This window comes from Phasianus colchicus, chromosome 9 (assembly GCF_987193195.1).
Source record: "Phasianus colchicus chromosome 9, bPhaCol1.hap1.1, whole genome shotgun sequence".
Taxonomy (NCBI): domain Eukaryota; kingdom Metazoa; phylum Chordata; class Aves; order Galliformes; family Phasianidae; genus Phasianus; species Phasianus colchicus.
Window position 1 is genome coordinate 24,292,747 of NC_143444.1, and position 72,089 is coordinate 24,364,835.

At 44.1% G+C, this 72,089-nt stretch overlaps 1 protein-coding gene and 1 long non-coding RNA gene across 5 annotated transcripts; both read right to left on the bottom strand.

Annotated features, from left to right (window-relative positions):
- Positions 1-31,729: 31,729 nt before the first annotated feature.
- Positions 31,730-42,102, bottom strand: LOC149916879 (uncharacterized). Its single transcript, XR_016468967.1, has 4 exons — positions 40,599-42,102; positions 40,301-40,451; positions 37,614-37,659; positions 31,730-32,389 (listed from the first exon to the last, which is right to left on the bottom strand). It is a non-coding gene; the product is annotated as an uncharacterized LOC149916879 (long non-coding RNA).
- Positions 42,103-45,971: 3,869 nt separating this feature from the next.
- Positions 45,972-56,264, bottom strand: TMEM275 (transmembrane protein 275). Of its 4 annotated transcripts, none has more exons than XM_031601892.2 (3): positions 55,912-56,264; positions 54,506-54,565; positions 45,972-53,011 (listed from the first exon to the last, which is right to left on the bottom strand). In XM_031601892.2, exon 3 carries the CDS (start codon positions 52,963-52,965, stop codon positions 52,372-52,374), a length of 594 nt encoding a protein of 197 aa, XP_031457752.2. In that variant the 5' UTR covers positions 52,966-53,011; positions 54,506-54,565; positions 55,912-56,264; the 3' UTR covers positions 45,972-52,371. The 4 variants fall into 4 exon arrangements, with proteins under 4 accessions (XP_031457752.2, XP_031457745.2, XP_031457737.2 ...); XM_031601885.2 differs by having other exon boundaries at positions 54,317-54,565; positions 55,912-56,263; XM_031601877.2 differs by having other exon boundaries at positions 54,313-54,565; positions 55,912-56,263.
- Positions 56,265-72,089: the final 15,825 nt, after the last annotated feature.

A 72,089-nucleotide genomic window follows, 5' to 3' on the forward strand; every position in this document is an offset into this window, starting at 1 on the left:
TCCCTCTCTGGGCTGTGGCACAAGCAAGTGGGAAAGAACAACAGCTGAGTTTCCCTGTATGGAATCACAACTTGGACTCTGCGATCCTTATGGGTCCCTTCCAACTCGGGATACTCTGTGATTCTAATACCTGCCAATGCTTAGGATTTTGATTTGAGTTTTGTGAACGGCTGTATTCATCTAAAAGTCTCCTAAGCTGGGTAAACTTAATTTGCATTTGTATAAAAATGAGATTACTGGTGTCATGTATGACATATACATCTGAGAAACAAATAAAAAGGCCCCCAGACTGGTTTAGAAAAGCATGTAACAGTTAAAGTAATCTTGCAATTGCTATTACAATCTCCATATTGCTAACTGCCTTAAATTGACTCAGAGAACAGGAATGTTTGCAGCCAGCTGTACTTTCCCAATGATTTCTGGAATATTTACAGTCTACCCTTAGCAGAGCTTTGGGATGAAATGGACATGGGGAAGGTCTTTGAAGCTAATCACAAGAAAATGCTTACAATTTTAAACTTCTACTGGTGCAGTAAATCATAAAATCATTAAGGGTGGAAAGACTTCTAAGATCGTCCAATCCAACCCCACCCACCCCACCATGCCCAATAACCATGTCCCTCAGTGTCACATCTACCCTTTTCTTCATCACCTCCAGGGACAGTGACCCCACCACCTCCCTGGGCAGCCTGTTTTCTAATATCTGACCTGAACCTCCTCTGCTGCATCTTGAGGACATCACTTCTTGTCCTGTTGCTGTTACCCTGTAAATCACCATCTTTCTGCAGGAAAGGACGGTAGCTCTGCAGTCAAAAAGCTGATGAAATATGGAACTATTCTGTGGTTTTGAAGAGATCAGATTCAGCACAATGGTACAGATACTATGACGTCTGTCTGACAGTGTGAGCACCCATGTTCCCAAAGCTAGAGACTCCAAAGTCCCTCCATTTTGAAGATGTTGCTGCAAGGCTGTTTTTTAATACAACGCCCATCACAATGTTATTAAGAGTAAAAAAATCAAATCAACCAGGAGCTGTTGTTCACCTCTATGTGCTGGCTTGTTTCAAACTGAGACAGAGTAGAATCAGACCAAGAATATCGAAAGGAACAAATCATTTAATGAGAGACTGCCACTGAAAATATCAATAGTGCGAAGATCACAGCTTCTTTTTTGAGATCTATGCTGCAAGCAGCAGCCCGCAGAGAAAATCCAATTCCCTGAAGTCTGCTGTGTACTGTAGACACTGAAAGGTGTGTTACTTCACATGTCAGCACCCAGTCCAAGTGCTCCTTCCCTCCCCATGAAATCACATTGTGGGGTATCACTGATGTATAGATTCCACCATACTGCATCAGGACTGACCTCAGTAATCACCGCTGCCAAATAAGACCAGAGTGGGAAGAACCATTCGGTACCCTTCTCCAAGCAAGAGGAAAATATGTATGTTAATGCTACGCTTATTAATTATATTTAATTAATTCTTAAATTACATACTTGGTGTGGACATGTCACTGACTTATGATGCAAAACTCCTCCCATCCTTTGACCTGCCTCCTCTGAGCAAGTTTTTTTTTTTCCAGCAGAGCTTTTATTCAGTTCTTCTGCTAGATTTGCAAAATATATGCAGATTTATACAGTGAGGCACATGCTAAATACTCTGGGGGAAGGAGTAAAATAGACATTAATCAGATATTAAAGGACTTATGAGACAGGGAGAAATATACATTTGGGCATAGTTTGGGATTGGTTTTAATTGTTACATAGATGTGTGTATACAGTTACCATGCATATGTATGTATTATTATTCTGTTTTAAATAGCTGGGTTGAAGATAGGGTAAGAAGGAAAAAGGAAGAGGAGGGAGAAAAATACTCAATAACAGTAACATTATGGAACTATAGCTAATTTGCAAATGGAAACCAAATGGAATCACGCTTCCTTTAATCTGTGTTGCTTTAAAAACCAAAAAAAAAAAAAGGAGGAGGAGGAGGAGGAGGCTGGGGTTAGTGAGCTATCTGTCAGTCTGAGCAGCTCATCTGCTTGCAGGGATTGGGTTGGGAGCAGATATTCCCAGGTGCCTTGAGTATCAAATACACTGGGCACGGCTTTTGGGCCAGGTGCTGCCTTTGCTTCCCTGCTGGTTCCCACTGGAGGAAAGGACCTCCCAGCTGTGCAAAGAGGGAGGTGAGAGTGGGGTGACTGGGACAGGGACAGCACACAGTGTTACATGTTTATACCAGACCCTGGCTGTGTTCCTTGTAATTTCTAGAAATCAGAAATAAGCTGACGTGATTAGAGAAGAACCGATCTGGCTTAGTGCTCCTCAAGCTTAAAAAGGTGTTAAAGACTCGCTGAATTAGAAATACAGAACTAATAGCGATCCAAAATAAGGAGGGTTTCCTAATTCCTTTGCAACCGGAGACAAAATGAAGGGTTGCATTGCCCATCATTCATGGGCCAGAGAGAATACCCAAGAGCTGGTGCCCAAGTGAAAACATTTTATATCCCACTCACCTTTAATTTGGGCAAGGCACAGTTTTTGCAGGCTCTTAGCTTTGGTGATGGTTTGTTGGTGACCCAATGGAAACAGTTCTGTTGTGTTGCTTTCCCCAGGGGTGGAGCCAGCCTTGGTTTTTCTTTAAGTCTCACTTTTTTTTTTTCCCTTCTTTTTTCAATACAATCTCTTGAAGTCATCTTGCATTAATTAGCCGTCATCTTAACGACACTGTTGCACGATAGACGAAGAGATCTCTGAATTCAAATAGGACTTGACCCTAAGAGGGACCAGCTCTCTGGCTTTTTCTTCTCATCTCCTTAAATCTAAAAATTGCTAAGTGATCTCTGAGGCTCAGGCTTTCCTCGGAGATTAGTGTAAGAAAAGCCCCAACATCTGCAAAAGTGACTGCTTTTGACAACCGTACAGATATCTTAAAGAGCAGGAATTTCCCTAATAAAACCCCTTAAAATAAGTCTTCTTAAGATTTCTTAATGCCACAGTGATCAGTTTGCATGTTTCAGAAATTCAAGAATTTTTTATCTGCTTTGGAAAGTTATGAAAAAAAAAAAAAAAAGGAAGAAGAAGAAGGTTTATTTAAAGGGGAGAAGTATTTGAGATGCAGGAGAGACGGGGTAGCAAAGCTTAGGAACTGGTGATAAAACCATAAATTGTATAGCTCAGGGAATTTGCGGACTGACTAAAAATGACAAAGCAAAGCAGCCCAAGTTGGTCATCAGAATTATAACAAAGAGGACTTCTACCAAGAAAAAAAAAAGCACGTGTACCCACTGGCATTCTGTAGGCAATTTAAATAGCTTAATTCGGCATTGTTGTGATTAGCTATTTCCCTGATAGCCTGTGGGCTGGATCCTCTGCTGGTGTAAAGCAGCAGCTTTTCCAACTATCCTGTTCCTATAAAACACAGTCTTTAGGTGTCTGCTGAAATGTGCTTAGATCCTATCAAAGACATGAAAGTAGGTAAACATCATCACAAGGAAGCTGTCATGGTGCAAGTAAAAATCAAAGAAGTGTGCAAAGCTGGGGCATAAGCCATGCCTGAGGCATTTCTAGTCAGCCCACCGAAATTTATCATAGGTTGTTGGTTGTTGGCAAAAATGTGAGATCCTTGAGTTCATTCACTCATAGAGATTGGAGAAGATGTTGACCAACCACCACCGTTGGGAAGTAGGGCTCAGTGGGATGGTATTGCTTTGCTGAACACTGGTTCTGCTCAGGGAGTGAGCTGGGACTGCAGCACAGTGTGCAGAAGGTGATTTAGCATGGGTGTGTTATCCCCTGGTGATGGAGCACGCAGATGGGGAGAGGGAGAGAGAAAGGGGGAATGACTGTCTTCATAATATCTGATTTCTATGTGAAAAACATTGGAAGATGTGTCCCAATGATAACATCTTGAGTTTCAGGGGAAAGGTCCTTTCGAGAGCAGGATTACTGGAGAATGTGTTATTTTGCATTTGTTTTTTATTTCCTTTTTATTTCCTCTCTCTTTTTCTTTTTCCTATTCGTGTGTCTCCAATAAACTGGAGAGAAAGAATTCAGGTTTCTTGAGATCAACAGAGAACACAAAGACACCTTTTTGTGTGCCTGCTCTTGTCCTTCATCCCCACACAAAGGAGTAGGTCTCAGCACCAGATAGTTTCATTTGAATATATTTTTTATTATTATTTGATTTTTATTTTATGTCCTAGAGAGATCAGAAGGAATTCAAACAAGGCACAGGAATTCGCCATGGAGATTTCTGTAGCAGCTAGCAAGAAGGAGGAAAATGGAATTCTACCAGGGATAAATTATAAAGGGATACACTTTAAAAAAATTAACTTGCAGAAAGAGGATGCTGGTGACCTATGGCTCCTGCTCCACCAGCAGTTGGAGTAAAGCAATTAATGAGGGTGCAACAGAGACTTTTGTGTGAGAACTGGCTTTATCTGGTGTGCTGTGGGACACAACAACAGAATGGAGTGGGACCCAAATATATTAAGCCACATAGAATTGTTTTTTCCTCCTCCTTTCCCTTCATGGGGACACTTTCCAGCTATTTCAGAGCAGAGGGACATACTAGAGTTAGAGAATAACCCACTGAAACCAAGAAATCTGGTGCATTCTCAGCCCTAGCAAAGATGGAGCAGGAAAGAGATCAGGGATTAGACCCATGAAAGGACATAAGTTCACAATTACCATGTTAAGCTCTTCAGTCCAGCTGTAAAGCCTCCAAACCACCACCCAGTCCTGCTTGACCTTGGGCGCTCCTTAAATCTTTTTGGTGTGTTGCTTTTGCAGTGCTGAAACTCCCAGGTCATGAAGAGGTGTGTTGTGGGGCCTCCTGGGTTCACCCCACCGTGCCCTGAGCAGCTCAGTGTCACTCCTCAGGTTCCAGAGATATCCCTCAGCCTACCCTACCCACGGTGAGGCACTGGCACAGGTTGCCCAGAGGTGTGGTGGATGCCTCATCCATAGAGATATCCAAGGTCAGGCTGGACTGGGCTCTGAGCACCTCACGGAGCTGTAGGTGTCCCTGTTCATTGCAGGGGAGTTGGACTAGATAGCTTTAGGGCTTCCTTCCAATTAAAAAGATTCTAATATTTTATATGGTGTCCATGTAATAAGAACCACAACACCCTGATCCCAGCACCGTGGTAATGATGATGGTAAGGATCAGAGAGGGTGGTAGAAGGCATCACAGCTAGCATCTTTTCTCTCTCTATTTGTGGGTGCCCTTCTCTTTAGCCCAGCAAATTGTTAAACAATTCCAAGGAGGAGTCCTCTAGGCTATCCTATGGCTGAATATGTAGATTCTTGCAGGTGGGAGATAGCAGGTCAAATCCCCTGAAGCAGGGCCATAAATAAATGTATTGAGAAGGTGAAACTAGGCCCATGATATTGTGTGATCAGCCTCAGAATTCCAAAATATTTTGAAGAAAGCGTGTATTTTTTTTTTACAAAACATGCAATTATTTATTTATTTATTTATTTATTAAGAAGGGAAGTGGTACATTTTGATGATAGAGAGGAGCAGCTCATAACAGAAAGCTAAATCTGGCAAATTCACTGCTTAGCATCTCCCCATCTCAACTTTCTTATCTGTGAAATGGGCACGAGTACTTAAATTGTCCCTTCCTCTCCACCCTGCATGATGGGCTCCAGTGTGCTGTAAAAGGTGCAAATTAAACATTGGAAGTCTTATCCCTATGTAGCAGAATTAGAAATACCGGTCTGTAGGAGAAAGAAACACATCAGGGAAGTTTTATTTGTGGTATTGCATGTCTGCATTTTCTGCTCGTAGCCTAAAAACGACAAGAACTTGGGACTGAAAAAAAGCAGCAAAAACCTTTCTGGTTTTATATCTCAATCAGAAGAACTGTCCTTTTTAATTCAAATGCCCAGGTCTAGAGTTGTTTTCCCAGCAGATGCTGCGTTGTATTGGGAATATCAGAAGCTGCCAATTGCAATAATGGTTTCTAATTCCAAATTAATTCAGTGTAAATGAACTGTCAAGAGAAGATTGATTTGTTTTGGTAATTGCCCTGATGTGGGCTGCTGGGTGACAGCGGGAAAGAGCAAAGAAGGGAGCTTTGGCAGGTCTGGTTGAGCCTAAGGGTGGGTTGAGGAGACAGAGGCCCAGCTGCAAATATCATCTGTCAGCACTGCTGCTGAGCCGGATGCTTTTTTCCAGCCTTCAACAATGTCTTCAGGAATGATGCTGATGTTGCAGAATGCTCCTTAGGTTAAAGAGATCAGTGCGTGGAGCCATTAGCTGGAAAAAAAAAAGAGCATGAGGATCACCTACGTATAACCCCAAGAGGTGTTTGAGCAGGAAATCCAATGAGTTACACCTCCAGTAGTGAGGAGAAAGGCTGAATGTGCCACGATAGCAGGGAACAACACTGTCCATGTGCTCAAGGCAGGTTTTGGAGGTTACTCATGATTTTTAATCCATTTTTACAAAGAAATATATAAGCTTTGTTAAAACTTCACCACAGCTACAGCATGCAGGCAATTGCTACAGTCTATAAAACAACAAAGCAAGAAAACTGCCTGAGTAAATGACACAGTAAACTCCCAAATGTTAATGAAGTTGCTTGCTAAAGCACTCCTAGATGAGCTAGCTTTTGCTTGCTGTATTTTTGGGGGTTGTTTTTGTGTGTGTGCTTAAATTCGCCAATCAATGCAGGTGCTGTGTGACTGAATTGCTAATGGAGATGGTAGATTAGTTTATCAATAACATTTAAATACTTTTCACACTTGCAGTAGATTTTGAATTATTTATTTGTTTCTGGTCAATTGCTTATGATCTCATTAGCATTAGTCTGTAAAGTGATACCAGACTTGTTGGAATACTTTAAAGATTTCCATGGCTCTGCAAATTTTCTTGGGTAAGGCGGTGTTGGACCTTAGACTCACAGAATCAAGGTTCTAAAAAGGAGTTATTTTATAGCAATGGGTGCCAAGAGGACCACTTGGGAGACACTCTTTCATTGGGAAAGGAAGATGGCATGATTATACGTCATCCTTGGCTGTCAGAGAGCTGACTGTCATTCATCCATACTCAGTGGATGTCACAACCTCAGTTGTGCTCAGTGTTGCATACATAGGCACTAGGAATCCCAGTGTTTACACTGCACCAGATTCCCAAAAATGAAATGAAAGAAACCTGTCACCCTCATTTTGAACTTGGTGTACAAATAAGTGTGAGACCCTACAGTAGAGCTACAACATGAGCTGAAGCCTTTTGAATCTTGCCTTCCCAACAAATCTGTTCATCTTCCCAATTAAAAAAAAAAAAAAGTCACAAATATGCTGAACAGTCTCATTCCGTTCCATTTGTTGCGTTATTGTGATTTAATGGAGGAGGGTTTGCATTGTCTTGACAGATGCTATATTTGTCTTGAAATGCCACATAAAGACTCTAAATAAAGCTAATAACTAGATAAGTACATTTCAGAGGGAAGTGTGCCTTAAAAACACTGGAGGTATATAACACAGTCATTATAAATGTAATTTAAGAAGGGAAGAGCAGATTAAATGTAAAGCGAGAGTAGAAACCAATAGGAAGAAACAGTAGAAATGTTAACTGAGGAAGGCAGTGGGAAGATTTTGTCCCTTCATCCATCTTTAACTTGCAGACAAGTGACTGCAAGCACATCCTGCTACTGAGCAGAGCTTCAAAGACTTCCGGGACCTTCTTCACCTTTTACAGGTCCTGGATTTATTGCTGATCCTCCCAGTTTGAGGCCAAATCACATACTAATGTTCCGAGGTAGAGTCACCCATCACGTGTTGAACTATTGGTAAATTTAGGGATTTTGGCAGCACTGTAGAGAAGTCACGTGCTGTCTGTTGCCAAGTAGTCATCTTCTGAGTATCTTCTGGGCTGCTCTATACAATTTCTCTTAGCCAGCTTAACAGAGCAAGGAAGCAATACCCAGAGCTGTGATCACCTCTGAGCTCTGCAGGCAAGATGAAGTAACCTTCCTCTCCATTTTTGATGATAGGGGACTTGTTTTAAGTTTAAAAAAAAAAAAAGAAATAAGACAATCCTTAGGTTAAAAAAAAAAAAAAAAAGATCTGTATATTCCTAAACATTTAGAAATATGTATATTATAATGTATACAAGCAGTGCTCATGACCACAAATGCTCTTATTAATGATAGAAGGCAGCGGAATAAATGGCCCCAAGTCTAGTGAAAAACAACCAAGATCTCCCTTGAAGATGCCCCCAGTCACACTGAGGAATCTTGCAGTAATTTGCACGTGGGCTCTATTCCTGCCATGCACAATATATATCACTGGTGGACAAACAGTGAGCAGTTTGGTAGCAACCACTGAAGCGAATGCCAGGAGTCCTGCAGCGTGTGGGAAGCTGTGGTGGAGAAGTCACGAGCAACCTGAGTGCCAAGCAAGAAATGCAGTGGGGTTTTTGACAGAGATGCACACCTTTTCTTCCTCTGAAAGGCTCAGGGGCCATGTAGGACTCTGAGCCAGCCAGGATCTTGGATGAAACCCCTTTTTACTTTTGTCTCCTCTTTTGTTTCCTTTTCTTTCCCTCTCCCTTTCTTTTTCTTTTTCAGATCAGCCTACATAATGATCTAGGACAGCACTGTCTCTTTAAAGGTGGCCTTTTAAAGTGCAACCTAATCTTCTTCTATCCACTTGGACCTTGGATTTAAAAATTTCCACCAATCCGGATTTCCAAATCCTTGCAGATTCCGAGGGGGCTTGTTTATGGAAGTATCCTTTAGAAAACGGCTTAGACTTTAAGATGAGGAAACGCAGGGAGCTAATGTGAAGATTTAGGACTTTCTAGGAAGCTTGCAGTGCCTAAGCCCTGCTTGCTTGAGCAGTCTGAAGGTCCTTTTGCAGACTAAGAGGGATTAATACCCCTTTAACCAGCAGGGCTATGCACACATTCATAAATATACCATCTCTCTCTCTCTAATCGTTTCGCTCCCTAATCCACAATGATTTCTTAGGAATTATCATTTTATCTCAGCTAAATAAGCACATTCCTTGTGCTTTCCTGCAGAAATAAAAAATCTTTCAGGAGCTATTCTTTTCAAAAGCCGTGACGTGAAAACTGAGCTTTTATTTAAAGCCTTGTGTAAATAAAGTTCTTTTATTTGCTCCAAAGAGAAGGGCAAGGGGTACATCCTGACCTGCAGTCAGGACTGGGCATACTTGTTTGCCCAGAAAGTCAGGTGGAAAAGGTTTTTGCAAATCACTGCCAATATGGATGTGATGATCATTGAAAAATACAATTTTTGGAGAATTCACATTCATTTTTTTGGTGGTTTTTGTAGGCCTTTTTTTACTTCTGCTTTTCAGACATTGTGCTTTTGTGTTTTCTTTAGTTTTATTTTTGTAGTTTTTTGCATTTCAGTTGTCCACGTCATTCTGCTTCGCACTGGTCTCACCTTTAGGAAATGTCATCCTTATTTTATCATCAGCTGTGCTTTCAGGTCTCATGCAGCAACACAGTGCAAGTTGCAAACACAGCAGCTGAGTTTGTGAGGTTAGACTTGGGGCAGGGAGGAACTGCAGGTAAAAAGAAATCTGACTTCTAATGACATCTAGAAAAAAAAAGAAAATAGCTTTTTTTTATTACTATTATTACTAAGAATATTGAGCAGAACTGAGTATTTCTTTGGTAAATCGCTCTCCACTAAGGCTTTGGTTTCTAAGATCACTTTCAAATCCAGAAATGAGTTCAGGCAAATTCCAGCTGACCTGAAACACTCAGCTTTGGGAAAGGCTTTGAGTTTAATATAAAAAATAAAAAGCCTCAGAATTTCCTCTATTTCTAATTCTTGCTGATTTTGGTCAAACCCTTGTCTTCCAGTACAAAAAATACACATAACCTTGAGAATCAGTACAGCTGTACTGTATGGGGAGCTTCAGCACTTATGGGTTCTAATATTCACGGGCCAAAAAAGCTTTAAGAAAGCATTTCTTCTGGTGGGATTTATAATTATGTTTTGAATAGAATGAATAAGGAAGGTAATAATTAATTGTAGATAATGAAAACTGTTTTGGATCAATCAATTCTGTTCAATTAACATAGAATTATTTTTAAAAACAGTTTGAGCATAGGAATTAAGATGTGTCTATTCTCTTAGTAGACGTAATACTGATAAATGAAGAATTAGAGCTCTCTTCAAGTACTTCCAGAATTCAGAGGTATTTGAACCTGTGGTTTGTGTTATGTCCCTCTCCACTGAGACCATTCAATTTAATAAGACAGAAAAGAGTGTGGCAAATACGTTGCAGAATTTTATTACTTACAGTCCCTATGAGCTTTATATTTTCATCTACTGACCCTCTCCCCACTCAGTGGTCAAAACGTTAGAACAAAAGCCATAAATGGAAATCAGAAGTGGAAATCAAGACGTCTCGCACTGAAATCTTTGTCTTGCTGAGCCTATTTTTGTTGAGCAACCTCAGGCTGTTGGCCCCACTGTCCCAGGGGTGCTAAGGACTGATCCCATCAATGGTCTCCCTACAGAACCTGCAGGAGAGCCCCATTCCTTCTCATCACACCAGGAAACCATTCAGTGTTGGAATGGGTTTAAAGCAGTTTGAACCACTTGGAATTGGCTTGAACTTCTTGGAACGGGTTAGAAATGGTTGGAAACAGTTGAAACTTGCCAGAAGTCATTGGAATGGGCCAGAATCAGCTGAACTGTCCAGACCATTCCAACCTGTTCTAGCCAGTGTCAACCATTTCAAAATGTTTCTGGCCTGTCTGTAGAATCAAGCCACAGAATGGTTTGGGCTGGAAGGAAACTTAACCATTATCTAGTTCCAATCCCCTTGCTTCTGTCTTCTCAAGGGTTTTAATGGTATTTGAGGAATGAAAACATACAACCAGGGTTTTCCAGCCTGTTGCTAGGACAGCTGTGGTCTCTGTTTGCTTAGGGAATCATCATCAATAATCCCTTAATCTAATCACAAAATATAGAAAGCTGCTGCACAAGACTGACCCTATTGGATGTAAACAGTAAGCAACACAGTATGGCAATGGGCATATCCAATAGCAGCTGCTTAGTTACAACTGTATCCAGGAAAAGGCCATGTGTGCAGACACCTTGGAGGCGTGTGGGAAGTCTTTTTGTCAACGAATGGACCAAATGCATGCCAATAGGATAACAGCCATACTGCATTATTTCCCCGTGAACAAAAACACCCAAGCCCACAAGAATAGCCATACAAAGCCAGATCAAACGTCAGCTGGAGACAGTTTTGATCCTAGTTCTGAAAGTGTCCAAAAAGAAGGGTGACATTTTCCCAGAATAGTTTCTAACCTTCGACACTTTGCTGATCAGACCTACAGAGCCAGTGGTGATGTCCTGCAGCTGAACATCCCTCAGAGGTTTTTCTTCCATTAATTTGTTCAGTTGCCTTTTGAACGGAGACAAATTTTTAACATACAAAATATTCCTTATCAAGGAGTTTCATAGCTTGTTTGCATGCTCTGTGTTCATTTTGGATCACTGTTAGCATCGTTCAGTTATATCTGCTTCATATACTGGAACAAACATCTCTAACTTGCTGTCACTTTGCTTTTTACCACTTTACAGAGATGCAAATGCAATTTCAGACACCTTTCCAGGGGTTCACAAGCACAAGGAATAGCAAGAATATCCCTGAATCCTACATAATTATACTTTCATCTCTTTGAAATGCATACTTAGTGAGCTTAGAGTCACAGAAATGAACACTGAAAGAAGAAATTAGGTATAATACATAGGAATAATGGTGCAGACATTTGAATTCAGACCTGAAATAGTGTGAGCCTTGATGCATTTAGCATGTGGATAACATATGCTGGTGTGTGTGCTCACATCAGACAGGGTTGCAGAGCACAGGAGTGAATTTCCACATATATATTGTAAAGTTGGCAACCTTTTTGGGGCACAATACTACAAAACCAAACCTCAAAACCTTGTTGCCTACAAAAGTTTTTAGTAACCCCTTTTTTGCTGTTACAGCTCTCTAAAGAACAGATCAGGCAGCAAAGCTGCCGTTTCTTTCCACGCACTGACAATCCAGAAGGATGAAAGTTATATTTCAAGGTGAGCACACAGGCCCTAGTTCAAATGTCTCATAAATCACTGTCTAACTCTTGTAACTCCCATCGTGTGCCTAGGATGAGCAGTGTGATTTACTGCTTAATTCAGAATTTGATCTAAAGTCAATTGGGGTCAGGGGGTTGATACAAAGGGGTTCAGCCCCTAAGGCTGTTTAAGCAGGTCTTAATGAAGAAGGCACTTGGAGATAAAAACTTTCTGTCTCCTGTTGTTCACTATTTTTTATTTTGATCAATGGTTCCATGTTCCAACCAGCCATTGCAGCTCCCAGAGTTCTGTTTTCTACCATGGCTTCAAAGTCTGCATAACAGTCCAAGTCAAAATCAAAGTCTTTCATGTCCCAGAGGAGAGGGGACAGAACTGCATGAACTGCCCATAGGAATGGCTAAAGCAAACAGCAGGGACTATTCACCTTTTTCTGAAACTTTATTGTGCTGAACCTGGCCTAATTGTGCATTTTACTATGGATATTCTATATCTCCTACCCAAATGGGAGAACTAATTATAATAGTGGTCTTTAATGTCCACCCCTATCCATACTGGGAGATTTCTAAAGCAAGGCCCAGCCTGTATGAGCTCCCCACACCCTTCATGGTCCTTAAATTGATTCAAAGCCCATGCTTATTACATAGCACTGGATTACACGTACCTAAGATGCAGTCCACTGCAACGGGCAGAGACATGGGAATGGCCACTTAGAGAAGGGCTTGGGTAGCTTCTGCACAGACACTGTGAAGCCAGGAAGGCTATCAGGAGGATGAAAAAAGGCCATGAATTGTGGGTGCTGGCAGACAGCCATCCACACTCCTTAATGCTCTCATTTCAGACAGCACAGTCTCAATGGCAAAGTAGGTTCTTATAACTCACAGTGACCATTGATCATGATCTGAATCAATAAAACAAGTTTGAAAAGAAAATGAAAGGAAACAAACAAACAGGCAAAGAAATTACTAGTGCTTGCTCCTTTTAATACTGAAAATGAAGGCAGATCTGCAGCCTGGGTCAGTAATTGCTGATGTGACCCACATGTGACTTTCTAAGCCCCTGTGCTTGAAGAAGACCTCATCAGTTCAAGGCTCTAGACAGCTCTCGGATGACATCCTAAGCTATGGGGCCATACCCATAGAAGGTCTGAGGGCCTTTGATGAAATCCTTGGGTAAAGCTAAAGTGGTTCTTAAAGAACAGCCAGGGTAAGTAAGCAGAGATGGGGCTACTATGAAGTGTTTGGTGTTATTCTGAATGCTTTCAGAGAGAACATGAGCATTGTCATAGGGGACCATGCTTTTTGGTCCTACCACTGGGTAGCTAGCAGCCTTGCTTGTCCCAGGATAGAGACCTACATCAGGCTATAGAAATCTGCCTACACCTAGTAATCCTTGGAACCCAGTTAGAGCATAAAGCTTATTTAGAGGGTGAGATCTCTGCATGGCCACTCACCTGTATAAGGTCTGGGATGTCAAATAAGGTCCCAACATTTCCACCCTGCAAGAACCATGAAGGTCTTTCTGCTCTATCAGAAATTTTAGGAAAAACTGTAGAAACTCCCCAGCTGTCTAGGGTTACCATCTGTTCAACGTGACTGACATTACCAATGGATTCAGAGAAGATTTCAGCTGTCTATCAGCCCAATAGCAACCTCAGTATGGAAACTGTGGGGAAGAGACCAATGTCACATGAGCCATCACTGGGGCATATAGCACACTCGATGGCTGCAGTGCCCAAGACCCAGTCAGGAGATGAAGGCTGCTGGTGATCCTTGATGCCTCTGCTCTGAACATATGGCTCCAGTGCTCCTGAACCTTGTCTAACAGTGATTTTCCTTAAATGCAATCCTTTAAGGTGTTAAACCTAGCTTTAACTTATTTGGCTGATCCAACTTAGATCAGATTATGTTTGTATTTATTGGGATTTATGGATGTATGATTGCCTCTGAGCCCATATGGACAGCTAATTTGTCAATTAGAGCAATGCTGATCATTGTGAAGTCATGGCGTAGGCTGTTAAGCACCATTATCGGTTTCAACCAGGTCTGACCTTGAGACACACATTTATTTTGCCTGACAACCTTTTATTCTCAGTGCTGGATTACAGATATGTAAATTGGGCTAAAACCTTGAATATTCATCTTAGGTATGTCAAAAAATCAGAACTTGTTGGAGATGAAGAATATAACAGGAGAACTGCCGAGCCACACAGAGAATGAGACCTGCTCAGATCTTGCCACAGCAGTGGCAATGTTTGGGACTAGAATATCAGGGCACTGACCTAGGAGTCCAACTAAAATCAGTCAAGAGGCCAAACCTGATTGTTAATTAAAGTCCATTATTCATATTTTGTAGTAGCTCTAGCAAGGGCATTCTCCCTGCTAAATTGCAATTGAAGGGTACTAACTGATGACTAATTCTTCCATGCTGGTGTCATTCCAGTAACTGGTGGGAAAACTGAGACAGCCCTGTCATGTGGTCAGATCTGAACATAAGAAACAAGATAGTGTTTGAGAAGTCAGGATGAGAGGAAAAGAAAGTCGTGGTGTAAACCCATCTTTACTCTTGTCCTGTGTCACAAGCTATTCAGAGATACTGTGGTGTGTATAAATGGGAAAGTCATATGTGTTTGAGGCAGCAGATGCACGTATAGGTTACTGTGCTGCTTGGGTACTTGTCTCATCTAACTATTTAGAAGTGAGGTGTCTGGGCATCTCCTCTGACCAAAGGATAGATTGTCTGCTGATGGCAGGCACTGATCTCTTTGCTGGATTGAGAAGAAACCTTGGCAACCAGCTTAAATAAAATACCTAAATATTAAAACAGCTACCATCAAGTGAGATGAATGTAACTGTGGAAATAGGATGCAAATATGGGCCCAGGAGGGGAACTGAATGCTTCTTACCAGCTTCCTAGCCTTCCTCTTGGGCTCCTATGACCACATTAGTCAGATACTTCATAAATCATGTGTCTGAAAGAACAATTGTTCCACACACGTCTCAGTGATTCCACGCCTGTCACCTTGACCCTGATGTTTTACAGAGAACAAAAACTGTACCTGCACCTGTTAAAGGACAAGACTGAACACTAAGGAAGGAGTTGGTTTTAGCAATATGTCCCTCAGCATTATTGTTTGTAAGGGACTACAAAATGAAGACCAATTTAGAGGACTAAATTCTCCAATTTGCCATCAGCACTGAATTATTTCTATTGCAATCAGCAAGTACAAAATCTAAACTAAGATAGATTACGGATGCTTTGTTTTCAGAGAAGATATAGATTTGGAGAGATCTGAGAAGAAATTTTTATCACTTTTTCCAGGTTGCTTAATAAAGTGAAAAAAGGGAGGGAGGGGGAACATTTCAGTTCAGTAATTCACAACTAACCATTGTTTCCAATGAAACTTTTGTTTTTCTCTGTCAGAGACAAGAGAATTAATGCTGATTTTCTTGGAAAGACCCACTGGTCAGAGTCCCACAGCATGAACACCTTGGAGGAAAAATATCCCACAGGGGCAAAAACGGACTAAAAACAATGAGCAACAAAAATATTAACTCTTCAGAGTGAATAGCATGGTTACTTGTTTACCAAAAGGGACATGTAAACCCATTACATAAAATGTCTTTCATACCCCATATGCTTTCTAACCTAATCAGCTTTGAATCCTGTTAAATCCCAGATTGTGATAGCAAGTGAACCTCTCAGCTTGCTGGAAGAATGGCAGCCTCTTTCCGCTGGGTATTAAAAAGAAGTAAATGTCAAATATTTCCCCGTGGATCACCCAAAAAAAGAGATCATGCCAATAACACCTACGCTTTTCTGTGCTAAGTAAGTATTACTGAAAGTGAAATTAACAGCAAACACAACTAAAGGGCAAAGCTTCAGATTAAAACTCACATGATGGCTTTGTACAGGATGGAATACCTCATCCTAAAAGAAGATTTTGGCTTCCCAATCATACTGTGATGATATTCTTAACTCAGAGGAGGAGACGCTGTTGGCTAATGTGCCAAACCAAAACAAATGGCAACCCTTTGTCTCAGAGCATTGGAACTAGGTTATCTTTTAAGTCCCTTCCATCTCTTAGCATTGTAGATTCTATGTGAGCACAAAAATCTTCAGTAACTGCAAAAGTTGTCAATCACTCAACAGTTTTCTTTGTTCCATAAGTCTGTCATTATGCTGACAGTTGTTCTGTAAGGACTTTCTATGACTATTTCTGTGTATCTGTGTCTACAAATCGACTGACTGCTAATCAGAAATTAAAGAAAATGGCTAGTCTGGGTAAGCTGCCACCTCATGCTTGTTGCATACATTATTTATCAACCCGTATATAATCTTACTCATGGATTTCTTAGTGGATTTACACATGCAGGTTTGCAAAGCTACCATGAGAATATCTGTGCTGTTTCATCAGCTCGTGGAAACGTCTTTGATCTAAATGAGGGAAATCCTATTCTCAGCACCCTGCATATGATGGAGGTATGATGACCAGGTGAATTATAGGACTGTTCTTCAGGGCAGTGGGTAAAACTAGGTTAAGAAGTTACTCACTGGCTTAGGAATTTACTGTCTCTTGTTAATGTTGGTTTGGTTTTTTTGTGTCTGTTTTTTTCGTTGTTGTTGTTGAGTGCTTGATTCCTAGCAAGGCTGTTGTGCTGAGTGTGGGGCAGCACTGTGTGGACAACCCTCTGGAGATTTCCATGTCCTCTCCAAGAGCTTGCACAAACCAATGGCTCATCCACGTTGGACATGAAGAGGTGCTCCATCTACAGCCACAGTGTGCAGATAAGAACCTCTGCTCCACATTCACTACACTGCTGCTCTTAGCCCAGCTCGAGCTCAGACCCAAAGCTTCAGTATTGTTTTAGGAACAGCAAAGCATGGACTATCTCCTTGGGCACTGGGCTGTTGGGTGCCAGGTCTGTTCTTCCAGACCACTTAAGCAAGACCACCTCATCTGTGATAAGTTCTAGACAGATTTCATCTTCTCCACCCCAACATGACAGGCTAAACTCAGCCTTTGTCCCATGCTATGTTTAAATAGGGAGAATGAGAAACTTGTGAGGGAATTGGACTGGGATCCAAATCACCAGTTTGCAGTCAGTATTGATGTGCTCTCGGTATTTTATGGTTGTAGGAAAAGCATCGGTATTTCTGTTGCTTTAATTTTGAAGCTCCACAGATTGAGATTTTAGTAAAAGCCTCAGGACAGATGATCTCTTGAATGTCAAGGAGGATAGCATCATCCGTATCCATCATTCTACTATTGCAAAAAGTGCTCCCAGCTGAGCGCTGGAAAAGGTTGGGTGGTAACTTGATTTTCATCTATAAATACCTGCCCAGGAAGCAGAATTATCATAGCATACAGATTTTTAATCTAGCAGACAAAAACTAAGCAAAGCCTGATGGCTAGAAGATGAAGCAAATTAATTTAGAGCAGAAATGAGAAGCAGATTTTTAGGAGGGATGAGAATTAAACATTAATGAATCTTTCCAAAGGAAGTTTTGTTTCTCTGCCTTTTCCTTCTCAGTGGCAGAGCCTTTTTGTTTGCCCAGGCCCATACCATAAAGGTCCTGGAAAAACAGGTTGAAACAGGACTTTGTGGGAGAGTGAAACTATTTTGAAGTTCTCTTAGGGCATCCTTCCACATCACATCTGTTTACCAAGCTCATCTTTCTGCTTGTGCCTCCCTCCCTGGAGATCATCCCATTGCAGAAAAGGAAACTGTGCTCGGAACAGCTGGACACGAGCTCTGAGCTGACAGGTTATGTTGCCATTAGTCTCTAATTTTGCATCAAAAGCAACTTGATTTTAAGTTTTCAAATAATGTTATTGTATTGGAACTGATTTTTAAAAATTAGTGTGAAAAAGGCACCTTTTAATTCCACAATGAAAAGAGCAAGTAAAGACAAAATTCCAGGGTAAAAAAAAAAAAAAAAACAAATAAATTGATAAAAACAGCATTTGAACCAACATGAGAATTAGAAATTTTTACTTTCATTCATCCATTGTTATTTTAGCATTCTAAGGGAACTCCAAAGTTGCATAAATGAGTGGGGTGGGGAAACTTATTTTTGAATCAACACTTTTTGGCTTTTCAATAAGATGGAGTAAGCTGGAGAATGGAAGAAACAAGAAAGACATCCCACCAAACTCTATAACAGCTTTTAGGCTTCAGAATAAAATCAAATACTGAGGAGTCGTGGGTTGTGATAAGGCATTTTTTGCTACGAATCTCACTCCCTTTGGCTGAATGAATGTCTAGTTTAGGGAAGGTCTGTTGTTAACTTACCTAAAACCATCTCATGAACAAGGTGAGGAGATGAAGACAATAAATTTAAAAACAAGAGAAGATTTACTTAGGACACCTAATTAGGGTTTCTAATCAGGAGTCATCAAGACCTATAATTAGCAGGGTTGTTCAGACTCATTGCTTTCCCTTTAATGGCCATAGGATATCCAAACGGTTTTAAATTATGTACCATGGCTTCTAATCAGTTTATTGAACATCATAAATTGTTAAAAGGAGTTAATAGCTTGTGTTTCTTGATAGAAAGTGCTAATACTTGAGGCAGAGAACTCATCAAATGAGCCTCGTTAGGAAAGGGAGGAGGGGGATTGGGTCTCAGTGTCTCATTTTGTTTTAGTAATTAGCTTTTACTGGATTATCCGATCCAAATCTTTATTCGGTTTACTCTGTCAAATCTAGTTTGCATTTTAAATGGAAAATTGACATGGGGAACAATTTGTCTCCTGACCAGGTTAACGGGTCTGGCTGGCAGGGGCCCATGGAGAGCAAGGGACCCAGCTGGGGGGTCCCCAGCAGCTGATGACCTCCAACCTTCATCCTGGACACAGGGCACTCTGTGATGGTGGCTGGCCAGTGCAAAGTCATCAGCCAGGGGCAGATCAGCCAGTTGTGAGCAGGTTGTCATCTGTACTGGTGGCTGGTACAGATAGCTTTAGTAGAAATTGTAATGGAGCTCCTGATGGACAATTATGAAAAATTCTGCCTACAGGAAGAGCATTTCCTAAATTAATGATGGGTTCCTGGTGAGAAGTGAACATGTGTGATGTAACAATCAGAAGGATCAGTGCAATGGAACAGTGATACAAGAGATCCAGTGACAAAGGGACTATTGTGATGGAAAGGTGTTATAAAGAAAAAAGGAAAAGTACTCACCTGTCTCTGAAGATCTAGGCTTGCAAAGGAAACACCACAAGGGAGGGATCTCCAGAAAGAGAACCTTCCAAAGTAGCAGTCAGCCCTTAAATGGGGTCTAAGAGAGGTGCAGCCAGGCTCCACCCCTTCTGGTCACACAGCTGAATTGCCTTCACCTGTGCTCCCAGGGCTGAGCCAGTCCTTTCCCCAGGTGCTCAATTAGTGGTTCAGGCCATGACTCAACAGTTACCATATGTGTAGTTATTACAAATTCACCTTATCTGCTGTGAGAAGATGTGTTAAAATGCAGAGATCCCTGCTGCTTTACCAGCTGCCATTGTGAGGTCCATGCATGTGGTTTTGGTGAATGACAGGAGCTAAGGATTTGGCGTATAGCATTAACTTTTAAACTTGGTCACTGCAATGGTGTTGCTATGAGTTATGGTTCTTCCATGCCTTACAGGCCAAAGCTCAGATAAAAGCAATCTCCTATTGCCAAGCCATCCATCACACAGTGGTTGTTCCAGTTGTTACTTGTTTGGCTGGAGGGAAAACCACAATGCATTTCAGTGTTTAGGGGTTCATTGTCAGGACAATAGCATTTTTTGCTTTCTCTTTTAATTTTGCATGATATCTTTCTGGCACATACCAGTGGTGAACTTCCAATAGTTGTGTATAACAAGGTGATGGATGCAAGGATGACCAAAGAGTGTTGGTGTTGGAGATATGTAGTTCTGAATGTCATAGGATCACTGGAGTTGGAAGCGACCTTTAAAGGCTATTTGGTCCAACTCCCCTGCTATGGTCAGGGACGCCTATGGCTTGATCAGGTGCTCAGAACCTGGTCCAGTCTGACCTTGAAGTTCTTGTATTTCTTGGAAGACTTTCCTTCCCTACAAAAAAGACAAAAATCCTTTATCCTTCCAAAAATCTGAAGCAGATTGCACCTCTGCACCTTGCACATTTCTATGCCAGGTTCCCTGCTTTACAAAATTGTCTCAGCCCATCCATGACATCTGATTGTGGGAAATTTCATGACTTCTATGGTCAGTTGTATTATTTGTCACCATGGACCCTGTTTTCATCCCTACTTACGTCTACAGTGTGCACTGAAATGTTGCAGAATTAAATTGGACCCAAGATAAAAATTACTTGGACAGAAAGCAAAACAAGAATCAGGTTTCCATGTAGGATCATACATGGCCAGTTGGTGGAATTACTCCAGGGCTACAGTGAGGATGAATGGTTTTTACCTCCCCTGGATTGCTAACATGATTAATTTCTTGCATATGGTACAGATCTGCAGCTGGAGGAATGAGATCACAGAATAGAGATTGAAAAAGACCTCTAAGATCATCAGTCCAACCATCAACCCACCTTAACCATGCCCACAGACCGTGTCCCTCAGTGCCCCATCTCCACAGTTTGTGAACACCTCCTCAGACAGCGATTCTACCTCCCTGGGCAGCCTGTGCCAGTGCATCACTGCTCTTTCTAAGAAGAAATGATGTCCTGTGACTTCAGCAGAGCAAAGGGGTGCCTAAAGCACCAGCACTGGCCTGAATGAGGATCAGATATCTCTGGTTGAGACATCACAGCCCTGCTGGCTTTAGGAAAGGGAACGTACAGCAAAGAGATTGCAGCTTGTGCTATGTCTCTTGCAAGCTTCTCTGAACCTATAGAACAAAACAAAAGCAATTCATTCCCCTTCTCCTGCCTGGGAAGAGGGGTCAGGAAAGTGAGTCTTCCCATGCTAATGTCACACAATTACCTCTTAACTGCCAAAACAAATGGCAGAAATGGGGAAAGTGACACCAAATCAAAAATGTCACAGGTGATCGATTCATGTCATCTACTGTCGCCGCAGACGAGGCTGGTGAGAGAGACACAGTGATAACACAACACTAATATTATATTACAGCCTTCACGGCACCGAATGCCAAGTGATGAATATGTGTCACTTTATGTGTCGCTCACTCTACGGGCCTGGGCGGGCGAGCATGGAAAATGGAGTGTTCAGGATTAATGATATCGAAAATGATAGAGAGGAGATTGAAAATTCCTTCCTTCCTGAACCATGCAGATTGAAATGTACCTCAGAGCTATCTCTTGCTGCCCTCCTCCTCTACCCACTTTTCAGAGATCTTTCTCACAGCATTTTGAGGAGGAAAAGAAAAAAAAGAGAAAAGAGAAGAAAAGAAAATAAGAGAAAAGGGAAGAGAAGAGAAGAGAAGAGAAGAGAAGAGAAGAGAAGAGAAGAGAAGAGAAGAGAAGAGAAGAGAAGAGAAGAGAAGAGAAGAGAAGAGAAGGTGTTTTACTTAGAAATGACTTCCCTGTTCCTCGTGGTTTGATTATGACCAATATTCCTGTTCTTGGATGTGTCTTTTCCCACACCAATGGCTAAAGCACAGAATACGTCCATGATTTTAACGCTGTACCACTGGTTCTCAGTTAAGACTGTGATGAGACCAGAATGTGGAGATCAGAGTGTGATGTATTATGATTAATAAGCGATCTTTCTGAGAGATCTCAATGAAAACTGGAGTATTTGAATGCTCATAACTTCTCTTCTGCAGCCTTTAGAAACCTTGTGTAAAAATCAGAGTCCTGCACTGCTGGTAATTGCCATGTCTAATGAGAAACAGTCATCTGCAAGAAGAATTCTTAACAAAGATGGATCACAGCTTTAGGGATAACGTAACCTGGCCAACATCACAGACAGAACTAAAGCTGATACATGGCTCCTCCATTCCCATTTGCACATTTATGCATGAATGCTGCAAGACGACCCATTCCCAGGGACCCAGACACTTTGGAGGTGCTGGGGTTACAGATGTGCATTGACAGATTAGAACTTGCAAGCCCATGGACACAGTGTTGTGCAGTCAGTCTGCTTGCCCTCATCTCTAAGCAAACTCTGCTCTGTGTGCTGCAATGCCATTTGCAGCAGCTGCAGTTACTGAGGCGTTTGGCTGGACTTGTGCAAGACATGGTTGCCTGGAAGGTCGCTTTGTCTGACCATGGATGCTTATGACCACTGAGGATTACTGTCTGCCTCCTTATTGTGCCCTCTTCCAGCAGAGCCGGGGGCTTTTTGCCCTTAAGGGACAGAGTCTGTTTTGTTAAGCTACCAATGCAGCATAATGGAACAGCTTTTTTTTTTTTTTTCCTTAACCTATTATGGCTTCAGAGAAAAGTGTTTTGCACAGAAGAGAGAATAAAATCAAATCACAGAGAGCTGAAATGGGATGCAAAATTTGTTTGAACGTCATGTGAATAAAATGCTAGGATAGATTCTTTACACGGGCTACCAGATACGTGCTGAACTTTATTAGCCTCTACTGAAGAATCAGCACAAATATTGAATGCTCTTAAGGACTCAAACCTATTAGGCAATAGGCTGAGGTTGCAAGGAAGAGACACAGAATCAACTGAGAGTACCTAATTAATTGCATTATAATTACATTTGGAAAGCTAAAAGGTAATAGATCTGTTTGAATTATGATCATCCCAGGCTCTTCAGGGACAGACTATGCACTGTGAATCACTTGCAGATGATCACCAGAGACACAAAGAATTAAATGACTACAAATATTTTAAATAAGAGCACTTGTTCACTGGCGGCAATATTGGCTGCCCAGCTCACTGATGTTTGCTTTGAGATTGCTGTTACTGACCTGTTGTATTACAATTTTTTAAAGGAAAGCTGAACCACTCTGGAGTAGTCCATTGTTGGAAGAAGGGTTGAGCCCCAAAGGAAAGTGATGTCCAAGAGATTAAGATGGCATATGTCCAGTGCTTTCTTCATCACATTTCAAAGGGGCCATATATAATTCATTATGAGATGAGAGGGAACGGCCTTAAGTTGTGCCAGGGGAGGTTCAGGTTGTGTATTAGGAACAGTTTATTCTCAGAAAGAGCGGTGATGCAGTGGCACAGCTGCCCAGGTAGGTGGTGGGGTCACCATCCCTAGAGGTGATCCAGAACCGTGGGGATGTGGCACTGAGGGACGTGGGCAGTGGGCATGGTGGGCTGGGGTTGGACTAGACAGTCTTAGTGATCTTTCCCACCCTTAATGATTCAATGATTCCATTCTGTGATTATCGGACACGTCTTCCTATCTTTCTGTCTTTCCTGACTCTTTGCTGTCCCTATGAGCATGCAATACTGGCTTCTCTGGCCTTGAATAAATACTTTTTCCAGAAATTATTTTGACAAAAACAATAAGCTAGAATAGAAAGAAAAAGAGGCATTTCTAAGATACAGAGCATTAACGAAAGCCTGTGGATTTCCAGCACAGAGTAACAGGGTGGTGAAAGTATTTGATCAGAGCCATAAATCTAATGAGATGGTAATGATATGCAAATTAACAGCACCATGAGCCAAATGGGTAAAGTTTCTTTATTGAGCATATTAAGAGGCATTTCGCCTAAGTGGAACGGCTGGATAAACAATAAATACTGAGCCACAATATGCAAGTATTGGTTGACAGTTGTGATAAGATAAATAAAACAGATGAACACAACTACTATTCCCCATTTTAAAAGGATGGAAACAGCCCTCCTACAGGAGGAAGCTGCAGCTTGACAGCCTTCATGGAATATCAGTGATTTTTTTATTGCTCTTGTTCAAATTAATACTCACAGAAAACTTCTTGAGAACACATTTTTGAACTGCCTTTATATATTTGTAGATGGACGAGAAAATGCGAAACCTCAGGCCAAATTGTGTCCTAGTGGAAATTAGTTAACTCCCATTAGCTATGCCAGTTTACTCTAGCTTTGGATCTGGATTCCAAACTGTACCTGCCAGAGCCTGACTGTTGATAAATATTGAGTGGTCTCACTATGACATTTTAATTATAGCATTATGGATTTCAGGAGGATGGGGACCAAAAGAAGAGAAAGCATTTATTTTTGCTTTTAAGCTTCAAAGGAAGAGAAAAATAATAAAAACAAAGGAAGAAAATAACAGCCTCTCAGATCCCTCTGGGATTTAGCACAGTTCATATGTCAGTTCCTACCATTTTCAAGAGCTCTATCCAAACTTACTAAAGCCTTTTTCAGTTTTCACATAGGATAGCTTGAGAACTCTCAGTGTTGTCATTTGCCACACTGGTGATGCCTTTTGTGCCATCTTCTTTATATTTGGAGACTGGACAGACTTCGCAGAATGGCCGGTGTTGGAAGGGACCTCAAGGATCATGAATCTGATGAGAAAGAATGAGAGCTGAGTTGACACACATTTTCTTCATGAAGTGAGAACTCGTTCTAAATAGGACTAATGATTAGGATCAAAATTTTCATTTCATGAGGGATTGAGAATGGAGAACACGGAGCAGAAGAGGAAAAGGAGTATCACCCTCTAGCCCTGAGATCCTTCCTGGGAGATACCAGAAGGAAGCTTCTTCGCCATGTCTTCAGCATCCCCCAAATGCCATATGAATTACATTGTCTTCCCCCTTCTCCACAGGACTAGTCTTCAGAGCCCAAGAGAGCCTCCTGTTGATTTTCATGGTCTCATACACTGGGTATGTACTGCTTTAGTCTCATCTCTCTAGGAAATTTGTATTTAACCTTGGCATCATCGCAAATGAAGCCAGAAATTAGCCTATTGCCTGGAGGTGAACATCCATCCACCTGACAAGGAGGAAAACCAGCTCTGTGCACAGTGCAGCCCTCCAGCAGGCAGCTGGACTTGGCTGGAGGGGATGCAGAGCTGGTGTCACTGCCACTGCCAGCCAGGTCTGGGAGATGTGACAGCAGGACTCTGCCTTCTCCTTGGTTTGGTCCCAAGGGGAGATAGTTCATCTTTCTTTCTGATAGGTATCTCTCATTAGGCCTTCTCTTTGAAGTGGAAAAATAATCCTAACATCGGGCTTACACATATCAACTACATCTGCATCAGTATCTGTTTATTTTGGCTGTAATTCAGTGAGCTGTGCTATGCTGAGAAATACCCAAAGAAAGTGCAGAATGCATCCCAGTCCACCCACCACAATGGTCTCAGTGTGCATCAAGGAGAGGCTCTTGGGTCATTTTGGGTGTTTGCTGGCCAGCTGGAAAACTTGCCTTTGACTTCCTTCTATTGGGCATTCTGACAAAGATACCCACAATATCTGGGTGTTATTGTGCTCTCTGTACCTGTTGCTGTTTCCATGGAAATAAAAAAGAGGCATTACTTTTGAAGCAAACTAAGTCCACAAGACAAGCAGTGTCACATCTCTCAGTACAAAATGTTGGCATTTTACCTGTGATTCGAACTGTCACATGTGGCCAAGAAAGGTGAGAAGGCTGAAGTGTTTGACAAACGCAGTTCAGCAGATTGCATGTCAGTGTAGGAGTCAAGCAACCCGTTTTCTGCTCCTTGGTGTGATTTCTTAGTAAATCTCTTTCAGATCCATGGATGAAAAATAAGATTCATCAAAGTTAAAGCTAGAAGTGTTATAGCAGCATAAATGTGGGTGCATGGCATTTCCCCTTCAGAGCTTACTAATAAAATAGTCACCTCCATCTGTGGTCAAGTTTAATATCTGATAAAATCCATTCTGTTCACCTCTATTTCACAATTTGGACTGTGCTGTCAATTATTAGCATTGTGCTCAATGGAGCGGCCACACAGCTCATTTTTGTGGTTACTAGCTTAGTAAATATATGTGTCACACTAAACATCATGACTTCTAAGGGAGCTTGAAAATAAGCGGGCAAGATAATAGATGCCAGACTACGTTAAAGCTACCAACTTACTCCCTTGCAGACAGCAAAGCCAGTTACTCTGCAAGTAGTGTTGCAGCCTCCTCCTCTGCCTTTTCCCACCATAACATCAGGTTCCTGCAACATCCCCTTCTCCACCAGTGCTCCCACAACACACTCAGACCTGTGAATGCCAGAGCTAAGAGCCCACAGTGAAATCCTCATGTCCCCGCAGCCCCTTTCCAGTACCTGAGGACAAGATCCCCCATACAGCAATATCTCTCCATGCCAAGCCAGCATGAAGCCAATTCAGTGCTAAGTGCAATGTTGCCCCCATACATTGCAGATAGAGCAAAATTATCCTGTATTAGGGAAGTGGCTGGCTATGTCACTTGCAACATGTCAACAGCCATAAGATTATATTGGTTTTCAGACTCCTGCTGTGTCGGCTTGGGCATTTTCTGTTCTCTTCTGTGAGAGTGCTCTGTTCTCAGTGGAAATGTCAAGACGCCAATGAGCCAATGAAAGGAATCTCCTTAGTGTTTAGCCTTTAATATTTCCTAGGCTCTTAATCTTGGGATGGGAAATCTAGTGCTAGGGAAGGGAAGCTATAGAATGGCTGGTTTTCTTTATTCATTCCCTAAAGTATATGTATCTGGCAGTTCTACAAACAGGGGCACAGGGTCTTGCACCATCAGTTATAGAAGAAAAATAGAAGCTGAAAAAGACTTGCTGCAGAAGGTCTTCAGTAAACAAGCTTTGCTCTTGTATATGTTTGCTGAGCTTGTGGGTAGCAGAAAACTGAGACAGAGACAAAGGTGGATTCACAACCATGCCCCTGCCTTGGCACTAGAAGAAAAATCAGACTTCCTTAGCAGAATTCGTATGGCCTTCCCCATAGGGAATTTGCTGAGTAAGGCAGATTTGTACCTTGTTTGTACTGGGATAACTTCAGAGTGAAATTAGGCATTGTCTCCTCAAGACTTGTCTCAGTGACATCTAGGGCACCATACAAGCTGGATGCTGGAACCCCTAAGACGCCTCGTACAGGTGATCTGGGCTGTCCCAGTGAGACTCATCGGCAACCCTGAAAAATAGAGCTAGCCTTGTTTCTGTTTATTTCATCTTCAGTGTTCACTAGCACACTGGAAATTCAGCCTGTTCATTCCGTGCCAAATAGGACACCTTTTAACACTGTTGCTCTGTTTAAAGTAGCTCACAAATCCCACAGCCCTTTTCTGTCTGACCCCGATCCCAAATTCCACCTTTTTTTTGTCAGTGTATGTCCCAAATCTCATCCTTCAGCCAGGCAGCCCCAGAACACTGGGAACCTTTGGTAAGATGATGTGAAGGAGTGTGAAATGATTTGTCTCTTTGATGTGCCCTCAAGGGAGGGATGGGAGCAGGGGACCATCCCAAAGGGTGAGATGCAAATGAAGGTGTTAAAAGAAGGGGGGAGATATAAAGAAGATGAAAATAAGTCTTCTTGGTGAAACATAAATGGAGTTCTAGCTAGGTATCATTTGCTGAGGAAATTGCATTTCTATTTGGGAATAAATGAGTGTAAAACTTGTTTGAGGCCCAGGTAATAATAGAACGGGGGAGAAGGAAATTGAAATTTATGACTTTGCAAATGACTCTTGTAGAAAAGAAAGACACACATCAGAGGTGTCTTTTTATCCCCCCTCCTTCCCTCCCTCCTCATTTTCTTCCCGTAGATGAGGAGGACAGGTCTGAAATAAAACAGATCTGAAATAAAACAGGTCTGAAATAAAACAGGTCTGAAATAAAACAGGTCTAAGCTTTGCTGGCCCGGAGAGGCTGAGGGGAGGAGGGGGGGAGCAGAGACATTAGCGTTTGCCGCAACGTTGTCAGCGCCGATGTAAATGGACGTGCTACATAGTCAACAAGACACACTTGACTGCCTCCAAGTGGGAAGTACTTAAATCTTGGCACTGATAAATGAAATATTTTTAAGGGAGCTAATCAGTGAAAATGGGGTTTCATCAGGCACTGACATGTCTCTCTTGCTTCATCGAGTCCAAGAGAGAAAAATGATTGCGTGGTGCGGTCCGGAGCAGCCGGAGAGAGGGAGCAGGGATGAAGGCAGCGCTGCTCATACTGAGGATGCTGTGGGGCACGAGCTGTGGGGTCAGAGCTGGGGGCAGCCCCTGTTTCTGTGTACCCCCAGCCCCTCGGGTCCCTGCTTCCCACCGCAGCTGGGCTTGATGGATGGCCCCGCACAGAATGGGCTCGGTGCAAATCCCCAATCTGCAGCCTGCTGGGCTCAGTTGGATCAGCAGTAGGCTAGCTGGTATTGCTGGATAAACACTCATAAATCTTCCTTTGCTTCCCAGCGAGCGGTGCTTCCCCTGCCTCCCCCAGTCCCCTGCGTTCCTCCTCTCCTGCTGGTGCAGGGGGAGAAATGAAATTGGGGTGTGGGAGGCAGATGGAGATGGCCATGAAGACCTGGAAATGCCATACACTAACGGCTTGCAAAACTGCCCACCAACCTCTCTGCCTCCAACTCTGCTGTTGGATGGTGGGTGAGTGGGACAGGTCCCATTCTTGTGCCTCAGTTTCCTCTCTCTGGAGCCATGGTGATCAGCCCTTTCCTTGCATCTCCCAAAGACTGCTTGAGCAGTGGATGCAAGGGGATTCCCAGGAGCTGGATGTGGCTATTAGCCCATGGGGAGATTGGGATGATAGTACATAGGGGGTTGTTCTTGGCATTTTTAGCTCACCCCATTGGAGGGAGCTTGAGCAACAGAGTCACAACAGCCTGGGAAAGAGGGCTCAGACATGGCTATGCCTCCTGAGTCAGATCCTGATGGCTGCAATCCAATGGGACCCATGTGCTGTTCCTGTGGGATGTAGTAGGTGAGTGACCTGTGACCCTCAGTATCCTATCAGGGCAAGGCAGAACTGGTCCCCACTTCAGACAAAAAAGCCATTTGATAACCTTCCAATAAGTGACCTCGGGAACCCTGGTGAACCAAAATGCAAGAAATAAAGGATGTAACTCCTGTACAGTAGGACTGAAGCACGCTCAGGACGCAGTAGGACACGCCAGGTTTTCTTCCCATCCAAAAGGAAAGGTCCATGTGTGTGCAAATAATCATGGAGTGAAATTGTTCTGACAGGCTAGCAGAGAGAAGAAATACATAAATTAAAAGATATATTAAAAAAAGAAAGCCTGGTGCTTACATCCTTAAGTCATAAAGGTTCAAAGCAGGATTCCCTCAGTAATCAGGAAATGAAAATGTCCTTCAATTACTGAGCATTTTAAGACATGATTATTTCATGTGCATGCTATTAAGAAAATGACAGTGGAAAATTCATCATGAAATAAATTAATACTTAAACATTTTTAAAAGGTTCCCTGGTGTATTCTTATCCTCCTCCCTTTCTGACACAATAATGTGTTGTTTCCAAAGAAAATTCTGTTGGACTAAAGATGATAAAATACACAATGAAAAATACATTTGGAAAACAAATTCATAACTACTTTTTTTAAAGGGGACAGCTTAGCTGAAAATACGAAGAAAACACAAGGGCAATTTATTATTTGCTGCTGGTAGAAACAAGTCTTTTTTTTTTCTTTATAAAGTGAAGAACACTGGTGTTTGAATAATGGCCTTCCAAATTCACATAAAGCCAGTGATTTAGGCTACATTTGCCCTTTTTTATTCTACATCTTTCCACCCCCAGTGCAGTATACCACTAAATGTCACACTGCAGCATGCATAGATCTCCACCAGGACAAAAGTTAATAGTTGCTGAAAAATTGCAGATAACTATGAGATGGGTTTGATTTGATCTGATTCCCAGTGAATTTGGTTCTGGGGACAGATATAGCCACATGGCACTGGAGACCTGAGCTCTCCAAGTGGGTCTGTTCCAGAGTCTGCTGAAGTCAATACATTTTTTTTTTAAGGATTTCAATGGAGTTTGGCTTAGGAGATGCCTCATGGAAGCTGCATGATATTGCACATATTTAACTCTGAGCCTTGCTGTGCCCAAATGTCCACCTCAGCCTAGCAGCAGAATGACATACGTACATGTATACCACACACTGAACCAGCTGGGAGCTGAACACCAGCTATGCTGAACCAAGGGTGTGCTGAGGTTCAGGAGATTTAAGGTAGAAAGCTCTGTATCATCCATGAGGACATTGCACTCCCATCTGGAACCAGGTTTTAATGCAGGAGGCTTGGCTGAGCAACTTGCATTTGTTGGACTTTAACACCAATGTGGTGGGCTTTTTGGCACAGGAGACAGAGCAGGTTGAGGTTTGCTCCTATAATGGGAACAACACAGCTGGAAGTCCCCTTCAAAGCCAAAGGCAGGGCAAACCCTACAGCTCCTTGGGACATGGAGAAGCACTGGAACAGGTTACCCAGAGAGGTGGTGGATGCCTCATCCTTGGAGACATCCAAGGTCAGGCTGAACCAGGCTTTGAGCAACCCGACTGAGCTGTTGGTGTCCCTGTTCGTTACAGGGGAGTTGAACTGGATGGTCATTAAGAATCACCTCCAAATCAAATGATTCTATATTCTGTGAAATCACCTGTGAACTCCAAGGAAAAAAGAATTTCCACCCCATCAGAGTGCAGAGAATCCTACACAGACAGGATGTGTTTTTGTTGGATGCCATGCACAAGCCTACCTTTAATTGTATCTCACCTGGCAGCCAGCTGAAAATAAAAAACTGCTCCAAACTCAGTAGGGAAATGAGTATTGTTGCCCATGTCTGCTCCTTCTTAGAGCATGCTGGTAGAGGAATCACCTTGCATTAGAGAGATAGTCGCATTACAAGCTTGCTCTGCCACAGTGCTTTTGTATTTGACCCATATTGTATGGTCATGGAGCACCTATTTTTATGTTCCATGGTTCATGTTTTGAGGGAGGACTATAATTCATGAGGGGTGCCTGCCTAGATAACTCACAAGTGGGATATACATGGCTGTCTCTTACTGAAGTACATTTTGCCATTATCATGTATTATATTTGTAAAATGCCAGAGGGGGTGTCTGCAGGTCTAAAAATGTTGGTTATACCTACAGCTACTCATGCCATTAGTATAGTTGTAGATATTATATGATTTATTGATGTGTTTTTATTTCCCACTGGTATGGTATAAATATATTTATTTCACAAAAGTGGCCAATAAATTTCCCTTATGAATCCTGTTATCTGCACCATTAACCATTGATCATTTTTATGAGGTCACAACTTAAGGTGTACATGAATTTACACCTTAATTTGTGACCTTTTCCAAAATAATACATAGCCACTTCTGAACTATTCACCTCACGAGAGGCACTGCTCATTTTTGCTGCTTCCTACTGCACTTAATATTTGTTTCCAATCAGGTAATATCTTAACATCGTGTGCCATTCAACTGCTTCATCTTCTTGACATACAAACGCACACATCAAGGAGATGAAACTTCATTAGCCCCAGTTCATTGTTACAGCACTTTGGAATTTAATCAAGGTAGAACAAGGTGATAAAACAACACTAATAAACATAAGGTCATGCATTGGCCTTCCTGCTAAAAAGGCCAAGGCTTTGTGCTCCTAACAGCAAAGAATAGGAATTCCTCAGATATTCCTAAGTTGCCATCTCTCTTTTCTTACTTTTCACTGTCTTATAAATGACCTTGCAGATGTTGAGCAGCATGGGAACAGCTCTTCCCCTGTGCCCTTCATCACTTTGCTTTTTGATTTTTTCAAAGCACTGAAACCAGGAGTATCATATCTTTATTTCCTTATCACAGTCGCACTTGCTCATATTTACAGGCTGAAGAGTGTGGCTGAAAGCCTTGGGTTAGATGAACACCTCTGAAGAGATGGTGAAGAGAAGGCCAATGAACAGTGAAGGCCAACAGCTGTGAAAGGCATATTTAGAGGTATGATGTCCTCAGACGTGGTGCCCTCAGCCGATGGAAGTGCCATCCTGGGTTTGAGGGAGGTGGCAGCTTCAGATCCTCCCTCTACCAACTGTGATTCCATGATATCAGCAGTCCCACAGCCCTTCAAAATTACAGCTAGGGGAGAACCTGAAAACCTTGGATGCTAAATGAGCCTTGCAGCAGGGATTATTCATAGGTTTTAAGCAATACACACGTGAGCCAGAACCCTCCTTCCACAGACACCCTCCGCAGCTCTTCTCTTCATCTGGAGTTTGGCTGCCCAGACTTTTTATTTGCACACAGTTGTCCTTAAAAATAATAAGTGACTATTTGCCTGTTCAAAGCCTGAAACAAGTTGACCAATTGCTGCTGTGTTTTACTTCAGGGTATCCATCTAAAGGCAGAGAGAGAATCAGGCTGTAATGGTTTGCCTGGCTCGAAAACTCCATTTTGGGCCACAGAGAGTCATATTTCAGAGAGTATTGATCACAGTGCAGTTTGTGTTTCCTCACGTCCATGATCCTGTTTGCAGCCCTGTAAAATAATAACAGTACTCATGTCAGTAAGGTAATTACCATTGATCTAACACACTGTGACAAATTTTTCAGTCATGCCACTTGATTCATACTTAAAGTTATGGCACTACTGACTGCTCCTTAAATAATTGAAGGATGCCCTTTGTAAATCAGCGCACTCTTGCCAAAAAGTGGCAGTTTCTTCTTTGTTTCAGGCCTTGTTCCTTAGCTTCATCAGGGATTTCAGAATTAAACAGACAGCTTTCCACAGCCTGTAGTTCACACTTAGAGCAAATATCATCTGGGCTGGCAAATCACATATGACACCTTTGTTCAAGAAAAGAGGTGAAAAAAAAGATAAAAGTTGAAGTACAAGGAAGACCAGGGTTTCTGCAGTGGTGGGGTTTGCTAGCAGGTGGTAACAACAAGAGCAACAAAATCAAATTCATTTTTTCCCAAATATCCATGAAAGAAGGATTTTCCCAGTGAGTTTGAGCTTTGACAAGTCTCCCAGCCGTGATGCGGAAGGTGCTGTTCCTTGGCTTGCCTGGATTCCCTCCCAGAAGGGGTCTGACATGACGGGTAGGATGGATGAAGCACTCTCAGCTCTGCCAGTATGGCCCTAATCCATTACATTAACCTAAACTCACCTTGTAGTTCTAACACTAGAAGCTACTATTGACTCCTGATATATCTTCGGGAAATAATGGCACCACTAGGCAAATAACAGTTGGACTATATGATCTTAGTGGTATCTTTCAACTTTAATGATCCTATTATTCTATGATCAAAATGGAGACGGCTGTGGATGGTGGAATCCACTGGCAGCTAACCATAAAGCAGCACCTCCCCCAGGGAAATGTGGACACTCACAAAGAGAGCTTGTATTAGCTCACTACTGTCTTTTATCAAACTAGTCTCCTTGGTTGTCAAGGAAGCCTAGAAATTAATTTAAGCTGGACATCAAACACCATGGAGACATTTCTCATTGACACTGATGGATAGAAGTCTGCTCTGACTGTGAAGTACCTTCCTGAAGAGCCTATCTCCTTACCTATGAAACTCAGAGACCATACACAGTGACATACATCATGGTTGCTTTTGGAAGATACAGCAGTCAATAAAAACCCTGTCTTTCATGTTCAGGGAGCCCGTCCCCAGCTGCTAGACCCTCTCCTCTCACCTCTCCTATTTAGGCACTCTCCTTTACACTGTACAAAGGACACTGCAGTTGTTAACACAGGTTCAAAAGCAAAGAAGGTAAGAACAAGCCATATAGCTACAAGCCATGTATCATCTCCATTGCTCAACCACCTTATTCTTTGCTGTGAAGTCCATCTCTGGGAAACTTCACGCACTTGGGTAGGGAGTCACAGCTATTAACACCTTGGCTGAGCTTGGTTTGAGGAGCACACAAATGACCTGCCATTAGGTCCATGGCTTGGTGGCTCTCATGGGACCCTCGTTTTTGGGAAGAGTCTAGCTTTGCAACAGCTATCATGGTATTACAGCCTTTGGAACGCAAATTAAATGAATCATCTTTCAGGAGAGCTTCCAATCTGCCCTTTCTGTATTGTTGGGACACAGAAAGCGATGGCTTTGATCCACTCTGCTCCCTGTAAAGAGCCCTCTTTTGTGGACATTCTTGTACCTGCTTGAGGAGAGGCCAGAACAAACAGAAAGCATCTTAGGGAGCTTACTAAATAAGTCTAGGATTGAGTGAACAGCATATTCAAGGGGTCAAATTTAATTCCTTCCTTCCTTTTGTATTCAGATTAGAGGCCAAGGTAGATTTGTGGAAGCCAGGACTCTTCTGCTAATGCTGCTTTTGCACTTAACCTGCAATTTACCTGTCAGTAACAAATACATTAAAGGCCAGCTAAGCTCTTCAAACTTCCAAAAAATTTACCTCACCATCAGATGAGCTCTTTAGCATCCAAGAGCACAACAGGCTGTTCACATCTAAGAAAAACATCTGCCACCTAAATAAATCCTCATCAAAAAAGTGTCTGATCAAATAAACGTGCATACTTAAAGAAACAACGTGTCTGAAGTCAATCAAACACCTCAAAAATAACAACAAAAAGCCTTCCAAAGAGTCTACTTGCCAGTGATGTATCGGCTTGTCTAGGAAGGGCTGTGTTTTCCGAGCCTCCTGAATTCCTCAACTCAAGCACTGAGTGGAGGATTATTAAGTGACCTGTCTGGATGTATATCAGCCTTGTCCCTAGTGGGGGTCCAGTGTTAAATTCCATCATTAAAACCTATTACCGAGCTATCAAAACGAGCCGTAATTCCATCTAATGATCTCATTTCCCTAAGCGTAACTCAACGTGAGGGCTGCTGGTGCGACGTTGCCTCTTGGTAGACCCCAGCCTCTCTGCAGAGCAGGGGGTGGAAGGGAGAGAGGGAGAAATCAATGTCTGCAGAGATGACAAGGCACACGGCCAGTGACTGGGGACCACGAAACTATCCAATATCCCATTTCCTATCCAGTCTATTAGCAGCTGAAGGCAGCCTGGGCTCTGGCTTTGATTGAAGGCTGAGCTGAGACCAGATAGAGGAGGAGAAGCCCAGGCAATATGGCCACCAGGCGAGTCGTGTTCCCAGCTCGTCAAAATCGCCTGGAAAAGACTTTATTTGGATTACTGCATTAAAAGTTTTAAATGTTCTTTTTACTTGTTTATTTTTTTCCCTCACCTTGCTCTGGTTCAGGGGTGGACACAAGGAAAAAGCGAAAAAAAAAGACCAAAAAAAAAAAAAAAAACCAACCCTTTCCCGTCTCCCCCCTCGATCTCCCTTCCACACACACCTCTACTTGCCATGAAATCATTTCGTAAATACAAAAAAGGCCCCTTAGGCTATTGGTGCCCAGACACTCATTTTTAGAGTGGATAATTGACTCCTTTCAGTTGATAATTCATAGCTTGCATATGCCAGCTAATACATCAGTGCCCAGAGACTCAGCAAGAGCCCCAAGCACAAACGGGAGAGGGGGAAAGGAAAAGGAAAAAAAAAAAAAAGAAAGAGAAAAAAATATTTCAGATGATAGATGAGTGCATTATGGCTTTATGAATGAATTATGTCCCGCAAATACCTTGAGCAGGAGAGTCTGTCGGCCTGTATCTATACTAATCTGGGAGGAATTATGACGATTTTCACATTAAAAAGGGAAAAGGGAAAGAATTAATTGAGCAATTGGGCCATTAAAAATGTATGTCGGCATGTTCTGTATGTCCATTTTCCAATTTATCATATGCTGGGAAGCGTCCTCCCAGGGTGACTGCCATTTTTCTTCTCTTTCTTATGTTTGATCTTTCCTTTTTTTTTTTTTTTTTATTTATTTATCGTAGATTGCTGTCACACAAAACCCAAATGGGATCGCTGTGACAAGACAAAGTCATTTTTCCTTTTGCAGGGATGCTCAGTGCACGTTCTCCCTGTCCAAAGAGCAGGTTGGGGGAGCAGGGTGAATTTCTTCTTTGCGTCCCACAGTCAGCATTTCCCATGTAAGCACTGCCCACTCTCACACTTAACTGTGGGTCATATCAGTGCTGGCCAAAATTACATTCTCAATGGTTACAGCGTTTAAGTTCTGCATATATCCATTGTAGTGTGTGTTAATTATTTTCAGATCTGAGAAATAACCGAGTGGATTGCCAGTCGAGGGAATATTTTTAGAGTAACAGGGATTTTAAGAACTATTTCCAACTCTATAATTAATTGGTTTGGTTAAATATCTGAAATAACTACGAAATGTGTTTCCTTCTTTCTTATACATAATACATTTCACTATATTTGCTGAACTCTGCTTAAAACACTGGCACCTTTATAAACATCCTGGATTGTAGCATTGAAATATATACCGGTAGCTCAACCAATGCAAGAAAAAAATGCCCATATAAGATCTCCTGACCAACGCACACTGTTCAGCCTGTGTCTTCAGTTTTCTAATCCAGGAATTATGCTTCACCTGAACTTCCACTAATACAATTAGCGTGGTGTGTTTGCTGAAACATAATGCCTTTACAGAATAATGTTTTATGCTGCAAAGCATAGCTAATCTCTTCACGCAAGCCACGCTACGGAAAATCATTTTATAATACGCAGGAAATTTCAGATGTTGTTTATGTTCTTGTGTTTATGAGCTCTTTAATTGATTAATTGTAAGCTGCTCTTTAAATACTGAAAGATTTGAAACAAAAAAATCCTATTAAATTTTCCTGATTTTCTTTTCTGAGTTATTTAATATTTGTTAATGAACAAGCCCAAAGACATGAGTGCTGGAGCAGAACTTCAGCAAACGATTTTATTATTCCGTTACCATTATTATTATTATCTTATTAATTGGGACCTTTGTGAAGGGTACGTGGGTTTATTATCTTAACTGAGATTTGGCTGCTGTATACATGGGTGCCTGTGAATTTTGCTGTAGGTTTGATTCAATTATTCCACATAATGAAGAGATAAGTACTCCTCAGTGCAAACATCGCCCTCCTGACGCTCCGTACTTTTCCAGCAGCTGCTGTGCCAAACAGAAGCTTTTGGAAGCTCTCAAATAGCTGATGTATGTAATAGAGTATGGAACAGATTTCTGGTCCTGCAAATCTTTCTGAGCTCTGACAGATGTCTATGTTCCCTGGGAATGGATGGGTTTCAGGTAGGCAGAGCAGCCTGACCACTTGTCTCCAAGAGTGGCACCTCCTGCTGAGCTGTGGGACCTGGATGGGAACTCTTGGATGGGTACAGCATGGGGCCAGTACTGAGCAGAGCCCAATTCCACAGTCACAGAATGGCTGAGATGGGAAGGGACCTCATCTGGTCCAGCTCAACAGGGCCACTCAGACCAAGCTGCTCATGCCCAGATTTGAAGATCTTCAAGGAATGAGGATTCAGATGCTCTGGGCAGCTGGTCTTATTTGCCCCACTACACATAGAATCATATAATCATTAAGGCTGGAAAAAAACCCTCTAAGATCATCTAGTCCAACCTCAACTCATTCCCATCATGCCCACCACCCATGTCCCTCAGTGCCTCCACTGGCTCTTCTTGTCCCTGGCTCCACAGTGGGAATTATCCCAGCAGGACCTCCCACACCATGGCAACTGAACATACTTCATCCAAAAACCAGCACATCAGTCTTGCTGATTACACATGACTTCTTCTGGTAACACACATCTTGGTAAAGGATTAATGACAGCCAGAATCCCATTAAGAAAGAAACACAAGTTCCCCAGCTTACTTAATATCAGGTTTCTTGCACCTGGGTCACCGATGTAGGACGTAACCTGCAGAATACAAAACGTCCTGTTATTGCCTTTACCACTGACAAGAACAGAGAGGGGTGGTGAGAAGCAGACATCCATAATCCAGCCTCCCTTTGACATGCTCAGGCAGGCACAGACCTGAAGGTTGCATGCAGCTTTGGCAGCAAGGTTGCTGGTCTGGATAGCTCAGCAGCTCCAGTTTCACCTACATATGCAGAGGCGTGGAATTTCCTGTCTATATCCAACCAAATGCCAGGAATAAATGCTTCCTGGCAACACCTCCATGAAAACCTTGATTCCTTGAACATGAAGGTCTCAGCATGTTGAAACATGTCATGGCTTTGCGCTGGGATTTGGGTGCTTGTAACTTCCAAGATACATCACACATTTCTGAAAACGTGCTCCAAAATGCAACTGGATGAGGAATCTTGAGAGGCAAAGACTTTCTTCCCTGTTCTTCTTCCTGGAGGACTTTACATAGGAGAAACATGCCTATATGTTTTGGTTCTGTGGAGGATGATGTTATGTCTTTTGTCCCGTGTATTTATCATTCTGGGGTTACACCGGGTGGGAGAATGGCCAAATAAATATGGATCAATAAGGCTTTGAATGGAGCCAGTCTCCTGCTGGACTCTACAGCTGTATCATGACTGCAGTGAGCCCACGCCCTGCTGCTTCTCTACCTGTGGTGGCTGCTGGCACCCAATATGACCCATCCTGATGCTCAGCAGGACTTGAAATAAATTAGCCACAATTTGCTTATTTTTGTTACAATCTGTGCTTCCTATTGCATTTCTATAATGGTGCCACTGCAACTGCCCAGCATCCTCTGTGTGGCCATGTAGTGCTGAGATAGATGTGCAGAGGAGTCCTGCATGCAGCTGAAGTGAAAATGGGTCAGGGATGTGGTGCTCTTCTCACAAAGCCTCACACCTCTGCTGGAAGCAGCCTGACACAGAAAGCACCCACATCCAATGCCATTTCTCCACCGAGCTTTGCTCCGGGTCCTTTCTGGGTGAGGAGTTTCTTGAGAGAAGGATTAGTTTTTATTACTGATAATGAAACCAGCCGTGCCCTTTTCTCCCCTGCCTTTTCCCAAATCTCCCTGCGTTCAGCTACCTCCTGCTGCTGGGATCCCACACTCCGACTGTGCTGATAACTCAGGGAAGGGACCTTTCTTATTGAACAAGGTGGGAAAAGCGGCTTCAAGTGTCAGGAATTTCTCCCAGACATTCAGCATCTGTATTTAAATTAAGAGGCTTAAAGCTTTCCGGAACTTTTCCAGGTTTTTGATTTTAGTTTAACTTCAGGAGTGTGGCTTTAGGCCCAGAATATCATATCTGGAGTGCCATCTACCGTGTCACTCAGGGACTGCTTGGGAGTTGTGGCTGAGCACTGAGGGGTGCAGATGTGCAGAGCTCCTACCTGAATGCTGCAGGAAGGCGAGTTAGAGAGAGAAGGAAAGGAAGAGAAGAAGGGAGAAGGGAGGAAGGAAGGAAGGCAAGACAAGAAAGGAGGAGAGGAGAGGAGAGGAGAGGAGAGGAGAGGAGAGGAGAGGAGAGGAGAGGAGAGGAGAGGAGAGGAGAGGAGAGGAGAGGAGAGGAGAGGAGAGGAGAGGAGAGGAGGAAAAAAAAGAGAAAGTAGAGAAGCAAAGCAAAGAGAAAAAGAAAAAAGAAGAAAAGAAAAAATGAAAAGAGAAGAAAATATAATAGTTGAGAAGAAAAGCAAAGCAAAGCAAATAAAAAAATGAAGAAGAAAAAATGAGAAGAAAACAGAGGAAGAGAGGAGAAGAAAACAGAAGAAAAGAAAATAGTAGAGAAGAAAAGAAAAAAAAAAGGGAAAAAAAAGCAAAGAAAGGAAAGAAAAGAGAAGAAAAAAATGATAAGAGAAGAAAACTTCTTTCTTGTGCTTCTTGTATTTTAAAAACCTTTCAAAATTCTGAAAGACAAAATAACTGAGTATTTTCCCCTTCAAACTCAAGGTATTTTATATTAGCAGACACTTTTTTTTGTTGTTGTTATCATTCCTGCCCTTTGCAAACCTCCCAGTGGAGAGCAGATCTCTCCAAAATCCCAGTGCCTGGGTGATATTTTAGCAGCCAGATAGATCTCCCCAGGTACATCACTAAAGGATGCTCCGGGGCTGGGACTCTTGCACAGTGTGTTTGTAGGCAGCACATCGCAACAAATAGCCACATGGGAATGGCTGGCATCTACCCAAACCGAGAAGATCCAGCAGATTTTGCCCAGCGACGGACGAGCTCGCAGCTCTCCATCCACTCGTACCGGTGCAGAGGACCCACAACCTCAGGACATGTAAGATGGGTGAGAAATCGTTCATAGAAGGGCAGCGAGCTCCCTCTGCTGCCAGACTTCTGCAAGAGGCAGGCTAAAGCCCTTTTTTACTGCATCATCTTGGAAAATAAACATCCATGATATGTACATATGTATATTTACGTAAACACGAATATATAATTATAAAAAATACTAAGATCCATATAACATTTATATAACTATATGTATACACACACACACATATATATATAATTTGTGTATTGGCTGGATCTGGGGGAATCACAGGACCTCCCATGGTGCCAGATGGGTTTCCAACTGGGTTGAGGTCACTGCCCATTCCTCCACCTGCAGCCAAGTGGAATGTTTACCTTGGTTTGTTGCTGTTGTTGCCAAATTAATTGCACCAAAGGGCAGATTGGCTTTCTTGTGAGCGATTTACTGCAGCCAGATGCAGACGGATGGCATGGGTCTGTGTCACTGTGTGGCTCTGCAGCTTTAGCTGAAGGATTGGTGTAATCCCTGTAAATTCATTAGCATTCGTTAGCTCCCTGTTTGTGGCAATTCGGCTCCTTCCCTCCCTTCCTGCCCATCTCTTTGCATGGAACAAAGATTTATCACTGAATTAAGGCTGGCCGACAAGACGGGGAAGGAGGATAATTCTATTACCTGCCAGAGCAGTTGAGGGGGGAAATTGTGTGCAATAATCGTGGCTGGAACACAGGCTCCAGCAGTCCAAGCCTGTGAGATGTCATGCAGATGAAGTTGAGAGACAGGAATCACTGCTGGATGCCCATAGAGGAGGCTCAGTAAAGACTCTGCACTGTGCTGTTAACCCACTGGTTTGTAGCAGCATGCTGAGGAGGAGAATTTTCCTGCTTGCAAGAAAGGCTGTGGTCCCATAGGTGTCAAAACCAGGCAAATCCAAGCTGTGGACAATAGCTTTCATGGAATCATAATATCATTAAGGTTGAAAAAGATCACCCAGTCCAACACCACCCCACCCCACTCACTGACCACGTCCCTCAGTGCCACATCCCCGTGATTCTTGAGCATCTCCAGGGACAGTGACCCCACCACCTCCCTGGGCAGCTGTGCCACTGCATCACCGCTCTTTCAGAGAATGTTTCCTAATATCCAGACTGAACCTCCACCTCAACCAGGACTCTATTCTGGGGGCTGTCTGCAGTTCAGGGAGGTTGGCAGAGCAGTGGGATGCAGTCTGGCTGAGCACCACCAGTGATTGCTGCTGAAAGGCTGACGGCTGTTTTGTTCCCCAAGGTTTCCTCCTGCAGCCTTGGGTATAAATTTCTTCCCATTTACCCATCAAAGCTCTGCTCCTGTGCTATGTTTGGGCTGTCAGCGGTTGCCTTGAACATTTAGGTCAATCACAGATACTATTTCCATCTCTGGCTCTGGCAGCTCCTCATCCGGGGCCATCAGCTTTGTATCCTGCCTATAAATAAAACAGCATTCAATCCCAGAACAGTGGGAGGAGGCAGCAATGAGTCCCCCTTGTTAAGCAATCCTGTTGCCTTAACAGGAAGCCTGGAGGGAATCAGGAGGGTAAAGAAAGCATTAGAGCTGAAGTGTGTACAAATGCAGAACTTGTGTTTGCAGAGCATTGGTCACATGCACAAACTCTCAACAGTGGAGGCTTGTACCCAGTGAACAGGGGAAGGCAATGCCAGAGCCAGAGGTGTGCAGAGACACCTCTATTTACCTTGATCAAGCCGTAGGTATCCTTGTGTGCTGCAGGGGAGTTGGACCAGATGGCCATTAAAGGTCCCTTCCAACCCAAACGATTCTATGATTGTATAACTCTGCCCTGACTTCATCTGCTGAAGGGCTGCTCTGTCTTTTTCCCAGCAGCCAACCAAGCATTCTGACATTCAAAAAATAACAATAAAAACTTTTACACAAAAGTACATAACCAGAGTGCTTATTAGAGGAACTGAGGTTGCCCAGCTCAGATGCAGTGGAAAAAGCCATGTTGTTAGAGGAAATAAATACATGCTGACTGGGGGCCATCACTCTGCAGTCAGTTATCTGATGGAGCATGCATGCAGATTTATGCACTGGGAACCATTTTGGGTACAAACACATTTGAAACATTGACTGCAAAAGCTGCTAAAACATCCATCAGTCAGGCTTCTATTGCTGTATATTATTGCTACCCTAGAGCAGAGATGTTTATAAGCTCCAGGTCTTTGTTTAATCTCTTCCTTCCTTATGAGTGCATGCATATTGTTTTGTCATTTATTGGAGTCATTTTGCAAAGTGGATCCGGGGTGTTTTCACAGAGGGTTTACATTGCACATGATTGACTGAGCTGATTCCATTCCAGGCACTCATGTATCCCCTGCTGCATCAATTGGAGCTGAGCACTTTTTATTTCCTTGCAAGGCAAATGAGCTCTGACAAATGGTGATGACACAAATATCACATTATTTTGGGTCTGAGAGAAGGGTGGGGGCATGGTGCTGTCTTTATCTTTTTTCTCACCCTCTACACTGCAATAATCCTTGTTTCCACCAAAATAATCCCCCAGACACCTGGTGATTATTGTATTAAGGGGTGATGAATTGCAGCGCTTAAAAAACCTGAAAATCTTCTGTCTTGTATTTACAGCCACGTCGGCAAGGAGCGAGTCAAATTTTGGCTGGGGATGATCCTGTAGAGCTACTGGCAAAGACAAAGCATAGAATCACAGAATCATAGGAGTTGAAAGGGACCCTTAAAGGCCATCTGGTCCAACTCCCCTGCAATGAACAGGGACATCTACAGCTCCATCAGGCGCTCAGAGCCCCATCCAGACTGACCTTGAGTGTCTCCAGGGACTGGGCATCCACCACCTCTCTGGAAAGCACCTGTTGCGTGATCCTGTAGCATCACAGCATCCTCAGTGCTCCTCAGGCTTTGCCTTGGGCCAAGCTCACCACAGGATCTATGCCTTAAGGACACAGGTTTTCCTGTTAGCAGCAGTTCCTGCCCATTGATGCAGAGCCATTGCTGTGAGACCCTGCTCTTTGTAACTGGTTTGTCCCCCTGGTAATTAGTCCATATTTAATCATTACCGAGGATAAAAGGCAGGGACACATTGCAGTCATCCTCGCAAATCATCTTTTGTCCAGATGGCCCACAAAGTACACTGTAAACCTCATTAACAGATTGTGCCAATTAATTACCCAGTGTGGGAATCACTTTGCTAACTGCGGGCAGCAGCTGCCAGCAGGCGGGAGCACAGCCACAAACCAGTGCCAACATTGCCATCACCATTGGGGTTTGGTTGAAACTTTAGAATTTTTAACTTTTTTTTTTAATTTTTTTTTTTTTAATAACACATTTTTTAAGGGGAAATGGTGGCTGTTTTGTTGAAAATTTTTCCCTCCTCTACTCCGTATCAGGCACCATGTGGATTGATGCAGGTTGGCCTCTAACCTACCTTTATCTTCACGTAGCTGCTTTTCTTCATATATAAACATATCTCAAAGTAAGCAGACTAAAAGACAATTTTTTCTCAGATTAAAACTCAGAGCCTATTGATAAATCTGTAATGAATTTGTACTCGAGGCTGTTAATTGCCTTGCAGATGTTTAGTCATAGGATTCCAGTGTTGAAAGGGATCAATAGATGTTGAGATTAAATTATCCAACTATTTCAAAAACCCAAATAATCGCTGCCTGAGCTTGTTTAGTTTGGGCCCGAGACAAAAGTCAATTCTTTCCCCGTGGACATGTCTATAAAGTATAGTTGACATAAGAAATGATGAGACTCTAGAAAACGATATTGAACCATAAATATTCAGCTCTGCAGTGGATCCATGAATAATAATTTAACTTTCTCTAATGCCCAGCTCTTGGAGTGCTTAACAGACTCCCTATTCTTGGCAATCCTCTGGTGTTTAACAATTCAGAGCCTCTAATCCATAACTTGGGAGGGAAAAATGAAGATTTGGTTCCAATAAACCCTCAGCTGACAAAGTTAGCAGAGCTTTGCTGTGGCATTTGCAATCAGCTGAACAGAACATAAAGGGTGGAGATGAGTGCCCCGTCTGTAGGTGGCTGTAGCTACCCCAGATGAACTCTCCTGCCATTTTTTTGCCTGCTTATGAGTTACTATTTCATAGAAACATTAAGGTTGTAAAAGATCTCTAAGATCATCCAGTCCAACCCCAACCCATCCCCAACATGCCCATTAAACCATTTCCCAGCACAAACATCCCCTACTCGTGTCTACTGGCAGTTCTTCCTTCCTTCCCCTCTCCTGTGCCCTTCTTGGCTCTTTACAGTCCTCACACACTGCTTTAGGGGTAGGGTAGAACCTTTCCAAGCTGCAGCCAGAGAGAAAGTGGCACCCATTTCCTTTCTGTTGGGAACAGGATGGGAATTTAACTCCTTGAAAGAGACCCCAGCATCAAGGGAGGTGAAGCACAATGCCAAACCACATTCATAGAAATGCACTGTGAACAAGGCGTGCTTCCACCCTGCATGCACGGTGCTCACATCCTGGCAGCTCTGCTATGTTCTCCCAGTCCTCCCAGCACCTCATCCCTTCCACCTAAGTGGAGAGCTCGGGTGTTGTTATAGCAACCTCAGAGTGGTGAAGTCTCCAGAGGGAAGGCTTACAGGGAGAGGCAATCTCTTTTATTAGACTGGCTGATCCGGCTGAGAGAGAAAAAGGAAACAAACAAACAAAATTTTAAGTAAGCGAGAAAGCAGCATGAAGCTTCTCAGCCACCTTATTGCCATGCTTCTCTTCTAATTCCCAGCTCTGACATCACCCTTCTGCTGTGCCTTCTTCCAGCACATAGAATCACAGAATCATTAAGGTTGGAAAAGACGACCCCCAAGATCATCCAGTCCCACCCCTCCATGCCCACTGACCACATCCCTCAGTGCCCCATCTCCACAGTTCTTGAACACCTCCAGGGATGATGACCCCACCACCTTCCTGGGCAGCTGTGCCAGCACATCACTGCTCTTTCTGAGAAGTTGTTATTCCTAATATCCAACCTGAACCTCCCCTGGAGCAAGTTAAAGCCATTACCTCTCATCCTATCGCTGTTACCTGGAAGCAGAGGCAGATCCTCACATCACCATCACCTCCTTCCAGGGCATTGTAGAGCAATAAGGTCTCTGTCCTCTGAGCCTCAGCACAGCCAGCAGGAAGCAGCTAAAGGCTCAGCCTTTGGTAGACACTGAAAAGCTTCATCAAGAACTTTCACCTTGTTCACAGAAACCAAAAGGGAGGATGACATTATGACCCGTATGGGAGGATTGCACAGCACTGCATCCCCTCCTCCTCCCAAGCACTGCATGCAGGATGTATGGCACTGTCCTGCTGCCATCTAATCAGATCACACTGGCTCTGATTACATTCAGGGAGCTGATAAATAGCACATCTGAAAGCCACTCACCCTCCTCAGCCGAAGTAGCTCTCATTGTAGGGAGTGAATTAAAGCCAAGAATACAGAGAAATTTTTTTTTATGATTATTTTCATTTTTGCTGCTGTAGAACTTCAATTTTGGGGAAGCTGGAGGCAAAATGCAAGGAGGCTGCACAGAGCTATTTCCATTCAGGAGCACAGTTATCACTGCAGGTCCAACTCCACATCCCTGGAAGTGCCCAGAGCCAGGTTGAATGGGGCTCTGTATAGCCTGACCTTGGTGGGGGGGGAGGCACACAGCCCACAGCAGGAGGCTGGATCTCAATGATGTTTAAGGGTTCCTTCCAACCTGAACCATTCTCTGATTCTCTAATAAACTGAAAGTAAACCACAAAATCCACTTCAAAGTCTGTCTAGAACTTTTCATCAGAACAGGTCCAGTTGGAGTATGTCGGCAAAGTACAGCAGGGGCAGAACCAGAGTGGAGTCAAAGCTCAGGGCAGAGCAGACAGTAAATTATATCTTTGCCCCCAGGACATAAAGCTATACAGGCATTTCAGGAGATTTACTCATCCTGCACAATACACCAGCCAGAGTAAGCAGTGTGCACACAAGACTGTGCTTTTCCTCATACAGCCTCCTAATTTCCACCTTCTGGAGTAGCAAATAGCATTTGCGAAAATAGATTTAAGCCCCTAAGCTTTAAACAAGGTCTGGAGCCAGGGGAATTAATTGGAAAATGATTGAAGGCCATGAGATGGTTTTGCATGGCTTTGAGGATGGAAGATTGCACACAACTGGTGAGCAGAGACATGTGTGTCCAGCTGATGCACAGATGGGGTTTCTCCCAGTCAGACAGTCACTGCTGGGTGGGTAGGGTTGAGCCACGATCCCATCACATTGCTGATGAGGCAAAACCCTGCATCCCAAGTGCCCCTAGAACCACGGGGACAATGGAAGCAAGAGGCAAGCCCTTGGCTCCACCTGCTGCTATGTTTTGTCTTATTCTCACAGCAAAACACATCTCACATCACACAGCCTTTTTCCTTTCCCCCCCCCCCAGCACCTGCTCATTAATGAACACTCTCCATCCGCATCAAGCAGGGCTGGTGCAGCGTTGAACTTTGGGTGCCTTTTCAGTGTCGTAGCTTGGTTAATAATTACTGTCATGACTCACTCCACTCCATGCTGCTGGAGCACCATTAAGAGAATTGACAGCACAAATAACAGAAGCATTAAGCCTAATGATGGTGTGAGCGTTACCCTGCTGAAGTGTCATGAGAGAAGAGCCCTTCCCTTTAGCACGAGACCCTCCAAGGGGGCCTTTTTCACCCCATCCCACACAGCAGCTCATGCCTCTTTTGGGATGCGACAGTACCCACCTGCATTTCTGAACATCCCCATTCCAGTTGTGCAAACTCTCAGAATCCACAATTTCAGTGCATTCCTGTAGACTGACACCCAAGAACAGCCCTCTTTGTCTCATCTTCCTCCACCAGCTTGCCTGGATTATCCAAAAGTGCTCCATTTTCACCACTTCCCTGGCTTTCTCTTCCTTGCATAGCATCAGGGGGTGCCCAGCCCCTCATGGATGGTGGAATTTCAACCCCTGGATGCTTCTGTCCCCAGCGCCTTCACCTTCAGACATGGCCCAACGTTTTTGAATTAGTTTTCATAGAATCATTAACTTTAGGGATGACCACTAAGATCATCCAGTCCAACAGTCAACTCATCACCACCACGGCTGCTGACCACATCCCTCAGTGCCACATCCTCACAGTTCTTGAATGCCTCCAGGGATGGTGACCCCTCCACCTCCCTGGGCAGCCTGTTCTCAAGGGCTGCACTCACCTTTCTGATGGCAGTGTTTCAATCCAGCAGTGTGAGCACAGCTGCACATCTTCTCTTCCAGTAGAGCCCTGCCCACACCTGAGGAGCAGAAGTCAGCTGTCTCTCAGTTGCAACACAACCAAATCACACCACTAATGTAATTCCCTGAAATACCCCTTTCCTTTTTCTCTTCAAAGGAAAATTCAATTTATCTTCTCTCTCTTTTTTTTTTTTTTTTAGCCAATCTCCCTTCTGTGCCTTCATTGCTATGAATTCCCTAATCTTGTTATTCTTGGGTGTTGGAAAAGAGTAATCATCCAAGCCATGAAATCGAAGACAACAGCAGCACTTCCAGGGAGATGACTGGAGTCGGAGGAATTAATTCTCTCAGCAGACAGCTCCTCTCTAGAACAAATGTGAGTTTAAAGAATCAAAGACATGATTTTAATGAGTCCGCATGAAAGTATGCGTGGCCCAGAGCCAAACTCAGCGTTATGCCACAGAAATGCATCATTTCTCAGGAAAACAAAGAAAGCAGGGTCATTCAGTGAGCTCATTGCTCCTTCAGAGAGAACCCATTTCTGTTCTTACACAGAGACACTCTCCATCAAACATCCATCAGGCCAGAGAGCTGCAAGCATAACTGCGTTCTCTGACACAGCAAGTGAATACCAGAAACCCAGGCAAGGATTTCAGCAGGAGAGATCTCCCTGGAAAGGCACAGGGTCCATAAGCTGGACAGTCACCCATGTTCCACATTTGAGGGTCACTCTGATGCACACTGACAGCATCTGGCAGTTGGAGAAAAGCAGCCTTTCAGCCTCTGCGCTGAGCACATTCGCTATGGATGCACTGGAGACTAATGACATAAAAGCTCAGTTATATATTTCTTTTAAGAGGGACTTTGCAAATATAAACTTCACATTTTCATGGATATTTCTGCATTTTCATGGATTTTTTTTCTTCTTCTTCTAGGATTTGCCTAGGGAAAAAAAAATAGCCCCATTTCTAACCCCAGAAGGTTTGTAATTTCACTGTGAGTTCTGCAAAAGAACAGCAGTTCATGAGCACTTATGGAGCAATGGGGGACAGAGGAAGGTGAAGGTTTCAGGGAACAGCAGACATCCCACAGGAGAGAAGGATGGAGGGGGTCAGCCAGTTCAGCCCCATCACAGGCTGCAGAAAATCTGCAACAGATCTGAAATGTTTCAAAGGCAAACATTTCCTGGAGGTATCCTGGACAAAAGACATTGCTGGCACAAGGATAAAAAAAAAATAATCAAATACAAATAAATTCAGGCTTGGAACTAGAAAAGCTTAGTTGTAGTCCATGTAATGGTTCTAGGTTATACTTCCAGATAGAGAGAGAAGCTCAGGGTTGGGGATAGCAATGGGGAGGTGGCAAGAATGCTGCAGGTCTTGGAGAGAACCAGCAGATGATCAGCAAACCCTCCTCTGTGCTTTTCTCTCTGGTGCTACTTTAAGAAAAGCCCTTCTAGGAAGTTCTTTCTAAAGGTCAAAAGAAATCCCTTCTGAAGGGAGCAGGTTTGCATTTTACACGCATTGTCAGTGGAGCCTTTTTAGCCAGCTCATTTCCCAGGTCTTTAACCAGCCAGCCTGCCTGGAGCACAGAGATTTCTTCTCGTATCAAATCACTTGGCTGCACATGGGAGAGAAGTCCTTTCACAGGGTGAATTTGAAAAACTCTCAAATCCTCTTTATTCCCACATGCTGTCCCTCATTGCCTCATCTCCAGGAAGCAGCGTTGGGTTAAGCCCAGAAGGAGCACAGAAAGCTGACAGCACCCATCCTACACACACACAGTTTCTAACTCTTCCCCATACCACAGTTTAAACATTTATAGTCAAGCCTGGAAAGGATCTCTGGAGCTGTTCAAGCACCATGGGGATGTGACACTGAGGGATGTGGTCAGTGGGCATGGTGGGGATGGGTTGGGGTTGGACTGGGTGATTTTAGAATCATTAAGGTTGGAAAACAGCTCTCATTGCCAGAGAAGCTGAATTCAGAACAAGTGTAACATGAACTCCTAAGGATGCCCTTCTCTTGAAGTTAGTTGCCCAGGCTGGAGAATCAAGCAGAACAGCATGGTGCACAATAAAAACAAAGAGGCTACCTTAGGGCACACCCATAAGCTACCAACAGACTGGAAGAGCAGGCAAGCCAGACGCTTAATGAGCGCAATTATTTTAATGAGTCTATCTTTTCCAAAATCCACATTGCACATATATAAATAGTATTCTCCTTTTTAAAAAAAGACTCTCACAATAGAAACTGTGACTTAGAGCACAAGAAAGCTGCCCTGTCTCTTGCTACACAAGAAGAAGGCACAAATTCACAAAGACGTTAGTACAGGCAATCACAGTTACAGACAGATATGGAAATCCCAAAAAGATATCAAAAGGAAAAAGCAGAGCTTCCATGCTTCGGAAAGCAGCAGGTGTTCCTGTGTGGGATCTGCCATTGTTTTACCCATCACTGGTAGCATTCTATGGTGCAACCACAATAAGGAGCAATTCCAGTACACATACTCCAGACTCAGTTTTCAAGCCTTCAATGAGTAGAAGAGGAATTTGCATGGTTACCACTTGATTTTACCACTTTTTGCCTTCAAGTGCCCAAAGAAAAGCACTGCAGTACCTACGTTCATGTGGGCAATGCCTCTGAAGGACCTTCAAAGCTTTGTGTGCTATTCCAAAATGCTGGTGAGCCAGCAACCTGAGAGCCAAACCCGGATCAACAAGTTATTCTGCTTATTTCCTATAGCAATTACCAGCAGGTGAAAACCACTGGAGCCTTTAGTTCAGTGTTGCAGTTCCCACAATCCAAACAGAAGTCAGTGCTGGAAACAGAGATCACCTAAAAAACAAGCTCTAAAAGGAGATCATGCAGAGATCAGACCATACAGATCCATCCACCTTCAAGCAGTCTGCAGATTCAGGTGTGCTGATACCAACCCTCCTGCTTCCCAGTGTTGCTCATCATTACAGCAGCTCTACAGAGCTGGGAGCAGCTGTTTTCCCTCCTGCACAGGCAGGCAGCTGGGCGCACAGCAATTAAATGATTTCCCCAGGACCTGGAGGCTAAAGCATAGATTTGAGCCTACATCTTCCCAGGCATGAATCCTTCTGTTTCTGCTCCTCCTAGCCAGTAGGCTAAAAATCATGAGTGCAATTCCATGATGTAGAAGAAACTGACAAAGGCAGCAAACCGTTGGAGAATTCAAGCCAGAGTTCTCGCTTCCCTCTCATAGAAGAATGAAATTCAGCCATCAGCTCCATGATGGCTCCCCAGAGCAACCAGGACCCCATGTATGGACTTTACCACAGCTCCTCTGTGATACCTATTTGCCATCCCTTATCCCAACACACCAGTTGTACAGCCCTCACCATCTGCTTTGCAGAGGTCTGCTGGTGGCCAAGGAGAACTTCAGCCACGTCTCAGCCTTCCCTTCTCCTCTAGCATCTTCCCTTCAGCCCCTCCAGCACCTCATATACCTATATACTGGCCTCAAGGTCAGCCTAGCAAAGCACTGATTCTGGGCTGAATGAGTTGCTGGCCAAGTTGGGAGCATTGCCTCCCTCTAACAACAAGAGGTGTGAACGACCATAGGAAACAGATGACTGGAAGAAATGAGATGAAGACCCAAGAAAATCTGAGTGCAGTGGGAAGGCATAAGCTGTTTGCTGGCCTTTCTAATCCAGGAGTTTGGGGATTCAAGAGGGAGATGTAGGGTGCAGGCTGAAAATAAAACAAGGACAGGGATCTACACGGCCTCTCATTAAGTTGTGCAACTCCATGCTGCAGGATCGTGGATGATACAATTTGACAGAAGAAGGAATCCATTCAGGGCTGCTTAATACAGGCACCACTTCCAGCTCAAGAAGCTCTAAGCAATGATGTGTTGGAGGCTGGGGAGCACTTTGGACAAGATACACTCAAAATCCATCCTCCTGCTGCTACCTCCCAGGGGTCTCCTTCCTCATTGGTCCCACATCTCACCAAATACGTGAATTTTCATGAGAAAATGAGCTCCACTAGCACAGCACTTCTTATCAGGGAAGAATACAACAGCTGCAATAATCAGCACCCTGTGCACAGCTCAGAATCTGTCTGAGCTGAAGGTACCTTTGTGTTGAGTGGCTCTTCAAGAATTCTCTTTGCAAACTCATCCCATTGACCAGCAAGCCCAGGAGCATCTTCAGCAGCCAGTTTCCTGCAGCAAGGAGTTCCATACCTGGTTGCCCACTGCATGCAATAGATCTGGCAGCCTCCTCAGGAAAGAAGATACATCTTCCTGCACAGCTCTACTGAAGCCCATTCAGCAATTTGTCCCCTGTCCCAAGCAGAATGTATCCCAAGCCCAACTTCCATAAAAAGACAGGAAGGAAGATGCCTCCCCAAGCACACAGGGCATAAGCACTGCCCAAAGATTTCATTTGCAGGGCCCTCCCAGCCTCCATTTACCCCAGGATTTTGTTCCCAAGGATTCAGCCATGCTGACCTTCCAGGAGACACCCTGCATTGAGCAGCACCACTGCAACCCAACGTGTTCAAAACAAGGAAAATGCCAACTCTAACTGTGATCCCCACGATTAATTGTCTCTTATAACAGATGGCAAAGTCACTCAAAGGAAGGAAAAATGGGGCAAGGATTTCCAAAGGAAGGGAGACCGCTTCACACCGCGTTTTCAATAGTAAACACATACATTATGTCCCTACTGCCACAAAGCCTGGCCCTAAAATGCTGAAATCTTCTTGTGACCGAGTGGCAGCAAGCTGTAATTTACTGCATTCCTGCTTCTATTATATCCAAGAATTGCTTCACTTCTGAAGAGAAAGAGCTGTCATTTGTCAGCCCCATGTAGCCGTCACATTGCTGCCTCCTGCTAGACAAATTATTTCATCCTCCTCTTCCAATCTCTTCTCCCAGAAGCCAGTCTTTCCCCAGGAACTGTCCAGTTCATCCTTTTACAGTGACATCATTAGCAGTCTTCCTTGCTAAGCCAACTAATGGGCATGTTCCTATCAGCAAAGATTTTCATGCTGTTTCATCCCTCTTCCTTCAATTGATTCAGCAAAGCCTGTCTGCCTGCTGGCCTGTCACAAGCACTTTCCCCCCCCACTTCTGACCAATGGTACACCTCAGATTCCAACCCACCCATTGCAGCATCTGTCTGGCTGCTAACAAAACTCTGCCTGGGTTTAGGATGTGGCCAGGTCCCTGGGCAGGTTGAGCTGTATTGCCTCTCCTCCTGGTGTGTACTTGGCCACTGGCCCATTGCCTTCCATGGTGAAGAGTTTGCAAGTCTTCGCATTCTCGTGGACTGGTGTGGACTTTTTTGAGGAGATGGGGGAATTTGTGGGGCTCAGCTGAACAGCAGTGGTATCCTGCACCGTGTGCTCACTAGTTTCAATTTCAAAGGCAGTGTTGCCAGGTTTGATGAGACCCATGTTGGAACCTGGTTTGGATTTTCTGGCCCCATGAGCAGGCGGCCTCCGGCTGCAGATGCAGCAGGCACCAAAGAATGTGAAGGCCACCACCAGCAAGATGGGTCCAATGATGATGGGAGGGTTGTTCATGGGGAGGAAGGTCCCAAATGCAAATGCTCCCACTAGAGTGATGTTGATCCCTGCCAGCATGATGCAAAGTCCACAAGCACAGCAGAGGGCAGGGGAGGGGAGGCCCTGAGGTCGTGTCTTTCTCTGGCTGGGTTTCTGGGTCAAAGAGGCACTGCTCTTTTCACTGAACATGTTGAGGTGAGTCTTGGAGGTCACTTCAGTCCTTACAGGGTACATACAATGCTGAGAAGGCTATTTGTGGTCTTCTGCTCCCTTGAAATCACTACAGAGGAAGAAAAGAGCATGCAACTGTTACAGCAAGAAACCAAAAGCAGCTTTCCACCACCAATCAAAGGGACCAGCTCTTCTCCATGTTTGCTGGTACCAAAGTGCAAATCCAAACCTGCTCTCAAATCTGTGCTCTCCCTAACCCAATGGCTTTAGCCATCCAGTGGATGGAGCCCAACTGAATCCAAGCACATGATGGCCCAGAGCTAAGGCTTTGGCTCTGCCTCTGCCTCACACTGTTCATCATCACCCAGACAACACCTATCTAAAACAGCAAACCCAGTACTGCTAGGAACAGCCCTCACCCCAGTGTGAATGCAATACACTAGAGGAGGATAAGGGTACCGAGTTACAACAAGAAGTGGGATTGGTTGCTCCATGATTCAGTTGTCCTGTAGTTGATGCTAGTCATCCAGGCCAATATTCTGGCTAGTGGACAATAAAAGGCACCAGAAGGCAATTCAGGACATCCCAAATTGCCCAGCTTGGGGCCAGAAAATCCCCAGCCCAGGTTGAGTCAATTATTAAGAGAACCTGAGCCAATAGTTAAATGTGTAGCAAGACTAACTCCATCTACACTCACAGAAGTCAATTATGAGGTGGAAAAATGAATCTGGGTCCCTAGAGCATTTGTGGGGTTTAGTCTGCTAGACTGCACTTTCTACCTTGCATCACACTGCATTGGGTGTGATCACAGGAGATGATGTAGAAGGGGTCAGGTAGTCTGTCTGCTTCAGCAAGTGTAAAGCCAAACTGATGCAGTTTTCCTGCAGGAGCACCACCAGCTCCTGGATGCAGGATCATGGCAAAGGAGAAATTTAAGTTAGAAGAGAGCTTGTGTGGGAATCTACCCTTTCCTAGGGCCAAAGGCGGGAATACATATCCTTCACTGACAACAGCAGTGTCTATGGAAGAGATTATTGCACATGCTGGGAGCTGGTTTTGGCTTCCCAGCAAAGTTCGGTGAACTCAAATTTTCAGAAGCCAAGTTGCCAGCAGTTTGCTGGTGGTGCCTTTGATTTTACAGGCAGGAGGGCAATTTTCATCCCAGCCTGATTGCAAACAACAACAGTCTGCTCTCTCATACTTTCCTGCCTGGCTCCTTAGCTTCTTTCCTCCTCTGCTATCAAATCACATTCATAAAGACTGCAGAGAGAAAACTGATACCACACAGGTTTCTAATGCAAGAGCCCAAAATCACTGTTGTGTTATTAACACTCTGCAGCCACTACATTAAAAAGCAAACTAACAAAACACCAGTAACAGAAAAATGAATAAGGAAATAGAAACCCTTACCCACCAACATGCCAGTGGGATCAGCCAGCCATTTCCCAGGGTGTCACATTTTCCCATCCCTCCAGCTGAGGCAGAGCTCTCTGCTGCTATCTCCAGTGCCATATCTCATTGCCTCTGCTCAGGCTTTCATTTAGAGCTGAATAGAAGTGCAGCAGTGAACTTTCAGTGAAGTTCCTGCTCAGTGAGACATCACCTGGAGCTGACAGGGATGGACACACTGAAGGATGTGGCTCCTCGTCATCTGGGAAAGAGTCTGCAGGTGAAAACGTTTCAGAATTGAAGATGTGTGAGAGTGGAAAGGCATTTTCTTCATCAGGCAGGCTAACAACATCTGTGCTTCTCCAACAGCATCTTTTTATTCTGCTTGGGAACCTCAGCACACAGCTATGAGCTAGAGCACCATTTTTGCCCCTTTTGCCAGCAAGGCAGCTTCTGGTTAAGCATCCACAAACTTAAATAATATCACAGGCTCACTCCACAGGACTTACTTTCTCCTGGCTCCTTGAGAATATCCCTGCTCCCAGGTGAGCTATCTGGGCTCTAAAGGGATGGATAAAAAAACACCCATCACACAGCAGCTGTCACCTGTAGCTACTCCAAAGGGATCATGCTGGTTTCTGGCTGCTATCAAGGCTGCGCTGATAGCAACCAGCAGCAGCTCAGTTCCTCTGCCTGACAGTGTGTGTTGATGGCTGTGGTTGAATTCTATCACCTTCTAGAGCTCAGATTTGATACCGTGGGGAGAGGGTGTCCCCCTTTCCCCCCCCCACCTCCTCTACAGTCACAGGAACCCACTGATGGGTGTTTGCCTTCACTGTTATCTTTCCAGAGGAAATCTGGCAGCTTTTACCTTCCTGCTTTCATTTCAGTCAAATCAACCAGTTCCAAAATAACCAGCTTTCTTTCCATTGTCCTGTCCAGAATGATGGACTTCTTTTCCTTTAGGAAAAGTTCTTTTGGGGGCTGTGTGAAACAAGTTCTTTCTTATCAGTTAGAATCTGGGGTTCTACTCCAAACAACATCTCAGCTTGAAATGAACTGGTGGCAAGCATCACTACTAGGGAGAGTGAAATAGAAAAAGGAAAAAAGATGAGGAGAAAAAAAAAAGCTGCATATCCGAACCAGAAATCCAGAGGATAGAGTGATTCCTTCTAGGGCAATATTCATCCCTCCCTATATCCTCATGGGGCCAAACAGAGGGTTTTATTCATAGCTCTGTGAATTCCTAGAGCTCTGAGGACATTCTGACATATCCAGGCAGCATTTTATAGCTATCTTTTAAAGCCATGCCAGCAGCACGTTTCGTTCCCTCTCAGCTGTAGCAAAGGGGATGGAGCTGTCATCTTCCCACCACAGCAGAACAGACCCCCAAGGAGTCCCAGTCCCCTTTCCAAAGGGGGCAGCGAAGGAGCGGCTGTGAGCAGCACACAGAAATCCCATTCAGACAGCTCCAGCCGCTCCCTGAGCACACACAGACTCGCGAACGCAAGCAGGAGAAGCCTTTAGGGGAAGCACGAGACTTTTCCCTGGGCAAAGTGCTCGGGAAAGTCCCTTACGGGGCCACGGAGAGCCGCGGTGGGTGGGAGCGGGGATGGTTACCTGGAGGTGCCCCGGGGGTCCCCTTCAGCCTTCAGACAGCAGCGCCCAAGCCACAGCGGGTCCCGGCGGGGCCGGAATGAGGACAGCAGGTTCTCCCATGTCGCCTTCCCTCTCTTCCTCCCCGAGCTCGGGAAACTTTGCTGGATGAGAACTCAGAAGGTGCCGAGCGAGCCCGGCCGCATCTCCCCGCTTCCCTCCGTCCAGCCGAGCTGATGCTCTCCTTCTTGGGCAGGAGGGGCTCAGGCGCAGCTCCGCATCCTCGCTGCCTCCCCTTCCTCTCCAGCCCCACCCGCTGTCCGGCAACCTCCCCGCCTCTCCCCCTGCCTCCTTTTTATTCTCCCTTTCCTACTTGAAGGCTGCAGCCTCCGCCCCTTCAGCCGCCGGAGGTGCCCGAAGCAGAACAGCCCCTTTTCCCTAGCAGAGAAAGGCTGCACCCCGCTAGGGGCAGCCCCGAGCCCCGGTGCGCGGCTCACAGCCGTCCTACAAAGATTTGGGAACGGCTGTGCTCGCTGTGCAGGGACTTAAATGCTAAAGGCTGGAAACGCGCTTTGCGAATGGAACAAATAGCTGGTGTCAGGTGCTGAGCATCCTGGGGGGATGCAGGGGGGTAATTCCTGGCTTGGGGGGAAGGCGGAAGGGTGCTGAGCCTCTGAGAGGTGGGAATGCTCAAGGTGTAAGAGCTGGTGTATTCAAAGAGCATCTTCAGCATCTTTGCGATAACACGGCTATCAGACCTTGTGTGCACCCAAAGATACTGCTGGCATCTTTCTGCAAATATGCTAGACCCTGCTGCAAGCACAGCCAACGTCTTGGCTCCCACGTTAATAAACTAGCCAACCTGCAGAGCTGGTGCCCACTGAAGGAAGGAAGGCTGCTCACTGTGAGCTGCACAGAGCATAGGTTGTCCTTCCTCAGCTGTGCAGACACTCACATGGCCCTCATCTGTGCCCACACTGCTGTAAGCAGCCTGGATGCTGCCAGCAGCAACTCAACAAAGGCTCTTCTACAGCTTATTGCAGAAAAAAAAACCTACCCAAATCGAACATGATTCATTCTCTCCTTTTTAAAATGATTGCTTTCATGCTCTCGAGAGAGAGAGAAGAAGGAAAGATAGCACAGAGATGGAGAAAAACAAAGGTCAAAGGAGAAACTGCTGAAGAGGAACAAACACACACTTCTCTCTTTTCTCCAGGCACTACTCCAGCCTGCACATTCTTAATCAAGCAGCATTTTCTATTGCATCCCACCTCATGGGTTGGCCTTGAAATTGAGGCAGAAACAAGATTTGCAGAAGCTGGGCTCAGCCCTGCTGAGGTGGGCAGCTCTGCCTTCTCCCTGCCTGGGGCAGTGCTGTCAGCATACCCCGGGGGCTTGGCTGAGGGCACTGGGGTACCAGGAGAACAGCGCTGGTCAGACACATTGCCCAGCCTTCTCGAGTGAAATAACAGGGAAATCTAATTACAGAGATGCAGCATTGTAGGCATTCCCTGGCTCTGCGATGCGAGCTTCAGACTGGCTGAGTGCACTCATCCCCAGCAGAAAAGTGATGGAACCGCTGCTTGGGCTTTGCTTGGTACAACTCTGAGAGTCCCTCTTGCAGCAGAACTGTCACTGAGTGCTCGCTGACTGTTGCTGGGGGAAAACTGGAGTGCTGAACTCCTGGCACAGCCCCACAGAGCCCTGTGGGAATGGCCCCATAAACCGTATCCATTCAAGAGAGGCTGTCAGATGGAAAGATCCTGGCAGGGTCATTGATTCAAGTCCCCTGCTATCACATTGTATAACAGCAATCAAAAAGTGCTCAGGCTTCTAATGGGGTCAATTAATACCAAATGACCTGTGAGCCATTCCCTAATTGCATGAGGCAGTGATGAAGCAGGCTGCTTCCTCCAGGTTATTGCTGGCTGTTGCGTGACTCTCCATCACACTTTCAACTTAATGGGCCATAAACCCAATAAAAAGGGGAAGGCTTTGCAGAAATATGACATATATAGGGCTCCACTGAAGAAACAGTTCTGAGTTTCACATATGTGGCCCTGACAACCTGGCAGGCTGCATTCGTGTGATTAAAAGAACAGCTAATTCAAGAACTAAAATTAAAGCTAGATTTCTCACTGGTATAAATCAGAACAGCTCATGAGCGTTCATCATTTGCCAGGGGGCTTTGCCAGTCTGATTGTGGGCTTACCAAGAAGCAGGAAGCCCTGCCATGCTCAGCTCCCAGCCCTCTGCAGAATGCAGATCTGTATGTCTGGAGATGCAGCTTGTTTTCATTTTCTGCTGAATTCCAACATCAAGTCAGAAGTTTATGAATGAGAGGCACAATTTGCCTGCTTGCTTTTTCCCATTGTCGTTTCCTGAGCGTGGGTTTACACCAAAATCTGACTCGAGTGCTCCTGCACCCAGAAAGACTGCCAGGAAGTTAGCACTGCAGCAGGATCCAGCTCTGGCTCATGGCTTAGTGCCCCTGAAATCCAGAAAAGTGCAAGGCCAATTTCTGCAGCAGTGTTTACCTGTCTGTAACATCACGTATAGAAAGGAGGAGGCAAAAAAAGCAGATCAGTGTTTGTCATTCTCAGAGGCTGCTGTGAAATTGCTATGCAGAGATTTAAACCCCCAGAGGAGGCAGCTCTTTGTACAGTGTGTAATTAAAATCAAGGGCTCTGCCGTGGACTACAACAGCATTGGTGTGTTCAGAGCCAGCAGAGAGCCACAACTGGACCTGTCAGACACAGAAGACACGTGCAGCTCTGGGCTTACAATGTCCCTGCCTTTGTGAGTGCTGGCAATGGCCAGAAGGGGAAAGCTTGCTCTTGGCTTGCCATGGTTCTTGTACTCTAAGGCTCTGCTATTCCAGCCACTGAGGCAGAACAATAAGGAAGGTAGATGTGTGGTCTGGTCCCATCTCACCAGGGATGAAGCTTTTGTTGTTTCTGAATAGAAGAGACTTGGCAGCTATACCTCGTACTTGGTGTCCCCCAGGACACTCACTGCAGCTCAGCAGGGATAGCTCATACTTCCACTCTGCTCTTCCCATGAGCTTTCTCATCATGCACATCACTGTCTCCATAACAGAAAACAGCTGGACCTGCTGTTCCCAAATCTTTTAGCAGGTGTTCCCATCCCCACACCAAAGCCCTTCAGAGCAGGGGTCTCTTTAGTTTGTCTGAGCGTTGCACTGTATAGTGTGGGACCCTCATCCCAAGCTTCTGAATGCAATTCAAGTGCTTCATTATGGGCTCCACAGAAGTAGCTTCAAATCCCTGCTCTGCAACAGACTCCCTGTCTGGGAGTCTTTCTCCCTTCAGCCAAAGTAAAAAAAAGGCTTTATAGAATCATGGGATCATGAGGGTAAGAAAAGACCTCTGAGATCAGTCCAACCATCCACCTACCACTAATATTGCCCATTAGCCCACGACCCAGAGTACCACATCTACAATATCTTCCAGGTATTCAAACCAATTTCACCTTCCTAAGAAGACCTCTGGAAATGCTGAGAGCTGAAGAAAATTAGCTGGCAGCATCCTTGTTGGGAAAACATCTGTGCTAGCAACTCTTCTGTTACACAAACAGTACAGTAATTTTTAATGAAGCTTTCTCAAACAGGAGGAAATTAGCAGGTCACTTATCAGCAGGGGGGCAAATATTTGTAATTAGCTTTCAGAGAGATTATGTCTCCTGTGTTTAATTCTCAAAGGTTCCCACTGGTAAACTAATTAACAAGAAGCTTCATTGGAAGAGCTGGCCTGAAGTTGTATGGCTTTATTATCCCAGCAGACAGTTTGTTCTCCTGTTGCACGTGGCTGTCTCTACTGGGCAGAGCAGGTCATGAGGAATTGATCAGGAAGAGGCAAAAAAGACCAGAAATGATGGTTCAATGGCTTTCCCGTTCAAGCTGTTGTGGATATGAAGCCCCAGAACAGATTTAATGTAGCTCTGTGGGCCAACAAGAGGAGACTTAATTTCCATCTCTTATATCTGCCTGATGGTCAGCTTCCAGCACACCAGACCACAAGAGACACTAATTATCATCAGCATAAATCACAGTACTCCAGCCAGTTCTGATTCCTGAACAATATAGCTTTGAGGAATGTCAGGCTGAACGTTGTCAACAGATGGTGTTTCTCTCTGGAGGAGTCATGTCCCTAATCAGACCAACACTACCTAGGGCAATGATGCCCTTGTTTCTCGCCCAAATTTTTAACCCAACGACTGAGGCTCTACACATCTACTGTAATGAGTAAGACCTGGAAATACAGCCAGTGCTGAAAAGAAGTTCATGGTCTCTCCAAGATGTTTTACACCTTGGACAAAGGTGAGATGTCTTGAAAGTTTTTCTGCCTTGCAAAATCTGCTAGGTTTCTTGTGGTTCCATCTACAGTACAACAGCAGAAAGCTTCGCAAGTCCTTAACTCTTCAGAGCAGCAAAATAAACAAGACTTCAATGAAAATTAAAGGTCAGAATGGGGAGTCCTTACTCGCCCTTATGTGAAACTCTGGAAACCTTTTCAAAGCGTATCCTATTTCCTCAAAAGCAGGGTGCAAAAAAGAAAGCCAGGCAGACTATTTGGATCTTTCTGTGCTTTAGACAGATCTCACATCACTTCATGGAAGAGGCTGCAGTGATTTGAGTGAACTGTGAACAAGGTCTGTAGGATGCTGCCTTGTGAATGTTTACCCTCTGCTAGAGAGCAGACGTCCATGGACACCATATGGGATATCAAGTTACAACATGGCAAGGCACAGCTCATTAATCACACCCTTAAATGAACTGATTATAAGGTCATCACGTCAAACATTTCCTAGCATCATTGTGCTTGCACAAGTTTTATTTTACATAGAGCCTGAGGAAGCGTCTGGTTAGAGCACCTGACTCTGACCCATCAGCTCTGCCACAACTCACTCTCATAATACGTTTAATCTTTCTGCTTCTCAGTCCCTACACCGCCACCTCAATGTCATCACGAAACACAGCAAATAGGTTCCCTTCTCCCTCAAAGTGTCTGCTGTCTGGATGAACTCAGCTCTCAGACACAGCAGATCAGAAACGCTGTATTTATCCATGGCAGACATAGCCACACACGTGCCCCACATCAGACCCCATAACTACCCACTTGTCTATAGGGAGCAACTGCTTCTCACAGGTTTGAGATCAACTGTATGTGATAAACATCTCTTTGCCTTCAAGAGCATGACCCAGAGGGGGGAAAAGATCCCATGACAGCTATGAACAGTTAAGGGAAAGCATTACCCACCCACTGCACTTGGGTAGACAACTGGTGGGGCAGGATGGCAGCTATAGAGGCATCATTTTGTAGATAGGCTTTAATGGTTTGTTAGGTTTAGGAGTCACTGACGGGCACATCTCATTTCCCTGTATGTGCAGTTCCCTATATGTGCATAGTCTGCACATGGGATGGGAAAGGGAAAATACAATTTCCCATCCTTGCACATATAGGGAAAAGCTGAGCTTACATGTTGTCTTTACCATTGTCAAGACCCTACAAACTCCTATACACAACAAACTGATTAAGACCAGGTAAGAAATTAAGCACTAGGCTCTCACCTAAACTTCAGCACCAGCACAACATGAAATTCCAATTCAATTTCACATCCTTTATTAACAAGACTCGTGGAGCTGAGAAATCGAAGCATCATTTGAAGCTGATGTTGGCTTACAGGAGCTCTTTCCTGATGACTCCTCCAGTGACACAGATGGGAGCAGAGCCAGACACCCCTTCTTCATCACCCCATCCACCACCACATCAGCAGTTGTAATTAGAGATGCAAGCAATACGACTGAAAGACAAACACATAACAACAGGAAACAGCTTGGACTGGTGTTTCTGTGACTGTCTGAAGGCAGTAAGACAGTCTCCTCTAATAACAAGATCCCCCTCCATGTTCTTACAGATGCCCATTTATTTCTCTGTAACAGGAGAGGTGTCTACAGGGGCACAGGAAAACTGCTCATCAGCTGCTCTGAGCATCTCCCCCAGGGCTTCTCTCCTCCTTACAAGCCCAACATCTCTATCTCCAGCCTTTTAATATCAGCTTACCCAGGAGGAAGCTGATCCTTACTTATGCCTGGGTGCAGCAGGGAGGCGGGCGTTTTTCACATTTAACCCCATTTAGTAAAAATCAGAGGGAAACACTCCCTCCATCCCTATCTCACCTGGGAGAGATCTTCTGTTGGCTCCTCTGCATTTCTGAATGGGTGTGATTTGTTGCTGTGAGGATTGAAAATGCACTCGTTCTTCCCTCGGAGACTTTCTGCTCGCTGCTGGGGACTGTATAACACCTACTCATCTCAGTGGGAAATGGTATATATCTCACAGAAAGAGCAAGAAGCCGAAGCACTGAATACATGCATTCCTCTTACATTTCTGTCTGCAACTGGAGATTATTCCTGATTCAATAGCATGGTTATCCCAGCTTCTGGGGAGGCAGATTGAATCAATGATTAATTTAAAGCAATTTATACCTTTTAACCATTCAAGCACGTTTCCCAGGTCTGAGATCAATGCCTGGAAATCCATGACTATTACAGATGGAGTAATTTATCCCCTGTCTACAGCAACATCCCTGTGACTGAGGAAGCAGCTGAGCTCTCGGCTCAGCCCAAGTGCTGTTTTCTGGTGTTTTGGGTTCACTCAGTGAAAAGAGGTTGTTGTGACTTAGGAAATGAGATGTGCCCATCCCTTCCTCCATCTGCCCACGTGGACCTTAGTTGTGACACAGCCTCTACGCACCTTGCTCAGAGCCCTTTTGCAAAACAGTTAATTCCATCTCAAGCCTCCCTAGCTCTTCTGCTTGGCTATAAACCCTCCTGCTCTGCACCTTGCTTCAAGCCTCCAGTCAGCTGAATGACCAGAGAATAGAAATAGCAGCCAATGGAGTGAGCTGACAGCAAGACAGTTTTATGGGCAACGTAAAGTTGTCTCTAATGCTTGAGCAGCTGTGCCTGTGTGGGGAGGGAGCAGCAGAAGAGAGCAGGGCTTGGCTGCAGGAGGAATGGAAATATTAATCCAATAAAATTTCCCCGGATAGCACTTTATAGGCTGGTTATATCACAAGTGGCATGTGTGTTAGAAAGCATTAATAAAGCGTGCAGTAAAACTTGGTAGGATTCAGAGGAAACATTACGCGTGGATTTACGGGTCTGCTGCAAAATTTTATTCTCCCAATAGTGAGGCTGGGTCCTGGAAGACAGAACTTGGGGTGGGCTGGAAGCTCTCTAAAACAGGCAGGAGGGAAAAGCTGGGGAGGAGGAGAATCTCTTGGGGTGGCAGAATCCCAATAGGACATCAAGCTGAAATGAAGGAAGTCGACGTAAAGGACAGAGAATAATAGTTGGCAGCTTCTTAGGGAGCTACTCAAAGAAATAAATGCCTTGATCTCTTAGAGAGAGTGCCAGCTTACACATCTCCTGCTTGTCATCGTTTGTTTTTAATTTGCTCAGGCTATAATTGGTTAAGCAGGCTGTCCATAGGTACCATCTCAGCATTGGCTATTACACAAGTTGTTGGTCTTACCCACAGAGAAACATATCAACATCAAGACCAGGGATGCAGCTAGGAAAGCTGCTGATTTCACTGAGAAAATACTAAATATAAATTGTGCCCCACTTCTATCCTGTAACACTTTGAGCTCCCTGCAACATTAAGACATCACAGTGCAATTAGGACATCATGCAGAGCAAAGATGAAAGGCCACAGAAATAACACAGCAATGTGGCTCATAGTGGGGACCCAGGTAAGAAGTCAGAAAACCCAACCCATGCAGCGTGCCATGCTGGAGCCTCAGGTCCCCAAAGCCTCCTGCAGCTACTAAAAGAAACTGGATTCACTGCAAAACCCACTGAGCAGCAATCAGGCTTGAGAGCAGACAGCTCACGCAAAAACATGACTCTACCATGCAAAGAAATGGATTTCTCAGCCTGCTTTAAACACTCAAGGACAGCTACAGTCTCTGAATATAAATAATATAAGGCATTTGGCTGTTTAGATGTTTTATTAGAGGAGGAAAGATTTAGAGCTGAATGGCTTTTGATTTATGTAGAAAAGGGATCCTCAATGAAGTATCAGCTTCTGACACCTGCTGAAGCCTTATGTGCCCTGTACAGACCCTCAGGACACCCAGAAACCAGAGGGGTTGGACACCTGAAAGTGATTCACCCAGCAGGGAAGCACATGACGATGACTTCAGGTGCAAAATCCCCCCAGGCTCCCATTTTCTCCTGTCTGTTTCTTTCTGCAAAACTCACTGTGGTAGGCAGCACTGCTTCTGGGGAAGCTGCATTCAACCCTTCTCAAGATGCTTTCTGGCTCCTTTTGCTGCTGTTTGGAGCAGAGCCCTGTAGCTCCAGCACTGCAGGTGCTGGCTGCCTGCTGTGTTAATGCGCCCAGCCCTGCTGCACGAGCACTTACACATGTCTGCTGGGTCCAACAAGGACAAATGCCAGTTTCAGTATGCCAGAAGCAATCTCTGTCAAACAGCACACTGCTCAGCTCACCCACAGGTGAACCCATAGAAAACAAAGGAGTAAAGGGACTACACAGCCCGCGTGAAAGCTTTTAACCACACTCTTGTAATGTTCCTATAGCCAGGTGCAATCCTCAGAGCCCAGAACCCTGCAGGTGCAGGAGAAAGTTTGTCTGTCCACACGTGATTTGCAATGAAATGAGACAATTCTGTGGGCAGCAGTTCCCACCAGCTCCAGGTGATCCTTTGATTGCAGGTACAGGGAGGCCACAGGTTTACAACCCGCTCTGGCATCAAACATGACCATTTGCCCCAGAACAGCATCCAGTTTTCTTCTCCTTCCTTCACTTCACCACCCCTCTGGGTCTTTCAGGCTGCAGGAGCAGGGCAGGCTGCCTGGAAAGCATGCAGTAGGGTGTGGAAGGCTTCATGATGGTTTTTTTTTTGTTGGTGAAGATCATAGAACTGTAGAATCATTAAGGTTGGAAAAGATCTCTACTCCATCCATCCACCTACCACTAATATTGCCATTTAAGTACAGCATCTAAAGATTTGGCAATACAAAGCAGAAGATGGTGGAAACAGACATTCAACACCTGCTGTGCTGGATCGTTTTGTCACTGATTCAGTAGGCAGGAACTCTTCCCAAGATTGCTGATACGTCCCATCCAGAAAGCTCAGACTTTCCAAGTGATATTACAGGATGAAGATTAACTGTAAGTCTTGTGAGGGCAGTGTGACCCAGTGCTTTTCACCCACTCTCCCATTTTCATCTGTCAAAGGAAGCAAATATCAGCTCTCCGAGGCCAGACGTCTTCTACTCAGGTTTCACCACCAACTAATTATTATAAGAGGATAGGAAATAGAAACCAGCCTGGATCATGCCAGATGCGGGCTGGGAAAATTCTCAAGTTCATCTTCTGTGGTAAAGCTGCCTATTACAAGCTGAATGAGAAAGATGATTAAAGATAGTTGCTATTGCAGCTTAGAGCCAACAGAGACAGCTTGTACTGGGAGGGAAGTACAACACATTGTGCTTGAGGAAGTCTGCTTAAGTGTTAGATTACATTTGCTCAGAAAAGTATCAGGCTGAAAGATGGAAAAATTCAAATCTTTGGGCCCACAGACAACAGCAAAACAAGGGAAAGCTAAGTGTAGGAAGTGCAGCAGGGTAGGATAACACATAGGATAAGAGTCATCTTGCTACCTGCTCCTTGGCTTCCTAGCAAGGCTAGTGCATGTATCCCACATTCAGGTCTTGCAGACCCAATGGGGTGGGCATGACTGGTGTCCAGCCCATACAAAGGATGATGACACAGGGAAAATCCTTGTCCTGCCTTTGACAGAAAGGTGTTAAAATGAAGTGGCTTGCATAGGATCACACCACAATGCTGTGGTAGGCCTGAAGCCTAAACCTGCTCTTCTTCCAACCACTCTCACCAGGACCATGCTGATGAAGACTTTGTCCTCATTTTCTCTCTGTAGCGAAACATATGATATATGTCTTGCTCTGGTGGCCAAGAAGGCCAACAGAGCCTTGTTGTGTGCAGGACTGGGGAAGAGACTGTGCCCCTGTACTTGGTTCTGGGGAGACCACGTCTAAAACACTGGTTCAGTTTTGAGATGAACACCCCTCCACTTGTTCCAGTCCTTTTGCATTAAGTTTCCTGATGCTCAGAGCAGAAGAGGATGTGGCTCTGCAGCTGCTTATAAATCTCCCAGCCAATTCGGGAAGGTGTCTGTGTTTGTACAAGTTTTTGAAAATGTAAGCTGCTAAGCAGAGAGGGGAAAATAAATCTCACTGGAGGAAGGGCAACATTTGGCTGCTGTCAAGTGAATCTAGATAGAAAATGTGAATGTCTAGGCCAGACCAGATGAGCACTGCTCTGCAAATGCTCAGTGCTAACACAGCCAAGGCAATTGCATCAGCACAGAACAGAAGCTGGCACAGGTACCCTTGTATTTGTAACAGTCTCCATCCCACAATAGCTGCTTTGGTTGTAAGCCATGAAGCAGGAAAGACAATTCTTCTGTAGCCTTCATAAGGAGACATCCAGAACTCTGCATTATTGCCGGAGTCCTTAGCAGCCCATAAATAGAGCACTCATGTTGAGAGGCAGTCTATCATTCCCATTCACACTGCCAGAAGCTGCCTTCCCATAAGCACAGCAAGAGCACTGTGGAGTAAAGGACCTTGGCCCTCCAGAGCTGGTGCCTTATTGCAGCTGGTAGCTGCAAGGCCCTGGAATCCAGGAAGGAGGAGGAAAAAGAAACAAGGCAGCAGAGGCACAAAAAGGATCTGAGGACAGGAGCATGGCTCAAGTTAGAGATGCTAGAGAAAGCAAAGAGATTTCAAGCGTCAAAGTCTCTAAGGAGTCCCTCTGGGGAAAGAGGAACATTGCTTTCAGTGAATGCATTTTTAAAATACATTTCTAAAGAACAGTAGGCATTTTGTTGTATTTCAGAAATCCCAGCACGTGTGGCCGGGTATTGTAGGCTTGGCCTTCAGCTTCTGTCTGCAATTAAAACAATAGGAAAAATCTGTATTCCTCTCTGTGAATGTTCACACAAACAGCAGCACAACTGCAATTAATATAATTAGCAGCCGTAATATATTTCTGTTCTTACAGCTGTGAAAACACAGATGCCTCAAACTGCACAGTGGGACGTTATGTCCTCTTTCAGTGCGTGAAACCATGGCCACAACAAAACCTCTTCCTGAGGGGTTTTCCATGGGAAACTCAGGAGAACGTATGATTTGGTGTTTCATGAGAGCCTGTGGCTCTTTACTCCAGCTTTACAAACAGTCTAATTAGATCCAATAAATCCTGACAGCAACGGTGAGAAACCCTATGTTGGTTGAAGCTTCCTGGATAGGAAATGGTGTGATATGAGACAATGCATTTAAAGGTGTGACTTTGAGACCAGTGATAGCTCTGAAATAAATCCTCAGTAGGGACCAAGGATGCAGAATGAAAGACACTGTGGATGTGTGCCCAGAGGGCAAGAGTCAAAAAGACATACTATCCCTGTAATGTACATAGACACATGGTAGTAATCATTAACTGCAGTCAACTGTATTATCTCTTCATGTTCTCTTCTCCTGCAGACCTGATAATTTGTCTCATCCTACACCTTAAGAGATCTGATAGCTGGGAGATGTAACGAGTGAAATCTCACACCACAAGACATCATTAATTTGACTACTCCTACTCGAGACTGTTTATTTTCTCCAACACAAGGCAGAAACATTTAAAACCTTGACGTACAGTCATGGAAACAAATGAACCAAGACAGCCCCAGTGCTGCCTATGTCCTAAAAGACCAAGAACATCCCTCACTGCCTCAGTATCCCCCATCCCTGACTTTTCTCGCTGCGTTTTCTCTTTGGTTTGCTTGAAGAAAGAAACTGAAATGAAGATTGTTTCTACCGAAAGATGGTGGCAGTGGCTGCAAAGCTCTTGTGAATTACAGAAAGTCAAAGAGGATGAGCTGCTGAATGAAAGCTCGGGTAGCGCTTGGTGTCATCAGAGGACCTCCTGGGAAGAGCAGAGCCCTGCGTGTCCCAAAAATTAAGAGTGTAAATTGATACGTGCTCCTTCGCTTCACAGAATCTGTGCGTCATATGAGGCAGGGGTAGCTGTTACCACGGTAACTAATCTGATCTTTATTTTAATTTTTGCTATAGTCAGATCACGTCAGATAGGAAATAGCCACAAACAGAATTAGAGCAGTTGTATGTGTGAACATATGCACAACATTTACACGTAATTGTGTACGCAGCTAAATGCAAACAACAACAACAAAGTTGTTTTTATATGGGGAAAATAATTTTTAAAGTAGAATCAAAGCTCTTGAATTGCAGATACCAAAATGCCTCAGGCTCTGAGCAGAGAGGTGTGCAGTGCCTGAGGCACAAAGCCCCTTATGGACAGAGCTGGCATGGCAGAAGTTCCCTTATAGAAGATATGGAGAGATGGAAAATTCCAAGGGATTCAGGCACCTGTGTGGCCCCCAGTTATGTACTCTCCTTAGGCCATTGTTGCCACCACAGGCTTCCAAATATCACAAGGCTGATTCTCTCTGTCTCTGAACTGGCATAGTTTTCAGGGCATAATCAGAGCTAAGCTGTTTTATGTCTGTCTATGTTGTTTCTTCAGAGTCCTTTAGCAGACTCATTTGGGGGTTTATTTCAGGTTATTCCTAGTAGGAGAGCCAGATTTTCCAAGAAGTAATCAAACTCTCATACTACTGCTTTCCAGAAGGAAAATCCTAGCCTCTGGCAAGGGGTTACAGGTCCAGAAAACATACTAGTTATATGTTTTCTTCAGCATCTCCTCCTGGCCACCGACAGGACCAGAATGCAGAGTCAAACAAAGCTACCTTGACCCAAAACAGCCTTTCTAACTCTCAGCAATAAGCCAAGAGGTTCCAACCTCCAACCTAGAAGATGAAGGAGTCACTTACTCTTCCCTACAGTGATTACTAAACCGGGTCCTTACTTTGAGCACTGGTCTCTTGTTGCACGTGAGGATACGAGCTGCAGTCACAGAACAACAGAAGCTGTTTCCTAAAGCTGAAGTTCTCCTCTGAAGCAGGGATTTAATTTAAGCAGATGAGATAGGTATTCAGAGATGGATGTTTGCGCCTGGAACAAGAACAAGCAGAGGAAGCAGTTCAGTAAATGATACGTTTTTAAGTATTTTTAGTAATGCAATGCAGCTGTAAGAGGAAAACAAAGAAGGAAGAGCAAGAAACAATGAAAATGAGTTCAGCTTCAAGAAAACAGGATCACAGTGGTGCATCAAAGTGAGCTCCTGAACAGCACCTGGAAGTGCAAGATAGAATATGCCCATTCTACTATGGTCTCATGGTTCAGCAGGAGATCTAAGCCTAGAGTGGGGCTGAGAAAACCCCATTCCAGAGGATATTAATGACATACCATCAAGCCAAATCACTCTCTGTCCACCTGTTACTGGCTGCTGCTGGGAACCTTACCACCACCTCCAACTGCAAAAACAGCAGCTGCAATCAATAACGTGCAGACACTCTCAATTGCTCATCTCTGCAGCCATCTGGCTTCATATCACACATATCCATGCAATGCAAAGCAGAAGGTTGTTTTAGCTCCTGCCACCAGCAGATGAAGGATGGACTAAGAGATAAGCAAGACTGATGGGAAACAGAAGATAGATTAGAAACAAGCAAGAGGCAAAAGGTAGGGTGCTCAGTGACACTTGTGTGCAAATGAAAGGGGATCAATCCACCTTTTTTAAGTCAGCATTCCCTGAGGATGCAGTCTAGGCAGCACTCCATTAGGCATCTCAGAGTCATTCATTTTGGCTGTTTTCTTTTTTTATTATTTTTATCCATCTTCATTTTTCTTCATTTTAGTGTCCTTTCCCCATGTTTTCAGTGCAAACAAACCTAAGGCGGATCTTTAACCATTTTATTTTAGTGTAATTCCCTGAATGTCTCTACTGCAATGCTGACTGAAGCCAGCCTTGTACCTTCAATGGATTACAGCAATCACAGGCCAGATGTGTGGGATTTTAATTTCCAGTTAAAACCAGTTTAGCTCAATCCAGAACCCCCCAAATTTTGCCCAGCTCTGCCATTCAGCTCAGTGCTCTGCATTTTGTGTGAATGCTGGCAACACAACAGGAAAGAAATTAGAAAACATACTTTCTGTGCACGCAGTTAAGATAATAATATTAAACTCATGCAGCTCTCAGTGTAATTTAAGTTCAGCTGCAGAATTTCACTGGGAGGAGATTCAAGAGGCCCTGGTCCTGTGCAAGCTACTGGCTTGCATGAGGACTCATCTGAACCACATCAGCTTCACAAAGGTCTCCATTCCCTCATCCCTGAAACGTGTATGACAGTGGTATCTCTGGATGACAAGCTCTATTTATTAAATTCTCATATCTTGCCTTTTCCATCATGAGCACATCTTTGCTTCAAAAATGGAGATGCTGACATTGTTTGCACCTTCCCCAAAACTAAACTGCTGCTTAACAAGGAAGTAGCTCTTCCTTAAGCAAGTATTCTTGGAGCTGGATGCTATTAAATATCTAGCCAGTTCTGAAAGGGATTCACTGTCAAGTCCTTAAGGGATAGAAATGTGTCAGACATCCTGACCAGCATCTTTGTAGCTCTCTCTTTGATAGAAGACAATGGTCTACTCCCAGGACGTTGTTTCTGGCTGTGCTTTGCTGTAGCTCCTGTGCTCTCTGCAAGCAATAGGACAGCGTGCTAACATTTCACTTCTGCTTAGAGAAGCACGAGCCTTCTGCATTAATCTGACTCAAAAACAAAGAGCATTTAGCACTGACATGATATTCACATGGTTCTCTGCCAGCTTTTTAACTACGTATATAACATCGAACAGCAAAATGAGATTCATCCTGAGTTTAAGGACCTGCTCCCAGAGCACCAGTTAAGCTAATGTAAAGCGGGCCCAGAACACCATCCTGGTGCCCTTGTCTTGCATGTTACCTTAGGTAGGTTCCTGCTTCCCAACCAGCTTACATTTCTGTCTGATTCCCAAGTTCTGACAGCTGTCACCCCGCAAAGGAAATGAGAAACCTTGCATATGTCCTCACCTGCTTGGAGACTTGTTAGGACCATTCAGGCACCAAGAGCTGCTGTTTCAGTAAGCAGAGATGGGGACCCAGGAAAGAAAAAATGCACAGAGAGCCAAGGACTAAACATTCACCCGAAATGTGTCGGTGTGAATCTTAGTCTGAACAAACTCAAGCTAATAAGGGCTTAATCTATGTGCAAAATGTCACGGTCATTTTTTTAAACTCTGGTCTGTGTCACACTGTAAAATCTTTAGGTAAAAAAAAAAAAAAAAAAAAAAAGGAAAAACAAGCTGGAAAAGAAAGAATTGCTCTGTATACAAACCTTGATTCACATAAACATGGAAAAAAATCAGAGCTGCCAACAGATTCACCTACACCTATCTTCCAAATTAGCACAGCTTTGTCTCTTGGGAGAGTTAACATCCATTCTCTCATATATCATTCCTCATTGCAGATACTGCAAGGCAGAGGGAGGTTGCAATGAGATTTCTGTGTATTGTCATCCATTCCTTCAAGGCACACTTCGCTCCCATATTTCTTTTCCTGTGCAGGGTGGGTTTGGGTTTCTTTCATTCTATTTTTAATTCCTTGCACACTTAAGACAACCACAATTTGTTCTGTATTTCCACAAGCTATTCCATGGTGATTTGTTAACGATGTTGGGTTTGCAGTCAAACGACTGGAAAGATAAAAAAGTTGGCAAGCTGCTTCCCTCATTAGGGAACACACAGCTCTCGAGCATTCAAGTGCCAGTGTATTAGCTGAATTATTCAACAGAGGAAGAAAAAAACACATGACAAGAATAGGAAAGTCACAACAGGAGTGGGAAGGGAAAGGAAGCTCAGTGACTTTGGTGCTATTGGGAAAATTTGGCAGCAGTCCACAAAGTTCAGTTGAGGGATTAAGCCCATCTAAGGAACTCATGCAAGGCTCAAAGGCTGTAGGGGAACAGTCAGAAGCTGGCAGTCATCAGTCAGATATTGTTGCAGTCTTGAACTGATAATGAAGAAGCTCAAGGGGGACATATTTCCAAAAGCATAATTTAAGGGATCTGTTAATGTGCAGCCTGTGATGGTGTTGGAGAACTTCCACATCCAGTCACAGGCT

Coding starts and splice junctions, on each gene's coding strand:
- TMEM275 (XM_090146624.1), bottom strand. CDS start 52,965: ATGTACCCTGTAAGGACTGAAGTGACCTCCAAGACTCACCTCAACATG.